The 72,089-nt window shown below is 37.6% G+C and overlaps 2 protein-coding genes and 2 pseudogenes across 3 annotated transcripts; 2 read left to right on the plus strand and 2 right to left on the minus strand.

Moving 5' to 3' along the window:
• The first annotated feature begins 9,144 nt into the window (after positions 1-9,144).
• LOC145627702 (uncharacterized) lies at positions 9,145-13,506 on the plus strand (annotated as a pseudogene).
• A 3,089-nt stretch (positions 13,507-16,595) lies between these two features.
• Positions 16,596-17,192, minus strand: LOC145627703 (uncharacterized). The gene has a single exon (XM_081680056.1). It carries the CDS (start codon positions 17,190-17,192, stop codon positions 16,596-16,598), a length of 597 nt encoding a protein of 198 aa, XP_081536182.1.
• Positions 17,193-26,340: 9,148 nt separating this feature from the next.
• LOC145626747 (psbP domain-containing protein 7, chloroplastic-like) lies at positions 26,341-38,703 on the plus strand (annotated as a pseudogene). Its single transcript, XR_014111067.1, has 3 exons — positions 26,341-26,831; positions 26,940-27,141; positions 37,941-38,703. The product of XR_014111067.1 is annotated as a psbP domain-containing protein 7, chloroplastic-like (transcript).
• Positions 38,704-65,523: 26,820 nt separating this feature from the next.
• LOC145627704 (uncharacterized) lies at positions 65,524-70,456 on the minus strand. The gene is made up of 7 exons (XM_081680057.1): positions 70,205-70,456; positions 69,452-70,105; positions 68,931-69,226; positions 68,183-68,439; positions 66,787-67,420; positions 65,842-66,121; positions 65,524-65,586 (listed from the first exon to the last, which is right to left on the minus strand). The coding sequence occupies exons 1-7, from the start codon at positions 70,454-70,456 to the stop codon at positions 65,524-65,526; spliced, it is 2,436 nt and encodes an 811-aa protein (XP_081536183.1).
• Positions 70,457-72,089: the final 1,633 nt, after the last annotated feature.

Genomic DNA, 72,089 nt, shown 5'->3' on the forward strand with positions numbered 1-72,089 from the left:
TATGCTTTAATATTAACATGAATATGATTATGATTATAATTGTTATAATTTATGATGATTATGAATATAATAATTATTATTATTATGTTGATGATTATTATTTTAATATGACGATTATTATTATGATTATTATTTTTATGATTATTATTATTATTATCTTGATGATGATTATAATTTTATTATCATGATTATTATTATGTTGCTTGATATTTTATTTATTGCTTGATCACGCATTTTATGCATGTTTAAAGGGAATTGGTACTTGTAATCATGCTTAATAAGATAATTAATAATCTTGTTTAGGGTTATTGTGATTATAATTCAAGTGATCGCCAATAATAGTTTATTTGTGCATTAAATTCAACCAACATAGATAAACAGGTTTAGGGTTAATCCTATTGATTGCATGTTAATCAGAAAGCGCACATGAATACGATCTGAATAAAGTAGAGGCCTATTATTAGGGCAGGTTCAATCTCTTTTAGGTTGGATTTGTACCTTCATCCCCGAACCCTTATTTGGTTCAAGACCTTATGGAGTTGACGATCTCTTGGATCGTTAAGGGGTGTAACCTTCATCCTGTGAACGGTTTACAAGTTCCTAAAACTTGTTGGCGACTCATTTGCTCTATCTTCTTCCCTTTTGGACGCCACCGTACTTTAGTGTATGATCACAGTGGGGTTCAAGCTAGTGGGATTTAAGGCTTGAATTATTCCCTACAGTTTTTGGCGACTCTGTTGGGGAGGATTTCTATTTTAATTCCTGAATTTGTTTTGGCAATGATTTAGAATGAGTGGATGAGACTCGAAAAGTTCTAAGTATTTCATGTGCGTAATTTTGATTAACATTATTGTCATATGCATAAAAAAGATCTCATTGGAAAGACCATCCGTAATGAGTTAAAAACATAGGATTTTACACGTAGGAAATTTGAGAAACGTCTTTCACAACTAGGACTGAAATAACACCGCGCGAAATTGGAAAATTTTATCGAGCACAGAAAGCTGCTGAGGCATGTGGGAAGTAGCGTCAGGGGCCAGAGCTTGGCGCCAGAATTCTAGTCGTAGCGCCAAACGCCAGTATTGGCGCTAGGCGCTACAGTTAAAAGTTGGCGCCAGTCTTTGTTTGCTGGCGCAAATTTCCCCCAATACCGAGCCAGAAATATGCGTTCTAATTTCGACCAGTTTTTCGTATTGTTTGCTCGATCCTACTTCCTGATTGAATTTTTTCTCACTTTTCTGAAACCCATATGTGTTCTACATATGGACATAACCCTCTGGGAATTCATGCTCCATCTACCCGATTGAACGCTCCGTGCAACAAAGGGTACATCCGAGAATGTTGAATTCACCAAACCATGGAAGCGAGTTTTTTCTAAAACTCGCGGTGTCCCATCCACTCGCGCCAACCCTTCACGGTTAGGCTTCCGCGCGGTGCATCCGAGCAATTAACTATGGACCCTCTATTGACTAAAACATATCCCGAACTTTAGAGAACTAGAGCCATGGTTAGGTTGCAAACTCATTGCATCATATTGTGCCTACTTGACTAATTGTGCATTATTTGTTGTGCATACTCTATGTGATTTTTCCTAACCGTTTGTTTGACTTGTGTTAAGACTAAATAAACTGATTAATGACTAAAAGACTTTGTTTAATTAATTAATTAATTTGAGCTAAAAAAAATAAACTTAAAATCGAGTCATAGTCCCTTTAAGTTAACCCGGATTTTTATTCCCGTATACTGCACAAGCGTCAACTTATTTTGGTCATAGCTGGAGTTCTAGGAATAACTACGAGTCGTACAACCTATGGATCTATAGCCCCAAGTTTTATCTTTAATTTGGAGTTGGTTTCATCAAAATCAGAGTCACAGATAAAAAGTTATGACTAAAATACCACAGCCTATCCAGTTTAATGCATATACGTGAAGTCTTAACTTAGTCTTTGCTTGAGTCTAGTCACATAGTCTAGCCACATGGTCATGACACGAGTCTTAACATGTCACCTACACTCACTAGTCTTAGCACACACTTTGTACATACTCTTTTCACACCATGACCCTGTCTTAGGTTCATGCATGAGTCGGTCTTTTCCGTCATTTGAGTTGGGGGGTACATTCTATTCCTAATTCTTCATATCCCTCCATCTACATCATTTTTCTTCACATTCCATTCCATCTTTCTTCACTTCCTCCATCCATTGCATGTTGAATAAAGTTTGAGTCAAATAATTAACAATGAATATCCCCAAATTCCTTTTCCACAGTATTTGGTCGAGGAGAGAAGGGCGATTAATCAAGGACAACCTCTTTATTCAAGTCTCGCTTTTTGATAAACCGATTCGTCAAAAGAGGAAGTCTAAAAAGATAATGGCAACTCAAGAAGAAGTTAATGAACTTAGGAGTCAATTGGCTACTGTGACTGAGACACTGAAGCTTCTCGCACTTAGTATCGATGATCCCGTGAAGCAACAACAAATGGACCTCATGCAAGAGAGTTTAAGCAAGTTGTCTAGCGACTACAAGTTTCAAGAGCTTACATCACAAGGGGTCTCGGTGGACAAGGATCTTCTTCCGCGGAAGTTCAACGCCAACGACATCCCAAAATTCAGAGCAATTGACAACCCTTACTTCCATTTAAGAGCATTTGAAACAATAATGAGTATCAAGGGTATCGACAAGAAGGTTTTCCCCTCTCTGTTCCCACTATCTCTTGAAACCGTTTGCCAACAATGGTTCTTCTCCCTTGACAAGGAGAAAACCTCTACTTGGGAATCGATAGTGAACGCTTTCGTTGATAGATACAAGTGCAATATCCAAGTTGAAACCGACCATAGACAACTTGAGATGCTAAGACAAAAAGAGAATGAAGGCTTTACTTCTTTCTTTAATAAGTGGAGGGAAACTTCCGCTAAGATGATTGAGGTCCCCACCGAAAAGGAGTCTGTGAGGATGTTTATCAAGAATCTCCAAGAGAAGTATTCGAAGCATTTAAAATATCAACACAATTTGAATACTTTCAAGGTCGTTTATGACATCGGAATTGAAATCGAAGATGACCTCGCTAAGCAAAAAGCTACTAACAATACTAACCACGGTGGCTGGAAAGGAAAGAAGAACGACAATCCTTCTTCTTCCGAAAACGCCCACTCTAGTAACAATGTTAGTACCTTTGATCTCAGTGAAGTTTTAGCCATAGATAACCAAGGATCTAAAAAGCAACTAAGGAAAGACTTCACCCCCATTGGGATGAGCTATGATACTGCCTTCGATCGACTCCATGTCAAAGGACTCATTACTCCCATTGGGCCTATTCAAGATCCCGCACCTGAAAAGAGATTGCCTAGTTGGAATCCAGACGAACACTGCAAGTACCATCAAGGTAGGGGTCATACTACTTGACAAGAGGAAAATGTATGTCGTTATCTACCCTTCCCCCAAGTCAAACAAAATTTGTAAACACCTAACCAACCTTATATGAATATAGGGCAAGTTAAGGGTCGATCCCTAGGGAATGCAATGATGAAAACTAGAGTCTAAGTCAAGCTACCTCGAAGATGGAGTTGAGATTATGGTTGGCACTATGGTAAACTAAAACAAGTCTAATCAAGTAAAACAAAGGTCTAAACACTAGGGATATGGGTTCCACATGCAAGTTCAATGATAATGCTAGTTTAGAGCTCAATCAATTAATTCAAGTATTGCAATGGACAAACAATAGTAGCAATCAAGAGAGTTCAAATGCTATCTCCTATAGGCCAATCTAGGTGTCACTATGAAAGGCAAATCAAGAAGAATCACAAGCAAACCCAATCAATTAGAGCAACTTTCAATTCAATTGTTCATGTCATTAAGAGTTGCAATGCAATCTAGATTAATCTTATAGGTTGATCACTCCTAGTCTAATCAATAACATGCAAAACTATGTCAACCAATTTAATTGCAACAATTCAATCAATCAATGATCATCAACTAGCACAAATTATCAATCAAGCATGCTTCCCCTTCTCCCTAGCAACTAATATACTCACTAATCATGGTGTAACTCAAGAACAAATAACTAGAAATTGCATTAATCTTCATTCTGTATCAAAATCTAAGAGAAATCAAAATATTCAACAATATCAAATTCAAATCCAAAGAAGAACAAGCAACAAGCAAAAATCAAATAGCAAGTAAGTAAAAGATGAAAGAAGGAAGAGATTCTCACTAATATTGATGATTGAAAATGAAGAAATCCAAACTTGATTGATCAAATGTTGAGTTACAAATCCAAAACCAAGAACTTCTCTCTAACTTCTCTCTCTAAAACTAAGATAATGAAATATTATCAAAAAGTTGGTTTCAAAAAGGAATTACAATTCTATTTATAGGTAAAGAAGAAACCGGCAAATCCCGCGGTCTCTCTCGATGAATCCGCGGCCGCGGAGAAATGGGTACGGAACCCTCTGCGGGCTTTCTGGGCAGCACCCGCGCCCGCGGCTAAAGATGTCGCGCCCGCGGCTAATCCCTTGCTCCCAAAACTCAATCAGGGGGTCGCGGTCTCTCTGAGATGGAGCGCCCTCTCCAGATTTCCCGCGCCCGCGGGGCAACCGCGGGAAGCTCCTGCCAAAATCTTACAATTTGCTCTTCTTAAGCCCGCGCCCGCGGCTCCATTGACCCGCGCCCGCGGCCTGCTGGAAATACCTTGGAGACCTCTCTGAGGCCTCTCCAAGTCCTCTCTAAGCCCTCTCTAGCCAAATGCTTCTTCCTTACTTGATCATTAAGGCCCCAACTCGATTCCTTTGCAAAGGTGATTCTCCAAATACCTACACAAGCAAACAAAGAAAGGAAATAAAAGGAAAAAGAGCCAAATAAAAGGAAAACACGAAGAAAACACGAGAACCATAAAGAAAAGAGGAGAAAGAGAAACCTAAAGAAAAATACCAAAAATAAGAGAAGAAAGCATGAAAAAGGGAAAGAAATAACCCTAAAAGACTACCCTATGAGTGCCATAAATGACACTCATCACTACTGAGAGATGTTGGAAGCTAAAGGAGGCTATCCAACATTTGATTGATAATATCAAGCTTCCCATGCCTCCGGTTAACAAGAAGAGCAAGTGATGATAAAGGAAACAACACAAGACAGAGGCGAGCTTCAATGACGAGATTTCATGACCTCTTTTTCTATTTGTTGATCTTAAGTTTTGATGATGACGCAAGGAACCTAAGCAAACCAGAAGGGCTTTAACTTTTGTCTATTAGCTTTGATGTACTTGACAGGTTTTATATGCAACGAAGTTCTAGAGTTAGAATGGAGCATGGAACAAGTCTAAAGGATGAGCTATGGACAAGCATAGAAGACAATCAGTAGCCAAGTTCCTTTAGTGAGGAACTGAAGCTCCAGAGTCGAAGCTTCACTATGTTCCAAGGAGTCTATTGTATCTTTATTATTTATTTTAGGCTTCTTGTATATATGTTAAGTACATGGCAAATTGATAGAATTTAAGTGGATTTAATTTCAAGTTATAAAGATTTTATTTTCCTTGTTTTAAACAAGATTTAATCTTATTTCTGAAAACTATTTTTTAAGTGAAAAATATCTTATTTATTTAAAAGATTTTCTGTTTTGATTTTATCCTAATCTTTTGGAAAATCTGACTTGGTAAAACTATTTTTAAAAGATGGCTTTTTACTTAGTCAAGGAGGTTCAGAAAATAAAGGAACCACTTCTTTTTGTGCGCTTCAGCTTGCTGCCCAAGCATCCACGAAATGCACTTCCTTATTTCATGAAAGTTGTGGTGTAGTGGGAGTTAAGGAAAACGTAAGGTTTCAACTGGTTTCCTCTTGTATAAATAGGATCAGTTTTCTGTTTTGAAGAGTACACTTGAGCATTACAATTCTTAGTTTTTCGAAAAGAGTCAAAAATCCACTTAAGTCCTTGAGTGTCCTTGTACTTAGCATCTTAGGGGTTTTGTCTTGAGTTGTATTGGGGTAGAGTTTGGGTAAACTCTAGAGTGTGTAATTGCTTTGAGTGAAGCAAGGAGAAAGAGAGAGATTCGAGAGCTTAACTGATTGAGGGATCAGTTAAGGGGGAACTTAAGTTCATTGAGGAACTTGAGTTTAGAGTCTTAATTTGTAATAGGTTGTTTGCCCTATTATTATTAAGAGTTGAGTTTAATATTAACATGAATATGATTATGATTATAATTGTTATAATTTATGATGATTATGAATATAATAATTATTATTATTATGTTGATGATTATTATTTTAATATGACGATTATTATTATGATTATTATTTTTATGATTATTATTATTATCTTGATGATGATTATAATTTTATTATTATGATTATTATTATGTTGCTTGATATTTTATTTATTGCTTGATCACGCATTTTATGCATGTTTAAAGGGAATTGGTACTTGTAATCATGCTTAATAAGATAATTAATAATCTTGTTTAGGGTTATTGTGATTATAATTCAAGTGATCACCAATAATAGTTTATTTGTGCATTAAATTCAACCAACATAGATAAACATGTTTAGGGTTAATCCTATTGATTGCATGTTAATCAGAAAGCGCACATGAATACGATCTGAATAAAGTAGAGGCCTATTATTAGGGCAGGTTCAATCTCTTTTAGGTTAGATTTGTACCTTCATCCCCGAACCCTTGTTTGGTTCAAGACCTTATGGAGTTGACGATCTCTTGGATCGTTAAGGGGTGTAACCTTCATCCTGTGAACGGTTTACAAGTTCCTAAAACTTGTTGGCGACTCTTTTGCTCTATCTTTTTCCCTTTTGGACGCCACCGTACTTTAGTGTATGATCACAGTGGGGTTCAAGCTAGTGGGATTTAAGGCTTGAATTATTCCCTACAACTACGTATGATTTTTTGGGTTTAATACTACAAAGTATGTTGTTTAAATTTGGCGTGTATGTTCTTTAAGGTCGTAGTGACGCTCAAATTCTATTTTTATTATCATATGTCATATTAAGATAACTTTTATTATCGTTGTAGGCGTCGTTTGAAGTGTGCCTACGTTAAACATGTGTGAATATGCTTGACACTCATAGAAAGTGGGAATTGACATAATACGATTAGGGACAAGGAAAGTAGGGAGCCGCCAACAAGTTTTTAAGGAACTTGTAAACCGTTCACGGATCATAAAAGGCAACCCCGATTGAGGGACAACGATAGGCAACAATGATTGACCTGTGAAGGTTACACCCCATTCATATTCCATGAGATTACTAACTCCATATGGTTCGGAACCACGAAAGGAGGATTGGGGATGATGGTACGAAGTGAGTCATGGAGTCACATTCGCCCGTATTGGCCTCTACTCGATTCTTATAGTGAAAAGTGATTCCTGCGATCTCAAAGGCATGCAAACAAAGATTCAATTTGCTACAAACTATTATTAAGCTAAATTGGTTAATATTAATATAACATATAATTCTAAAATATTAGTGATCACTTGATTAACAACAAGATTAAAAAGGAACCTAAACCGGTTGTCCAAATTATCTTATTAGGCGTGATTTTCAATTACATATTCCCTTTAAACATGCAATATGGTGATCATAAAAAGTATAATAGAATTATCATTAATATTGGAAGCAATTTAACAATAATAGCGTTAGTCAAATCAAATATAAATAATAACTCTAATCATGATACTTTCTAACCTAATTGGAATAAGATAAATAAGATATCGTGGAAAATCTCTTGAAGTCTACTTTCTAACCCAATTAGAATTGGATTAAAATATTTTGTAGAATAAAAGTTATGGCCGAAATAGCGAGACGGTGTCAGTTTTGGATAGAGTTTGATATTTCATTCATATCTTTTCTGTTATAGCTCGGAAGTGATATTATAATATATCATTGGAAAGATAATTTCAAGGGCTATCCAACCATATAAGATTTGGTTAAAAAATGTGAGGCACAAAAATATTATCTATCTATCTTTGAACGTCTTTCAATTTGAATAAAATTAGGACTTTCAAAAAGAAAAGTTTTATTCAATTCAATTTCAAACTCTTTAATCTTATCTTTTCAAAAAGAATAATTAAGATATTTTAGAAACTTATAGAAGATTTTGATTAATCCTAACTGGTTTAGGAATGGGATTAAATAATTTGGACCCTCCACATGATCATTGGGTCGTAGGTAAGGTGGGCTTAGGTTCGGTTTGGGTTCAGTTTAATATTTTGGTCATAACTTATTCGTTATAACTCGGATTTGGGCTTATAATATATCGTTGGAAAGCTTTTCAAACCCCATCCAATTATTAAATCATTAGACCCAGTTATGGACCAAAATAAACTGAAATAAACATTTTTATAAAAAGGACACGAAATTAATGATTTTAAAGGACACGAAATGAATTATTTTGGGTTTAAACTTTAAAGGCACGAAAAGAGGAAAATAAGTTATGGTTTAGGGAATGGGCTAGAAATTGGGTTGGTTTATGAAATGGAAATATGGATTTAAGCACTCTAAGATTAAATACTCAACCCGACCAATAATGGCAATGAAAGGTTGTTCATCATCGGGTTTGGTTTTGGGGAGACATTTTTAGGTGTCTACAATCGTATGTTTTTTAGGTTTGATCAGTGTGTTATTTAGGTATTAACTATATGTACTTTCCAATTTAAACTATGTTCTTTTAACATATGTTATTTTGAAATTTGATATTGAAATCTGAAATTATTTTTAATTGAAAATAATATTAGAGTAAAAAAACTAAATTATTATGGGAAGTTGATTTTTTTGGAGAGATAGAAAACTACTTTTTGGGGAAATGAAATCTTTGGTAAAGATTTTGAAAGAGGTGATCAACATTGGCATGACTCGCAGTCCAACCCGGCCCGACCCGACCCGAAATAGGGTGGGTTTGGGCAAGCCTAAAAATGCATTTTTAATTAAAATCCGAAACGGGCCCGAAAAAGCCCGAAAACCCACTACTTTTTCACGGGTTTGAGCACAAGAAATTATGGTATGGCCCGACCCTACTCGATTTTTTATCACCTCTAAATTTTTTCCGTTAATGTATAATTTTTCAGAAATTTTTAATTAAGTTTTTATCTCGTTCTTTTTATTATATCTTTATGTTCTTTGGTAATGCATGTTTTCTTCAAATACAAACATGTTCTTTGTCAAATACATGTATGTTCTGTATGAAACACAAGATGTTCTTTCCGCCTTTTTTTTTTATTTATCCGGGTGTACGATGAGCACTGTACACCCGTGTGTATAAACCAGGGATTACAATCATACGGTCAATCCCCATACTATTTTTTTTTTATCCACCTACCTCACTGAGAAAATACAAGTTTATATTTTATACTAGATTAAATCTCGTGTGATGCACGGTAGTAATAATCTTTTTTCCATAATTAATTGTAATATCTTCAACCCTTAAAAGAGGGAAGTTGAGAGAGATTAAGAGTTTTGGCAAATCTTTGAAAGTGAATAGTAACTTCAAAAGGAATAGTGGTGTACCGAAATCGCCCCCTTTTTTTTTTTCAAAAATGCCCTTACAACAAGTAGTCTTTCTTTTAGTCTTTTTCTTGCTCTAGCGTTCATTTTAGCTATTATTCTTTCTCTTTCATCTGAATATAATTTCTCACTTCCTATTTTCTTGCTCCAGCTTTCATTCTTATAATTTCTCACTTCCTTTTTTCTTGCTCCAGCTTTCATTCTTGGTCCAGTTTTCATTTTTGGTACAGCTTTCATTCTTGCTTTTTTTTTTTTAATTATTTTTTTTATTTCATCTGAATCTAATTCTGCGGTTCGTGAATTTGCTATTCACGCATTAATGTGAAGTATTTTCGGTAAGTATTTATTCTCAATTTTAAAATAGTGTTCAATTAGTCGTTTAATTTGCAAGCAAGCTTTGCAATTATTCGAAATTCTCTTGATATCTTTGAGTAATTATTGAGGGGTTGATTGATATATAATTTGAACTTTGATAATTCGTTTTTGGGTTTTTTTTTTTTTTGTGAATTTTCTATTTGTTGGAAATCGAAATTATTTCGAATTTGGAGTATTCTACTTGCGCCCAAATCACGTATTTTCATGAGATTAGTTGATGGGATCTTTGGTTTTTTTATTTTGGTTCTTAAATTCTGTTTTTGGCAATTGTGTTTTCATTTTTTGCTTTCAACGACTGTGATTTTTCTACTTGCTGAAATTCGAGATTATTTCGAATTTGGAGTATTATACTTTTGCCAAAATCATATATTTTCATGAAATTAGTTTATCGGATCTATGGGTTTTTTTATTTTGGTTGATAAAATTCTGATTTTGACAACTGTGTTTTCGGTTTTTGCTGACAATAACAATTTAATTAGTCGTTTAACTTGCATGCAAGCTCTGCGATTACTTGGAATTTATTATCGTTGTTGGATTGGTATTCTACTTTCACCCAATTCGCAATTTTTCATGACATAAGTTGATGGGATTTCTGGGTTTATTAAATTGATTCTGAAATTTTGAATTTTGGATTATTTTTAGGCTGGTTTTGTTAATTACTAATAGTTATGAATTGGGTTATTTTTTTACTTGCATGTGTTATCCGTTGTTGGACTTTGATAATTCGTTATTTGGGTGTATCTTTGACTTAATTTTCTATTTGCTACTAATTGATATTATTTTCAATTTGAATTATTTTACATTCAACCAAGTCAAAGATTATTTATTAGTTTAAATGATGGGAACTCTGGTTTTTGTATTTTTCAATACAGTCAATTTTACGAACTTACCATGTAAGCTTCCCTTTAATTTTTTTCATTAAAGTTTTGATTTCAATTCCCTAAACTTTTTGCTCCTCGACACATTCTTGCCATGCGCCCATGCTTCTTCCCCTCAGCACTTGAACAAGCCATTCATTTGTTTCTGCATAACTGAACCGCCACTAAACAACTACTGTACTGATGCTGTCCCAGAAGCTATGTGATTTTTTGTTGAGTTTGAGAAACATCTCATCGACTCTCAATTGTACTTATCCTTCCCGAAATTTCAATAATCCATTCAACTGGATGACAAGTACCATATTTTAGCTTGTACTATGCATATGCTAGCTTTGATGATCTCTAGTTGTTTCCATTGCAACATATTATGTATATTCACTAGTAGAAAATAAGTGATGGCAAGCGGTTCAAACCCCCTAATGGGAAGCGGTTCTGAACCGCATGACTTTAGGGGGGCTTGCCAATAGGTCTTTAAAATGGCAAGCGGTTCTGAACCGCTTGCCAATTGTAGTGAAGGGGCAGCGGTTTTGGCGCCAAACCGCTGCCCATTAGGGGTATTAAAAATAAAAATAATTTTTTTTTTGTTTTTTTCTATTAAATTGATATATAATCAAACCATATGTAAAAACATTAATATCTTTATTAATTAATTGTTATAATATTACAATTTCTGATTTTTCTTCAAAAAAAAAAAAAAATACAATTTCTGATTTTCAATCACAAAAAAAAAATTAACACCACCAGCCACCACCACCAAACACCACCAACCACCACCACCACACACCACCAGCCACCACCCTACACCACCAACCACCAACCAACAGCCACCAGCCACCAGCCCACACCACGAGCACCACGACCCCCAGCCACTCAACCACCACGACCCCCACCCAAACCACGACCCCCACCCACAAAAAAAACCCCTCACCGAAACTACAACCCCTAGCCACCCACCCACCACGACCCCCCACCCACCACAAAACCCCTCACCGAAACCACAACCCCACCCATCAAACCAGATTCCCACCCAAACAACGACCTCCACCCACCAAACCAGATTCCTACCCAAACCCAAACCACGACCTCCACCCACCACGACCCCCCACCAAAAATCAAATTAAAATAAAAAATAAAACTAAAATCGAAATAAAAATAAAAATAAAAACCATCGATCTAACCCACCACGACCATCTAACCCTCCGATTTTGGCTTCAAATTATGGTTTTAAAGGTCAAATTTGACCAAAAAAATTCTAGATCTAGAGTTTTTATGGTCGAATTTGAACTAAAAAACTTATACACCCACACGCTGCCACGAATTTGCTTGAATTATCCAGTTATGTTCGAATTTGATGAGATGAGAAAGAACAAAGAAAAAGAGAAAATGAAAGAAGAAAGGGGCGAATTAGAGGGAAGAGGAGAGAGAGGAAAAACGGGAGTAGAAGGAGGAGATAGAAAGAGAGCAGCCGAAATGAAAGAGGAGAGAGAGAGAGCTGGGGTAAAGAAAGAGGATAAGAGAAATAAAAGAAGGGGGGCGCGCGGTTTAGGGTTTTTTTTTTAAATGGCAAGCGGTTTGGGGTTGAACCGCTTGCCATTATAAATGGCAAGCGGTTCAACCCCAAATCTCTTGTCATTATATATATTGGCAAGCGGTTCGCGCCAAAACCGCTTGCCATTTAATATTACAGGTTTTTTTTTTTAAAAAAGGGTGAATGACAAGCGGATTTTTAAAACTGCTTGCCATTTGGGGCTTCCCATCACATATTTTCTACTAGTGATTTATCCTCCATCCTCAAATATTTTCCTAGCTTGAAATTGCAACTCGCAAAGCTTTGTCTCAGATTTATGAAGCAAAATGGGAAACTTGAGTATTTTAGTCAGTCTATAATAATTTATTCTTGACCCCAATTTTAGGATTAAGGCTTTGATTGTTGTTGTTGTTTACACTAGTTTATTCTTGTGAACTTTTGTGTACTGATGAGCCTGATCTTTTGGCAGGAAAATGCAAGATGAAGGATTGGAATATTGGATGTCCAATCAGCTAGAAAGGTTGATCACTTTGGAATGCTTATCCATCTACGCAACAAGCGCTTCCTAATGGCATATGTGTAAGTAATAGCTTATGATCCTGTTCTCACTTGATCTTTAGCTATCCCGCCAATCATTTTTTATCTCAACTATCAGTTTCTGAAAATTGCAGGCATAACCGATCGAAATTATACAGAACCTAAGCTTGAAGGTTGGACGGGTGCTTCTTGAAGAAATTGAGCACAAGCTAAGTGATCCAGAAAAGCGTTAATTTAAGAGCCACTCTTCAGCTTTACAATCGTATATGAGGGACATGGATAGCCTTGATTTGACTGTGGTATGCATCCATTCTTCTTTCTCCTTATCTTCTACTCATCATTTTCTTGCTACTGCAAAATCTGAACATTACTCCTTCAGATGAACTCTGAAGAAGTTGTGGATACTAAATTGTGGGTTTCTGTGGCAGGATATGGTGCCACCAAAAGATCCCTACATTAAAGTAAGAGTCCTTGATGATATTGGTGTGACAGCAATGGGAGATCGAGATACCAATCTTGCAAGCCACTCAATCCACTTCCTCAAACGAAGTGATGCTGAGCATTACATGTTTCAGGTAGATGGACAATAAGACAAACTTTTTTGCTGGTTTTAAACATTTTGTATCTAGAGATCACTCACCTCAAAATCTTGTTTTTTAAACAAGGGTTGATGGAAGAACTCCTAGGGTGATATAAAATGTGGAGTCCCATAGTCTCATCATACATGCCAGTGTTCTAATCCATGTCTCATAGTCTCTCATACATGCTAGTGTGCTACTCAATATGTTGTTTGTTTCAAGATCTCCATGCTCAGATGTTTGGCTTTGACTGGGCAAAAGACTCAACCGTCTTTAAAGTACGCTTATCTGGGCAGAAGACTCAACCGTATTTTTAAAGTATGCATGTCTGGGCAGAAGTGCAATGACACCGTACTAAGTAGGGGTCGGTTAGAATTAGCCAATTCACCACGTCGGTCGGCTACTCCGACGATACAGCTCTACTTATTCCTAGATACAGAAACACCACTAGGAACAATTGAGAGAGGAACCTTGGATACAGTAACACCACCAAGGGTTAGGGAGATAATACTCTACCTAAGAACACTCAAAGTGTTTAATTATATTTCATGTAAAAGACTTCCGTTAACGAGCTACAACCATGGATATTTATAGCCTTCATTAGCAACCACTACAACTACCAGAAATTAATACGAAGCTAGCTAATTAAATGCAATGTTGAATTTCAACATTGCCGACATGAGGGGTATGGGGTGCCAACATGGAAGTCTTCTAGAAGTAGTTTTAAACCTTGTCAAACTCTCCCGGTTGCAGAAGACTCGACCTCGAGTCTTTGATCTTCCTCATCCTCGTGATATGGGGACAAATCAGCGACATTAAATGTGGCGGAGACATTGTATTCCCCCGGAAGCTCAATCTTGTATGCATTCTCCCCGATTCGTTCTAGGACCTTGAATGGACCGTCATCTCTGGGCTTGAGCTTACCATGTGTTCCTCTGGGAAACCTTTCTTTCCTTAAGTGTATCCAAACAAGATCTCCTTCCTTAAAGCTAGGTTGTCTACGAAACTTGTTCGCTTGTTCTTGATAGCGTTGATTTTGCCTTGTAATTTGAGCTCAAACCTTCTCATGTAACTTCTTGATCACTCTAGCTCGTTCATCGGCATCACCGCTAAAGTGATCAGGAGCGGGTAGTGGAACAAGAGCAACCAGCGTAGTTGGATTTTTACCATAAACGATCTTGAAAGGGCTGTCACCAATGGTTTGGCTCGGAGAACAATTGTAGGCGAACTCAGCTTGAGCTAACAAAACATCCCACTGTCGGATGTTCTTGCTTACAAGACTTCTCAGCATATTTCCAAGAGTCCTATTGACAACTTCAGTTTGACCATCAATTTGAGGATGTGTGGCGGAGCTAAACTGCAACTGTGTTCCTAACTTGCGCCATAAGGTCCTCCAAAAATGGCTCATGAATTTGACATCTCGATAAGAAGTGATGGTCTTTGGTATTCCATGTAGCCGTACGATTTCTCGAAAATAAAGATCAGCAATCTGCGTGGCATCATTAGTTTTATTGCACGGAATAAAATGAGCCATCTTCGAGAATCGATCAACAATAACCATGATGGAATCTTTGTTGCGTTGGGTACGAGGCAACCCAACAACAAAATCCATACTGACATCTTCCCAAGGAGCTTCAGGAACCGGCAATGGTGTGTAAAGACCAGTATTTTGACCTTGGGCTTTGGCAATATGACATGCTCGACATCGCTTGATGTATCGATCGATGTCACGAACCATGTGCGGCTAATAGAAATTTTCTTTAACAATGCCCAATGTCTTATCACGACCAAAATGACCGGCAAGACCACCAGCATGACACTCATGTAATATCATCTCGCGTAGGGAACACCTTGGCAAGCACAATTGATTTCCCTTGAATAAGTAGCCATTTTGTCGATGAAACTGGTGTTAAGGGCCTCCTAAACAATTATTCCAAATTTCCCCAAAATCTTCATCATCTTCATACAAGTCCTTGAGAACCTCGAAACCAATCACTCTAACTTGAAGAGTGGAGAGCAAGGCATGTCTTCTACTTAAGGCATCAACAACCTTGTTTTGCGTCCCGGATTTGTGCTTGAGGACAAAGTGGAAGGGAGATAAGAACTCGCTCCATCTTGCATGACGACGTTGGAGTTTTTGTTGGCTGTGAAGATGCTTTAGTGATTCGTGATCTGAGTAGAGCACAAAATCTTTAGCCAAAAGATAGTGACTCCAATGATCTAAGGCTCGTACAATTGCATAGAATTCCTTCTCATAGGTTGAGTACTTGCGCCTTGATTCATTGAGTTTCTCACTAAAGAAAGCAATTGGTCGTCCTTCCTGGCTGAGGACTGCACCTATACCAACTCTCGAAGCATCACAATCTACCTCGAAAAGCTTATCAAAATCTGGCAAGGCAAGAATTGGTGCATGGGTGATCATCATTTTCAACTTCTCAAAGCTTTGTTGAGCTGTTGGGGTCCACTCAAACTTCTCCTTCTTCAGTACTTCAGTGAGCGGGGCGGCAATAGTGCTGAAATTTTTGATGAATCGGCGGTAGAAGGACGCTAGACCATGAAAGTTGCGAACATCATGTATTGATTGAGGAACTGGCCTTGTGTTAATGGCTTCAACTTTGCTAGGATCCATCTCGATCCCATTGCTAGAGACAACATATCCAAGAAATACCACTTTGTCGGTGAGGAAGTGACATTTCTTTAGATTGGCATACAACTTTTGTTCACGAAGAACTTAGAAAATTTGTTGTAGATGATTCATATGCTCTTCAGAATTTCGACTGTACACAAGAATATCATCAAAGTAAACAACTACGAACTTGCCAATGAAAGGGCGAAATACCTAATTCATCAGTCGCATAAAGGTGCTAGGAGCATTGGAAAGACCGAACGACATGACCATCCACTCATACAATCCATCCCTGGTCTTGAAAGCAGTCTTCCATTCATCTCCAGGTCGCATTCGGATTTGATGATATCCGCTTCGTAGATCAATCTTCGAGAACACAACAGCATCGTGCAATTGATCAAGTAGATCATCAAGGCGCCGAATGGGAAAGCGATATTTGATAGTGATCCGATTAACGACCCGACTATCAATGCACATGCGCCACGATCCGTCTTTCTTTGGGACAAGAAGTGCTGGAACTGAGCATGGACTCACACTTTCACGTACCAATCCTTTTTGCATGAGATCAATGACTTGTCATTGAAGCTCTTCATGCTCTTTTGGACTCATCCGATAGGCAGCCTTATTAGGGATGACTGCTCCAGGAACAAAGTCGATGCAATGTTGAATATCACGCATTGGAGGTAAACCTTCAGGAATTTCTTCCGGCATAATGTCACTAAATTTGCGAAGTAGAGGCTGGATCTCGTCCGGTATTCCTTGATCTTCTTGATTTTCCTCGAGCATGACTAGAGCACAAGCAATATTGGATTCTTTCAAGGCCATTGTAAACATTGATTCTAACACAACAGAGCTCGTCTCTTGGCTTGGCTTTGCTAACAAATACCTTTTTAGAGGTGCTAAAACAATTTTGACACCATCCTTTTCAAAGGAATAAGTATTATGAAAGCCATCATGAATTGCACGACGATCATACTGCCATGGGCGACCCAAAAGTAGGTGACAAGCATCCATAGGGATGACATCACACCATACCTTATCCTGATACTTCTTCCCGATGGAGAAATCAACAAGGCATCTTTTAGAGACCTTGACATCATTCCCCTTCTTCAACCATGTGAGCTTGTATGGATAAGGGTGATCCTTTGTAGGCAGTTTCAATTTCTCGACCATGGTGGCGGCAATCACGTTCTCACAACTACCACTATCGATAATGACATCACATATTTTACCATGAGATGTACATCGAGTGTGGAAGATGTTGTTGCGTAATCACTCAACTTCTTTTACTGGGGCGGCATTGAGGATACGATGAATAACTAACGATTCGCCTTCGTCAGCGTGCAAAACCTCTTCATTGTTGTCATCCTCAATATCTTCAACCTATTCTTCTTCTAACAATTCCTCTTCGACAAGAGAAATTATTCTAGAATTTGGACATTCAGAAGCAATGTGACCAAATCCTTGACACTTAAAACATCTTCTGGAGGTAGGATTGTTGTTACCTTGCCTTTGTGGTTTGCTCGTTGTGACTGGATTCTCAACCTTCTTCGTTGATGTGCTAGAGTTGGCCTTCGGTGGAAACTTTGTTGGAGTATTTCCACGGTAAGAAGCCTCCTTAGAGACAAACTTAAATCCGGTTCTCTCCTTTGCTTGCTGGCCTTCAACCTTCAGAACAAGCTTGGTGACGTCGTTGAACGACCAATATTGTTGGAGTTGTACGACTTTGGAGATTTTTGGGTCCAAACCGGTTAAGAACCTTGCAATGGTCTGCTCTTCCGGTTCAGAATTGTCGCACTTCATTGATAAATCTTCAAACTCGGCAACATACTCGGCCACAGATTTGTTTCCTTGTTCCAAGTGATGAAACTTGAGAAACATATCTTGGCGATAGTGACTGGGTAAAAATTTACGCTTGAGTTCGCGTTTCATTTTATCCCATGTACAGATCTTACTACGACCTTCTCGTTCACGTTGCCGTCTGAGATTCTCCCACCAAATGGATGCATGTTTCTTGAATTTGATGGCGACTAACTTGACCTTGCGTTCGTCCGGAATCTCTTTAAAATCAAAGACACATTCAACTGTATGGAGCCATTCGATAAACTCATTGGGATGAACACCTACTTTAAAATCTGGAATTTCAACTTTGATTCCAAACTCCTTTTCTTGGTGTCGAGGATGGCGCGTTCGTTGGGAACGAGATGTTTCTCCACTTGAATATTCACCCTCGGGTTGGTGAAATGGATTGAAATCTTCATCTGGGCTATCTGATGGTTCTCCGTCTGATTGATGGAAATGATTAGCAACAGCTTCATAACGTGCAAGACGTTGTTGTAGTTTTTGGATTTCTCGCTGCATGTCAGCTATTATAGTGTCATAGACAGGACGTTGTTGCTGATTATTTCCTCCACGACGTGCTCTCGGCGACATTTTGTTAAACTAAAAAAAAATCTAAAAATATCTTCTTCTTCTTGTTTTTTTTGTAATAATTTTTTTTATTTATTTTTTTTAATGTAATTTTTTTTAAAAAAAAAAAAAAAATTACCAAATATATATTGCACGTACAAGAAATAAACTAAGCATTTTATGAAAACTAGAATATCAACAACCTAACTAGAATATTTAGTGAAGTAGTAGACTTCTAATTAATAATACCAACAAGTGGGAGGCTCTTGAGTGGTGTTTCGGCACAAGGCCACACACGTACTAACTCTTCTTTTTATTATTATTATTATTATTATTATTATTATTATTATTATTTTATTTATTTATTATTTTATTTTATTTTGTATGTTTATAAATATATAGGAAATAGGAGTACACTAATAAAAGCCCAATAAGACTAGTCAAAGAGAGCGTGAGAAACAAAGCAATTGTATGAAAGAGAAAGAGATTACCAGAGAAATTAGAGAACAGAGTATTCAAAGAAAAAGAGTAAAATTAGAGCAATTCTCCTACAATCGCCATGATTCTCGGTAACCTTCTATTATAAGTGAACAGATGGTGGTGATGCGGTGGAGTTCACGGCTGGGTAAGTGTTTTTTTTTTTTTTTTTTTTTTTTTTTTTTTTTTTTTTGAATTTACGGTGAGGTTGGGACGGTAATCGACGGTAGATTTTTAATGGTGGTTGTCGGTAGAGTAACGAAAGGGCAGTTTATGGTGGCGATTGGGTGGTTTTAATTTAGGCTACAACAAATATGGGTGTTGAAGCAGCGTCGACAATTCGACAGCTTCAATGGAGGCTGGGCGAGATGGTAAACGACAACCTGGCTCTGATACCAATTTGACACCGTACTAAGTAGGGGTCAGTTAGAATTAGCCAATTCACCACCTCGGTCGGCTACTCCGACGATACAACTCTACTTATTCCTAGATACAGAAACACCACTAGGAACAATTGAGAGAGGAACCTTGGATACAGTAACACCACCAAGGGTTAGGGAGATAATACTCTACCTAAGAGGACTCAAAGTGTTTAATTATATTTCATGTAAAAGACTTTCGTTAACGAGCTACAACCATGGCTATTTATAGCCTTCATTATCAACCACTACAACTACCAGAAATTAATACGAAGCTAGATAATTAAATGCAATGTTGAATTTCAACATTGCCGACATGAGGGGTATGGGGTGCCGACATGGAAGTCTTCTAGAAGCAGTTTTAAACCTTGTCATGCAAGAAAAAGCTGTCAAATCATGAGATTTGTGATTTAACTGTGCAGCTGTGCAGGACCTGTAAACTGTGGTATTTTGTTGCTGTTATTCATCTAGGATTGTAACTAGCCTCTTTCCTCTAAAAACCAATAGAAATAGAAGAAACTTTTTATAAGCAATTTTTATTGATTACTGTATCCAGCTGTGGATGATAATAAATTTTGTTTGATAAATTGATAGTAATAGCTGAGATGCTCTCTAATGTTTGTCATTGAGTAGCCGTAGATTTGATATGTTTATTGACAAGCTGGCCTCTATCGGGGATTCTTTGTCTTGGATTAGGTATTTTAGTTGTACTTTTTATAGCCAGTTACTTAGGTTTGCTAACCAATCAAGCTTAATGAAGATGGTGGAGAACTCATTTTTGTGATTTTGAGGTCATAAGTTTGAGCTTCACCATCTTCTCGTGCTTATGACTTAGTTGTGAGTGGTGCAATTCTTACCTTAACTCCAAATCTAAATTGTTGACCTGTACTAGGGTAAAAGGCCTAAAATTCATCACAAGGACAACCTATTTGACAATGTCTAACTTGCATAATGATAGAGGAAAGGCGATTAAAACTAGGAAAAATGGAAAAGAATAATCCCATCTTTGTCAATTCTGCTCAAAATAATCTCACCTTTAATTAATCTGGTAATAATCACCACCTTTAACCCCCATCTTCCCAAAACAGTCCCATTTACCTATAACCTATTCAACAAGTTAATTTTTTTTTTTTTTTAATTTTTATTCTCAACAGCAACACAACCCCACACCATAACCATCACCTGGCCTTCTACGACCACCACCATAACCACCACCCAAAAAGAAAAACCCTCATTTTCTTCCCCGCAGCCCCAAATGTCACCTCACCTCCTGGAATACTACCCCCTCTCAGTGGCGTATCCAGGAATTCCGAACCGTGGGTTTGAATTTTTTTTTTTTAAAAAAAAAACGATGATCATATATTAATTAATTATTCAATACATAAGCTCAAAGTTTTTATTACAAATGGATGTATTACAATTTTTTTTATTTAAAAAAAAAACTACAAAAACATTCTTTAAGTTTTCATACTTTAAAAGCGTGCTAATACATTACTATTTACTACATAAATCTATAGTTCTATTGCAAAAAATCAATATTACACATAAAACAAAAATCCCAAATCCCCAATAAATACAAATTTGACAACGTAAATTTCTTCTAATAATCAATTAAAAGACCAAGTAAAAATTTAAAATTCTAAGTTTCTACTATTCAATTTGTCAACAATTCAAGTATTCAACATTATTTCAGGAAAAAAAAACCAACAAATCAGTAATTAATTTAATTATCACTTTTTTTTTTAAAAAAATCAAACAAATACAGTTGTAAGAATTTAGAGGAGTAGAGGAATTAGAGGGCTCACAAATTTATCTAAAAAAAAAGGGCTCACAAACTCACGAAGAACTGAAAAGCTCGGAAAAAAATAAAAAAAAAGACAAAAAATGAGGGGGTCAAGAATCGAACTGTAGACCTAGGCGCCTTGCTAAGATGCTCTAACAATCAATCCCTCACCAATGTGCCAACCTTACATATCTTATTTATCTCACATACATTTGTTTTAATTTTTTTTTTCTTTTTTTTTTTAAAAAAATATAACTTAAATTTTTTTTTTTGGAAAAATTAGAAAAAATAATCCCAACTTTGTCTAATTTATGTATAATAATCCCAACTTTCGTTAATACTGGAATAATCCGAACTTTGGGGGGTCTTCTTTTTCTTCAATCCCAAAAACCGGTAACCGGTTGAATGGGTTGAATTATTTTTTTTTGTTAAAGTGACACGTGTCACAAATTAATTGGCTAAAAATATTTATAAAAAAAACAAAATAAAAAAAATAATCACCAGCCAAAGCCCCAACCACCAGCCAATCCGGCAACCCACCTAGGCCAACCACCTCCCTCGCCGGGCCTCTAGCCTTCCCCCACCCCTAAAGTCGCCCTTCCAAGCCAAAACCACCATCCCCCCTCTTCGAAACTCCCAGGCCACCATTCAAACCCCAAGAACCACCATCCCCTATATTCGAAAACCCCAAAAGCCACCAACCTACTCTCGAAAATCGCTCAATGCCACCAGCCCACTCTCGAAAACTACCAAAACACTCCTCCCCCACCATCGAAAACCCTAAACGCTAGGGTTTCGGGGTGGGAGAGGAGTGTTTTGGGGTTTCGTGGTTGCAATTTGGGGTTACGGTGGTTTTTGGGGTTGGTGATTTCGGGGGTTGCGTGGGGTTTCGGGGAGAGGGGAAAACGACGATTCAAAGGGCGGGGGAGATGCGGCGGCCTGGGCTGTGGTTGTGGAGGTTAGGGTGGATCAGTGGGGCGGCGGGCTAGGTTATGGTGGTGGTGTCGGTGCATGCTTCGGTGGGAGAAGGGGATGCTGGGTGGTTTTCTAATTTTTTGTTTTTGTTTTTTTTTTTTTAAAATTTTTTTAAAAAACTTTTTAGACCAATCAGGACTTGACATGTGTCAAGTGACCTGATATAATAGGTCATTGACTTTGGTTGACCGGTTTGGGATTGAAGAAAAAGAAGACCCCCCAAAGTTCGGATTATTCCAGCATTTACGAAAGTTGGGATTATTCTACATAAATTAGACAAAGTTGGGACTATTTTTTCTAATTTAAATTGTGGGTTCAATGAACCCCCCTAGATCCACCCATGGCCCCTCTCATCTAACCCCCACCCCACGGGACCAGCGAACCTCCTCCCCGGAAAACTCAAAACCCATGGCTGCACCTCTTAATCGAAGCCCTATCCCTTCGAAACCCAAGTAAACCACACCCCCACCATCTAATTTGCAGATCAAGTTTTAAAAAACCTCAACCATAATTTCTCACTCAATTATCTTAATGTCTACCTTCTCAGTTTCTTCACACTTCTGTCCAAAAAAATAAATTAGAGTGTCTACAAAATTGTTTGTGTGAGATGAGAAGGCAATAAAAATTGATTAAGATGATTAAAATAAAGCTTTAATTTTTTTTACAAATTAAGGCTTTAATTTGATTGCTTTTAGAAGTCACAACTTTATATGTTAGACTAGGTTAGGTCCCGTGCCATGCACGGTTATTTTAATTACTCCATATTTTCTTTCTATAAATTAATTTATGGCATACAAAATAAAAATTTAATATCTTTGTAGAATAACCTAGATTCCACCATAATTACATCTTTTGTAAAAAGATTATTTATTTCCTTATTAATCTGTACTTAATTGCATAATAACATAAGAAAGGTAAATATTATTGCTTGACAAAAAAAAAAAAAAATCTCTTTTAAATAAATTCCTTAAATAAAATTTTCCAATTAATTAAAAAAAATACTAAGGACACACCAGGAAATGACACGTGTCATTGCTGGTGTGTCTTTTAGTATATATTATTGATTATTGATTGGATGGTTTGTGCAAATGATTTGAGCTAGAGAAGTCAATCACTTAATATCAAGAGGAGGAAAATTCAGCAAAGGGGATGAGGATGTGACTGTTCGGCGGGGAAAGGGGTAGGGACGGCTCCGGCGAACATGAAAGGCAATGGGTGGGTGTGTGGGGCTACTTCAGCTGGCGAGAGGGAAGAGGAACGAGAGGGGGCTGCTATTTTTTTTTTTAAAAAATTTAAATTTATTTTGTTTTTATTTTAGTTATTTTAAAAGCCAATTAAAAATTAACACAAGGCATTACACCCCCTATAACAGGTTACCAACTTAAGGAATCGATAAAGGGACTATTTTGGGAAGATTAGGGTTAAAGGTGGGATTATTCCCAGAAAATTCAAAGGTAAGATTATTTTGAGTAGAAATGTTAAAGGTGAGATTATTCTTTTTCATTTTTCCTTAAAACTAAAACTGTTTATATAATTTGATGCTATGAGGCTCAAAAAAATTTCTCAAAAAAATTTAATCCCTAATTTTCTCAAAAAAATTTCACCAGCCATAAGGCTCGCCAGCGGGCGTGCGGTTCACTGCCCATGCCACAACGTCGGCGAGCCTCCGATCTACTTCCTTAGGGTGTTTTTTTTTCCTTTTTTCGTTTTGGTTTTTTGTCCGGTCGGCCTAGCAACTTGCGCCGCTAACCCTTTTCGGCCGCCTCTTTTCCTCACCGGCCTTGTAGCCGGCCTCCCCGCCGTGTCTCTGCTCCACCGCCTTGCCCGTCGTCACGACGTTTTGTAGGAGAATGGGGAGGGAGAGTTATCTCCCTCTGAGTCCCTCGCGTAGGGTCGTTCTCAGTCTGGTGTTTCCAGCCGTCGTTGCCGCGGTTCAGGGGTTTGTGGGGTTTGGGCTTCTCGGGCGGGTCTCTGCGGTTCGGGCTTTACTGTCCGGCGGTGTGTGGTTTGGGTTGGTGAATCTCGGAGTATTGGTGGTGGTGCTCGGATGGGCTGCGGGGTCGGTTGTTATGGTCACGTTCGTAGTTCTCGTTTTTAAGTTTCCTTCTGTTTTTTCTATTAGTGGTGTGTGCGGTGTTTGGGTCTCTTTTTTCTGTCTTTGTGTGTGTGGTTTATTCGGGTTTGTTATTTTTTCTTTTTGTGTGGTGCGTTTGTGTGCTATGGGGAGTGCAAATCGGTGTGCCGATCTTCTGGTACAGGATTTGAGCCGGGTTTTTTGGCTATGGGGCTTTGGTTTGATCTTCTTTTGGTTTGGGTTGAAGGGTTATGCTTCCAAGCTGAAATCCGTGTTTGAATCGGAGATTGTCTTGTCAATAGTAAAGTGTACGAGACCAATTTTGAATTCAGGCCGAGGAGTATAGGATTCTGAGTCAATGAAGGTTCACGTCAGAAACTACAACTTATTGCCTATTGCCAGACCCCCTTGCAAGAGGCTGCATAGGACAGCGTTATATGAGACAAGGGTATTTCAGGAAGTCAATTTGCGCGTGCAATTGTAGTTTATTTTATTTCGAACTTGTAATTGGTTCAATGGTCTTTGTATTGTTCGATTACGATTTCTTATGTAAGTGTCGTATGACTTATTATTAATGAATTTTAATCTCCCCCCTCAAAAAAAAAATGCTATGAATATATCTTCACAATTTAATAACATATTCATAATTAATGAACAAAGTGTTCACTGCATTTAAGTTTGTGTTCATATAGAACATAATGTAAATCAAAATTTCATGTATGATATGCTATTGAAGTATTTTGCAATTTCATTTATTATATTCTTTCAATGTATAAGCATAATCAAGCAGTTTCATGGTGTAAAATTCAACGGACGAAGCAAATTAAGCAATTTAAGATCGAGTTTCTTGAAAATTCGTGAACAAAGGCATGCGAAATTCAGCAAAACCGAAGTGAGTTTGAAGAAAACTTACATAGATCGGGAAAATAGATGAAACAAGCTTTAATTTGCAACAAACTTGAGTGAATTTGGTTGGGAAACGGAGGAGAACAACTTTTCTCTCTATATCACTTTATGACAAATTAGGGAGAAGGGAGAATAGAATGCAATATGTTGAATTTTTATACAAAACCTATGCTTAATAAAATATGGAGGTAGTGGGGTAGTTGACAAAATAAAAAATTGTAAAAAGCAAAAGTAGTGAAAGAATAGGAGGAGAAAGAGTATTATGTTGGGTCCACTAAGTGTGAGAAAATGACTTAAATATTGTAAAAGCTTTCTAAAAAAAGAAATGGAGCAAGTATTTAAAAACGGTCGGAAAAGAAAAGTGGAGCAAGTATTTAAAAACGGAGGGAGTATGAAACAATCTACTAAAAGATATACCATATATCCTAACAATATATTCACTAAATATTATTTTAACATAAATAAACCTAAATATATTATTCTTGTAATAAGATATACACGGAAAATATATCACACATATTTTTTCCGATATCTCATATCTCTAACACCCTCCCGCAATCGTAATGGCAGTAACACAAACGTTGCGGTTGTAAATGCCTCACTTTGTTGAAATCGGTCGAGTAGCAATATTTTGTTGACGTCGTCTTCAATTTTTTTTTCTTCAATGATGAGAACGTTCATCTATTTGAACTCACCAGTCATCAATCAAGCGGGAACGTCATTTTCATATCTGAGTAATTTGACAATAGTAACACGATTCAGATCTCCTAGCTAAATGCAACTACACAAGTTTTTAGTGGGATGAAGTGATTGTTATTTTGGGAATTTCCTTGTGTCATGAATTGAAGCCTATTCATTTCCCTTTCCCAAAGGGAAGGCAAACATGTAAGTTCAAATTTGCACTCTTTCAAACTTCTGAGATTTGTTACTTGTAAATTTGTAATAACTTTATTCTTACCTAAACTAAAATTTCAAATTTCATCCATTCTTGAATGGACACAATTTAATTTTTAGCACTATTCAATATTCACACACACTTGACTAATGTGATTTATATTTATGAAAAAATATAATTACATGAAATCTTGTTAAATTTTGTTTAATTATTTTCCTCTCAAATATGCATTATCAAATTAGCTAAAAAAAACGTGTTAAATAGAAAAAGAAGGAAATGTGTGGAATTTTGGCCCTTTTGGAAAGCAGCAATAAAATTAGTGACGTGACTATTTGAATGGGCGACACTCAGTTGAGCTTCAACGCACACAACAGCAAATGAGAGCCACTAAAAATGACCCACGGAAAGTAGTTAACATTATCTGTTTATCTCATACAAGGCAAGGCACACTGGGAACTTTCTCCATGCGATTTGTTGCATCATTTTCATCAGAACTCATTTAATTCAGAGCAGTAAATACACATTCCAGTCATAGAGATCTTAGAAGTTAGAATGGCATTACAGCAACCTTACCATTACCTTACAATACCATCCAACCGGAACCGAATATATCTTACTCAATCATCCGGTGACAAGAAAGGGAGGGGCACCCAGTATTCACCTGCCGAGCAATTTGTACCACTTGCATCGACATTTCAACAACAGCTTGTGATAGGCATTGGGTCAACCTCTTTTGTAGCTATTGGTGCTAATTTCGGGGGGATCACAAGCTTTCTCCTCGGACTTTCTCCGGATACAGGGCGTAATCTCAAGCTAGATGTTCTTTATCCAATAGGAGGATATAGTCGCTGCATTCAGCCAGATGAAGGATTTGGTTAGCAAGTTCGTATCATATATGCAATCTATATATTATTTGAAGCCACTATAGAGAATAAATTCAAATAGCTGTCAGATTAAATGTTAAATGTTTTTTTCTATCCAGCTACATGGGTGGCGGACCAAACATTATTCTATCGAGCAGTAGAATGGGCAGAACAGGAGAGGTCACTCGATCCCCCTCCACTCAATTCTGATAAACGTAGCAAAAGGAATGTGAATGAATCAGTCATCGCCTTTGGTCCTCCTGGCTCGGCTGGTGAGCTTAACGTCAGCGTCATTGTTTCATCAGTCTCTCCAGATTTAAGGTAGTTAAGTTTGAAGCATGGTCTATTAGTCTCAACCCTCCACCCCTGAGGTACTCTACACTCAAACGACTCAGTACTAAGGATAAAGAAAACAAACTAGTTAAACAAAATATATCTAAAGCACATTGTAAACCAATGGTACAAGCCGTACATGTACCCGTGCTGATCTTAGCACATCATCAACTATGTTTTTTTGATCCTTCACCTATCTTAAACTACTACAACTGATTTCTCTGATGTTAGCTCAGTTCAACATTTACTGTAATAGGAACTGTTGTTTTAAAGAATACTACAAGAAGGGGGGGGTTGAATTGTAGTATGAGAATTTAGCCAAACTCTTTGCGGAATTAAAATTAAGTTAGCTAAAGGAACTGAAAGATTAACTAAAGGAACTAAAGAATGCAAGAGAGATTTTACGTGGAAAACTCCTTGGCCCTAACAAGGAGAAAAACCACGACCACTTGGGATTTTGGGAAAAGAATCTTCACTATAATAGGGCAAATGAACCAATTACAAGCTAACGACTCAAACTCAAGTTCCTCTACGAACTTAAGACCCTAAGGAACAAGTCACCCAACTTGTTACTCTTCTCTTCTCTTTCTCTCTTCTCACTTCTCTGTTCTCTCTTCTCTTTCTCTTCTGTTTCTCTTCTCTTTCTCACTTCTCTTTCTCATACACAAATGTTCACTCGAACTTCCCCATTCCCCAAATTACAACTCGAAAGATAAACAAACTCTAGTATAAGAACATTAAGAACACTCTAATGAACTTGTGTGGAATTGACACTTGACTCGATTTGAATCTTGAAAACTTATGTGAGCAAGGGTGACTTTTTCCAACAGAAATCAATGGCTATTTATAGATCAACAAATGCTTTGGAAAATTCTCTTTGTGCAGCAACACCATTACGCCACTACTCATACCCACTAAGAAGATCAAGTTCCTAGAATTAAGGAACCAAGAACTCCTCAATGTGCAAAGCCATGACTGACATAGAACATGGGAGAGTAAGCCGTAAGTTTTGGAAAACATGGCGATTTTATTTTTTTCAGAAGATATTTTCGAAAATAAGAAAATAAAATAAAATCTTTTTGCACAAGATATTTTCGAATAAAATAAAATCCCTTTCAAAAGATAAACGTTTTAGAAAGCAACCGTTTTCCTAAAAACTAGCATGCACAATTTTATCTTTTTAGACCTATTACACACAGATTTTTCGAGTGCCATTTAATATCTTATACTTACATAAATCCTAAAATATAAAAATATATTTAGTCTTCATGTTCTCTGATGAAGCTTCTACTCCGAGGCTTCTGTTCCTTGGGAGGAACTTCTCTTCTCTAATGAGGCTTCTTCTCTGAAGCTTCTGTTCCCTAAGGGAACCTTCTCTTCTCCAGTCTTCATTTATGAAGCGCCAGTTCCTGTGAGGGAACTCTTCAATATGGATAGCTCTGCTTCTGGCCTTCTTGTTCCTCATGGTATTTTTACAAGACACTTCATTCTCCTAGTTTTTGTAACTGAGTACACACTTAAGCACTTATTAGTTTGTAAGTAAGTGAGGTTGTGTCATCATCAAAATCATTAAGTCCAACAATATTCCCCCTTTTTGATGATGACAAACAAACCAAACTTACTTACAAGGAAACAGAGATAATCCATTTTATTTCTAAAGAAAGGAAATGCAAAAACAAAATACAATGCATAATGGAAACTAATGTTTAAGGAAATAAAAACAATGCATAAATAAATAACTTAAAAAAAACTTGTATATACATTATACCTGCTTATAGAGATTAGACAACTTGGGAAGATTTTGAACAGAGACCATAGAATGATTAAGTTTCCTTGATAGTTTGCATCCTTTTCCCCCTTTTGGCATTATAAAAAACTAACACACATATGTATAGTATACCATAACACAACACCATCTAGTGGTTTAGTGTTAAGACAAGAAGCATGCATAGAGAGAAAACATTCACAAGGCATATAGGCAAAAGAAACATAGATTATAATCATCCAAAACCGATTTAAAACATCGGCCAAATGTACCAAATTCGCAAGTTTACCAAAAGAAATTAAAAAGTGCCCAAAATATTACAGACCCAAAAAAAATTTGTTTCCAAAAGCAAATAAATTATAAGTTTCATCAACATAAAGAGGCTGCAAGGAAAGATAGGTTAAGATGCAATGCGTTGGTCATCATCAACAGCAAGATCCTCCAGCTTCTTGCTGATTTGAGACACTATGTCCTTCACAATGGACTGTCTCCCTTGTTCAGAGCTTGAGACCAGCTTCTTGACATCAGTGCTCAGAATGAGCATGCTCTTCTTCAGTTCTGCCATGTTTTGCTTTGAATCCTCTTGTTCCTTCAGCACCTTCAGGAGCTTATCCTTCATCTCCTTGACATCCTCGCTGGGAACCTTTGATGGGGAACTGAAAGCTGCGAAACCTGTTCCTGCAGATGCATGCTTGCCCAGACTAGGAGAGCTTGTGACTTTATGCAATTCCTCTTGCACCCCAGTCATATCAATGCAAATGGGTACAGATGGCTCCTTTTTCTTCATCAGCCTCAAGCTCTTCCTTTTCTTCCTTCCCCCTGTCTCAATCACTTCCTCAACCACCTTTTCCTCTTTCTCCTCCTGAATGTCCTGCACCACTCCCTCTATTATCCCAGCAGCTCTCTCTTCTTCCCCCTCAGCTATGGCACCTACTTCCTTTGGCCTTTTATCTTTTTCCTACAACACAACCTCAAAACATCCATCCACAACCTTCATCTTATGGTTTTCAAGGAAAATGGGCTGCATGTACTCGGTGTTTTTGAGGGGCAGGGGTTCTTTATCAACAAAGGAAATATTAAAGCTTTCAAAGACATAGGTGAGAAGGTTACCATATCCCACCTTCCAACCTTTTGGAACACAGTGAGAGAGGTGTTGGACCATGATAGAGGGAAAGTTTATTTGGATATTTTTGGCTAGGCAATAGATGAGAACAGAGTCAAGCTTGTTGGCGCTGTCTCTCTTTTGGGTGCGAGGGATAATATCATTAAAAACAAATTTTAGCAGAATTTTGTCAAGAGGGGTTAGGTCATTGTGATTTATGTAGGTTTCCTCCAGGTCTCCACCTAGGAACTCTACTATTTCATCAATATTTGCATCAGGAAGAGGGTTCCTTATCACATTACTCTTAAAATACAAGTCATATCCAATATTAGGAACATCAAACAACTCAGCCAAGTACATCGCATCAAACTCAATTTCTTTTTCATACACACGACAACGAATAACACCTTTAGAATATTTGAAACTTTTGCAAAAATCCCTCATAGCATCAACATACATACTCCGATTAAAGCATTCACTCAACAAATTCACCCAATTTTGAGCCTCAATTAAATCAAGCAGTTCATACAACTTAACAGACTTACACCAAGGAAGATTAATGGCCAAACCTGTCACAAAGTGATCACTGATCTTCTCTTGCCTTTTCATGGCTGCTGGTTTGTCCTGGTAATTGACCCCTAGTTCCGGAGCGCTTTCTTATTCTTCTTGCAAGTCGTCGGACTTCTTTTTTCGAGAAGACTGGGATTCGGTAGTTGAATCCACTCTTGGAGGCTCTTGGTCATCAATGGTGTTAATTTCCGGTGGGATTTCCATGGTAATTTCTGGAATTGGGTTTGTGTTTAGGTCGGCTTCAATTTGGGTTTTTGGAGAGGTAGACATTGGAGAGTAATTTTGATCGGAGTGATGAGAGAGAAGGTAATTTTTGTGTGGTGTAAATTTGTGTGAAGCTGACATCTTTTATGGTGGAGGTAAATTGGTGAAGTGAGGTGTCGCTTGGGAGGTGAGGTGAATTTAGTTGATTTGACACTCATATTTATTGCTTAGGGAAACGCAAACTGTGTTTCAAGAGAGTAGTGTAAGTGGGCTACTTTTTGAACAAAAGATAATGATGAATTTAAATGCATTCATCCGATTTTTGTGTTTAGATAAAAAGAATTTGGAATTTTGAAAAATAGATAAACACAACAATTTTATCTCTTGAATTTTATCAGTAAAGAACACTTGCAAATACAACTTGATACACGAAACAAATCAACAAGGCTCATGCAACCAATTTTGGACTTTTCATATTCTATGTCTTTCAAATTTACATGCCCTTAGTAAATATTACTCCTGCTCACAACCTGTCTTAACTATGTAATTAAACATATAACACTTGTGCACAGTATACAACAGATTAAGCATGTCAGTTTGAGCTTCATACCTGAGGGAACTTGATGCATTTTTCTCAGTATAACTTAATCATCTCAAGTTCCATTCTCATCTTTTCATGCCTTTCTCTATTCAAGGGTTTTGTTAATATATCTGCAATTTGATTGTCAGTTTGGCAGAAATCTAATTTAATCAAACCCTTTTCAACATTATCCTTAAGGAAATGATGCCTTATATGAATATGCTTAACTCTTGAATGATGGACTGGATCTTTAGATATGCAAATTGCACTAGTGTTATCACAATAGATAGTAATGCAATTAAATTTAATACCAAAGTCACGCAACTGTTGTTTAATCCAGAGGACTTGAGAGCAACAAGCAGCTGCTGCTACATACTCAGCCTCTGCAGTAGACAATGCAACAATATTTTGTTTCTTGGAACCCCAAGAAACTAGACAAGAGCCAAGGAACTGAACCATACCTGAGGTGCTTTTCCTATTGACTAGGTCACCTGCATAGTCAGCATCTGTGAATCCTATAAGCATAAAGTCATCACATCTAGGATAGAATAGACACAGGTCATCTGTTCCTTTGAGGTATCTCAAAATTCTCTTAACAGCCGTTAGATGTGATTCTTTAGGATTAGACTGAAATCTAGCACACAATCCAACACTAAAAGAAATGTCAGGCCTACTGGTTGTTAGATATAACAATGAACCAATCATACCTCTGTAAGTGGTTTGATCCACACTTGTTCCTTGTGGATCCTCATCAAGTCTTGTTGCTGTTCCCATAGGTGTATGATTTGTCTTGACATTCTCCATGTTGTACTTCTTCAGAAGTTCCTTGACATACTTTTGTTGGTGAATCATTATTCCTTCAGTTTTTTGCTTTATTTGAAGTCCAAGGAAGATATTTAATTCACCCATCATGCTCATCTCAAATTCACCACCCATTAGCTCAGCAAAGTACTTGCACAAACCATTGTTAGTAGCACCAAATATAATATCATCTACATAGATCTGTACAACTAACAAATCAGTTCCTCGAGATTTAAGAAAAAGAGTTTTTGTCTACTTTTCCTCTTTTGAAATCATTTTTCAGTAGGAACTTTGAAAGCCTTTCATACCAGGCTCTTGGAGCTTGTTTAAGCCCGCAGAGAGCTTTATCAAGCTTAAAAACATGATTTGGAAATTTAGGATTTTCGAAACCTGGAGGTTGTTCAACAAACACCTCCTCATTTAAGAAACCATTTAGAAAAGCACATTTCACATCCATTTGATAGAGTTTGAAACCCATAAAAGAAGCAAAGGCTACTAGGATTCTAATAGCTTCTAATCTAGCTACAGGAGCAAAGGTTTCATCGAAATCAATACCTTCCTGTTGGTTGTAGCCCTTCACAACCAATCTAGCCTTGTTCCTTACTATGGTGCCATGTTCATCAAGCTTGTTCCTGAACACCCATTTGAGCCCAATTACTTTCTTTCCCTTAGGCTTTGGCTCAAGGTGCCAAACTTTTTTCCTTTCGAACTAATTGAGTTCCTCTTGCATGACCACTATCCAATTAGCATCTCCCAAGGCTTCTTGATGATTTCTTGGCTCTAGGATGGACAGAAAAGCATGGAATGCACAGCAGTTCCTCATTTGTGATCTTGTTTGCGTTCCTTTTCCTATATCACTGATAATGAGATCAGTTGGATGGGAACCTTGATACTTGAATGGCCTGGGTTGGAATTCCCTTGCTGGAACTCCAATTTGAGGAGCTTCTGTTTCTGTTCCTTCTGCTTCTTCTGCTTGTTCCTCGTTCACCTGTTCATCTGGTTGAGGAACCTCTCCATTTTCTTGATGTTCCTCTTCTGGAGCAGGCTGCTTTTCTTTGGTTTGCTTTTGAGTCTCTTCTTCATCCCTGTCTCTTATCAATCCAATTTCAAAATCATTATCTTCTTCTTGTTCCTGTACACTCACAAATTGGTTAACTTCATCAAAGATTATATGAATGCTTTCCTCAACACACATTGAGCTTTTATTGTAGACTCTATAAGCTTTGCTATCAGAGGGATATCCTAGAAATATAGCCTCTTCACTTCTTTCATCAAATTTCCCTAGGTTTTTCTTACCATTATTATGTACAAAGCACTTACAACCAAAGGCTCTAAGATGAGATATGTTTGGCTTCCTTCCCCTGAATAGTTCATAGGGAGTCTTGTTGATGATACTTCTGATTGTTACCCTGTTAAGGATGTAACATGCTGTATTCACGGCTTCAGCCCAGAAGTTCCTTGGCAATCCACTTGCAATCAGCATCGTTCTAGCCATTTCCTCAAGGGTTCGATTCTTCCTTTCTAATAATCCATTCTGTTGGGGAGTTCTTGGAGCTGAGAAGTTATGATTCATGCCATTTTCCCTGCAAAACTCATCGAATCTTGAGTTCTCAAATTTAGTTCCGTGATCTGATCTGAGATGGACTATGGAGTGACCACTGATTTTCTGTATTTTCTTGGCAAAGGCAACAAACTCGTTAAAAATTTCATCTTTACTAGCAAGAAAAATAACCCAAGTGAATCTGGAATAATCATCAACAATAACCAAAACATATTTCTTGCCACTCCTGCTTTGAATTCTCATGGGACCACACAAATCCATATGGATTAATTCCAAAGGCTTTGTAGTGCTTACCATTTTCTTCAATTTAAAAGATGAGCGAACATGCTTGCCTTTCACACATGCATCACAAACTTTGTTCTGTAGGAACTTGATAATAGGAAGTCCCACAACCAAGTTCCTTGACCTCAGCTTGTCCAGTAATGAAAAGCTAGCATGTCCAAAACATTTATGCCATAGCAGGGGATCATCTTCAACAACACTCAGACATGTAAGGTTGTTCCTTGGGATTAAGTTGAGGTCAACTGTATAAGTGTTCCCTCTTCTTGTTCCTTCTAGAACAACCTTTCCTGACTTATTGTTGATGATGTTGCAAGAATCAGAAGTAAAACTTACAGAGTTTCCTTTATCACAAAATTGTGATATACTGAGCAAATTGTGCATTAAGCCCTCGACCAGGAACACATTATCAATGGAATGAGATTTAGATCTTCCAATTTTGCCTTTTCCAATGATCTCGCCCTTCTTATTATCCCCAAAGGTTACTATTCCTCCAGGGTAGTCTTCTAGTGAGAGGAATTTTGATTTATCACCTGTCATGTGCTTTGAACAACCGCTTTCGAGATACCACGAGTTGTTCCCCCTCACTAGGACTTGCAAGAAAACTAAGCATTAGGATCAGGAACCTAGGTTTCCTTGGGTTCCTTAGACGTGGATGCAATATCAGTTTTCTTGACCCACACTTGTTTTACATTTCTTTTATCAGCTTCTTCTCTTATCCTACACTGTCCATAGAGATGTCCAGTCTTACCACAAAAAGTGCATACCTTCATGCTAGGAAGCTCAACATATTTCTTTTGCTTACCTTTCTTGGTCATATAACCAAGGCCTTCAGTTCTTTTTCCTTGAGCTTCAGCTATCCACTTAGGTATGACTTTTGGGTCAATACTTCTATCCTTTCTAGCATTCAGTTCCGATTCAAGTTGATCCTTTTGGGTTTTTAAAGTAGAAAGCTCATTTTTCAAATTTTCAAAATCAACATTGAATTTAAGCAACTGTCGCTTGAGGAACTGCTAGAACTGATATCAGAATTCATGAGCTTATACTGGGTTATATTAGTTCAACATTCAGAAGAATACTTTCATTCTTAATTCTATCAGCTATCTCAGTTATGTGTTTGTATTTGAAATCAAGTTCTCTTAGTTTGCTTTGAGACTTGGCGTAGGCTGTTTTCAACCAAGCACCATGTTCTTTGCAAACCTTAAGAGCTTTTTCACATTTATTTAACTTCACACATGTATATCTAAAGAATTCTTCTTCTTCTAGACATATATCTATCAAGACATCTTTAGAGAGAGTTTTAAGCTGTTTAGGATCAAGAAATACCTCTTTCTGGAGTTCCTCAAGGTAAGCCTTTTCATCATCTGATTTGGCCATTAAACATAGATTGGCTGTCTCCTCTTCTGGTTGGTCATCATCTTCTTCTTCACTTTCTGAGTCTCCCCAGGCTGCTATCATGGCCTTCCTCATGTTTAACTTTTGATAGTTTGCTTTGCTGAATTTTTCTCTTCCCTGTTCCTTAGCCTTTCCTTTCCCTTTATCATTTTCCCAAAGGGGACAGTCTCTGATAAAGTGATCTGGAGATCCACACTTGTGGCAGCTGTAGTCAGGCTTTGGATTTGAGGTCTTTTTCCCGAAGTTCCTTGATGTTTGGCCTTTCTTGAACATCTTTTTAAATCTTCGCACAATTAGGGCAGCCTCATCCTCGTCCACTTTTGAGTCTTCCTCCTCATCATCCTTAAGAGCCAATCCCTTGTTCCTCATGGGTTCATTGTTGACTCCAAGGTGTAGCTCATGAGTCATGAGAGAACCTGCTAGTTGTTCAATGTTGAACTTTGTAAAGTCCTTCGTTTCCTGAAGGGCTGTTACCTTAGCTCTCCATCTCTCATCTTGTGGAAGACTTCTAAGAACCTTCCTAACCTGCTCATCTGTAGGAATCTGTCTACCAAGGGAAACCAACTCATTTATGATGTTAGTAAATTTGGTTAGCATCTCTTGAATGGTTTCCTTAGGCTGCATTTCAAATCTTTCATACTTAGACATAAGTAGATCGATTTTTGATCGTTTAAACTCATTAGTTCCTTCATGAGTAATCTGCAGTAAATCCCAGATTTCCTTAGCATTCTTGCACCCCATAACACGATTGTGTTCGTGAGGTCCAAGTCCACAGTGGAGCAATTTCACAGCCATAGCATTTATTTCCATTTTATCAAAGTCCTCTTTTTCATATTCAGACATAGGCTTAGGGATTACCTCGTTCTGAGCATTTGTTTTGGTGACTTCGAAATCACCAACCTCGATGACCCTCCAGACTTGGTAGTTCTCTGCCTTGATAAAGATCTCCATGCGGTTCTTCCAGTAGGTATAGAACTTGCCGTTGAACATAGGAGGCCTCTGTGTTGAGTATCCTTCCTCGAGCTTCTCATGAGTATTCATTTTCTCCAAGACCTTTCATCTTCAGGGTTTCCTGATTTTCCTAGAAGTTAGGCTCTGATACCAATTGTTGTTTTTAAGAATACTACAAGAAGGGGGGGTTGAATTGTAGTATGAGAATTTAGCCAAACTTTTTGCGGAATTAAAATTAAGTTAGCTAAAGGAACTGAAAGATTAACTAAAGGAACTAAAGAATGCAAGAGAGATTTTACGTGGAAAACTCCTTGGCCCTAACAAGGAGAAAAACCACGACCACTTGGGATTTTGGGAAAAGAATCTTCACTATAATAGGGAAAATGAACCTATTACAAGCTAACGACTCAAACTCAAGTTCCTCTACGAACTTAAGACCCTAAGGAACAAGTCACCCAACTTGTTACTCTTCTCTTCTCTTTCTCTCTTCTCACTTCTCTGTTCTCTCTTCTCTTTCTCTTCTCTTTCTCACTTCTCTTTCTCATACACAAACGTTCACTCGAACTTCCCCATTCCCCAAATTACAACTCGAAAGATAAACAAACTCTAGTATAAGAACATTAAGAACACTCTAATGAACTTGTGTGGAATTGACACTTGACTCGATTTGAATCTTGAAAACTTATGTGAGCAAGGGTGAGTTTTTCCAACAGAAATCTATGGCTATTTATAGATCAACAAATGCTTTGGAAAATTCTCTTTGTGCAGCAACACCATTACGCCACTACTCATACCCACTAAGAAGTTCAAGTTCCTAGAATTAAGGAACCAAGAACTCCTCAATGTGCAAAGCCATGACTGACATAGAACATGGGAGAGTAAGCCGTAAGTTTTGGAAAACATGGTGATTTTATTTTTTTCAGAAGATATTTTCGAAAATAAGAAAATAAAATAAAATCTTTTTGCACAAGATATTTTTGAATAAAATAAAATCCCTTTCAAAAGATAAACGTTTTAGAAAGCAACCGTTTTCCTAAAAACTAGCATGCACAATTTTATCTTTTTAGACCAATTCCACACAGATTTTTCGAGTGCCATTTAATATCTTATACTTACATAAATCCTAAAATATAAAAATATATTTAGTCTTCATGTTCTCTGATGAAGCTTCTACTCCGAGGCTTCTGTTCCTTGGGAGGAACTTCTCTTCTCTAATGAGGCTTTTTCTCTGAAGCTTCTGTTCCCTGAGGGAACCTTTTGTTCTCTAGTCTTCATTTCTGAAGCGTCAGTTGCTGTGAGGGAACTCTTCAATATGGATAGCTCTGCTTCTGGCCTTCTTGTTCCTCATAGTATTTTTACAAGACACTTCATTCTCCTAGTTTTTGTAACTGAGTACACACTTAAGCACTTATTAGTTTGTAAGTAAGTGAGCTTGTGTCATCATCAAAATCATTAAGTCCAACAGGAACATTTAAATTTTTTAGTCAAATAAACAAATTTTAAAGTGAATTATTGGCACAATAGCACCTCTACACCAATAAGGAACTATTTTGGTTTTTGAATCGTATTTTGTTCACAGGATCGAAGCATTTGGAGGACCAAAAGAGGTAGGAGAAGCTGTTATCAGAACAAGAACTGCTCCCACTCACTGTCCAGATGTGAAGGCTACATTGCTGAGATCAAACCTGAGAGGCGATTCTCTGAGAAACGTAAATTATTATGAATTAGAATTTAGGGTTGAAAGCTCCTCGTTTCAGCACCATAATGTGACTGTATGTTGTGCCCAAAATGGAAGGTTATACACACTCAACGCACAAGCTCCAGAATCAGAATGGCAAAAAAGTAAAAGAAGACTTCTACACAAATCCGTTTAGTCTAACTTCATAACATATGCATGGAAGCATGTGTATGTACAATAAAGAACGAAAGATCAAGAAACAAATTCATGTGGTTTAAGAAACTTATCTAGCTACATTTACAGTCAGACAAAAAGGTACTACGTACTACGGAGTATACGAAAGACGAAGTGTATAGAATTCAGAATCATTTTGCTAGGCTTTACTAAGGATTTTATATTGTATTTAATACATATGTATCCTGATTCCTGATAAGCAATGCCACAGTGCTGCCCTTCAGCATTCTCTCACGATAGTCATAATTTTGAGAAGGAAAAAGGAACCTAGTGAATTTTATTTTCAATATATCTTAGATTAAAAAAAAAGGGCAATAATCATGCAAAACATCATTCTGCTAAATGTCTAAAATAGAGATCCAATCAAGAATTGACCCTTTTAAAACATGTTAGAAGCTAACACGTTAACATATTAGCTTCCACAATTTTCATTTACCCAATGTCCCAGTGTAAGCAATTCTTCTAAAGACGGCCATAAAAATCCATGTCAATTAACACACTTGTGAAGCAGTAAATCACGAGTTATGCTGTACGGAAAAAATTGTAAACAATCTTATGGCTCAAACTTCAGATATATTAAATTTTTAGCAATTACAGACCATGAGTGCAAGAGCAGAACCAAGAGTCCATACTTTCTTTCCCATGTTTATACAATTACGGGGTGTTTGGATAGAAGGAAATGGAAGGAAAAAAAAGAGGAGGAAAATGGAAAGATGTGATATCTTTCATTTGGATAACAAATGAGGAAGTAAAGGGAATTGGAGGGGAGAGAAACGGAGGGATTAAATTGTAGGAAAATGATCCCTCCAACAATGGAGAGATTTGGAAGGAAAACTCACCATTCTTCTCTCCCCTCCCTTTCCCTCCCCTCCTCTTCTCCTCCCTCCCCTTCTTTTCCTTCTTCTAATGTTATCCAAACACACTGTTAAGCAGGAAGGGTTTTACAGTTTTCTTTTAATGCCAATTCAGATTCTTTTAATTACATTCCAGTTACACTTAGGAAAATGATGAACTACGGCCATCATACTTCATCCAAAGCAGCCTGGTGAGTGGTCACTGATTAACTTCACTATTAAGTCCAGGACTCAAGGCATTGCAGCAAAACATGAAGAAAAGAACAATGCGAACAAACTTAATTTGGGGGGTTCTGCTATGCTATGGATACTAGGCTATAGCCCCACGGGTACATGCCTGGGTGTATCTAAGAAAGTATTCTATAAAGCATCTATTTTTAATCTTTATAATATAACATATACTGTTTATAGGATTATGGTTTTGCATATGATATTTTACACACCACATATAAGTCTCAATATATTTGAAAAAAAAAATTATATAAAAAGAGTTGAAGAATCCTAAACTGGAGGTCATCTAATAAAGTTACACGAAGTATTTTTTTTTTTTTTAAAAAAGAAAAATTTCCTACCGTCTTGCCGGCCAAAGTTTGCCATTTTTTACCTTTGCTTTGTTGAGAATTAATAGGATAAGTAATTTAGGCATGTTATTATTGGATATATTTCCAATACAAACTTTTTTTAAAATCCAGTTATGCGACCGGAGCATTCCCTTACAGTTGAAGGGAAAATTCTATAGAACTACCACAAGACTGGTGTTGCTCTATGGTACAGAATGTTGGGCTTCTAAGAAAGAGCATATTAAAAAGATGGAGGTAACATAAATGCGCAAGTTAAGGTGGATGTGTGGAAACACTTTAAGAGATATAATCAGAAATGAATTTATTCGCAAGAAAGTAGGTGTGGCAGGCATTGCAGATAAATTAAGGGAAAATCGTCTGCGTTGGTTTGACATGTAAGACGGAGACCCGATGGTGCACCGGTGCGAAGAGTGGAAGAGTTGGACCATGGAGGGATTAAACGAGGGAGAGGGAGACAAAAAATGACTTGGTTGGAAGGAGTTAGAAAGGATATGAAGTGCATGGATTTACATAAGGATGAAGTTTTGGATCGTAAGGGATGGAGGAGAAAGATTCATGTTGATGACTACACGGAATAATCAAATTTGGTTCATGTTAGCCGACCCCACTTTTGGGATTAAGGCTTTGATTGATTAAATACTTTGGATATAAAGTTGCCTGAAAATGATCAAAAGTTACCTCAATACAAGTAAAGGTTACACTGATAAAAATAAAAATTAAATATGTTCTATTGATGAAGTCACTCTATTTAGGATTGAAAATCAAATCTAAGTGAGTGAAAGTAATTATATTAACCTTGTAAACTTATCCGATGGCCTATTTACATTAAAATCATGTCAGATTCCAAAGACGGTTAAAAGCTACCCCAAATGTTATCCTAGAATTCTTCGATGTAAAAAAATATTATTGTAAACTGGGTGTATACGAAATTTTTTCTCTTGAAATTTTATGTATACTTGTAATAAAAAGGGGTAAAAATAGTCAAACTTTGCTCTCTGATACCATGGATGTATTTTTTTTTTGTGAACACAGAGTAACAGGTATAACCGAAATTCATTTTTTGCGATAGGTTATACACAGGTATAAACCCTCTGTGTCGTGCGGGGACTATAAATTCACTTTGTGTATGCACTTTTCTTTTCTTCCCCATTCAAACATTTAAAAAGGAACAACCAGTTCATACTAATCTACAAAAAAATAATAATAAATAAATAAATAAAAAACCAATAACCAAATTAAATTGGAATGTATACAAGCAGAAAGAAGCACAAGTTACCAAGATGTGAATATACATTGGTTCATGCGCATACAGCTTGTCTTTGTTTTGTCATTCTCTCCAGATTCTCTGAAACCACTGCAGTGAGATTACGATCCTCAAACACAAGCTCCCGGCCAAGCCTGCAGCAAAATAACAACTAATTATGTTCAAATTAGTAAATTACACACATGCTCTGAATTAAACATAGACAAAGCATACATGGCTACTTTCAGAGTCACAGGTAAATTATCCACATGAATTCACCGCAGTTGCAATCACTTTCTAGATTAAAAAATAGAGCACGATATAATTTAAATTTAAGGATCCCGCTTACTTTGGGTCAAGAATCAGCTTCTGCACCTCTTTGATTGTAGAACTAGCTGCATATAGCGATATCTTTCCAGCCTGAGAGCACAAGAAGATGCAAGTCAGAAACCTTCACTGACATAGAGTGGCTTACTTGTCAATTACATAACAGCAAAATTTTTTCGCAACTAAATCAAGAATAGTTTACCTCTACCATTTGTAGCTTTGTTGCATGATCATTCAGCGAATTTCTTCTGCCGGTTTCACTGCCTGCTCTAAGCTCTCAGGTGACAAGAAATCGAGACCCAACTGAACAATGGACAGCAAAGTCACCAAATGAATACAACAAACATCCCACAGTCAGTATAACAACTCAAAATCATCTTGAACTCACAAGTATTGGAAGTAAAAAAAAAAAAGGTCAAACATTGGAACTCATACTCCTCTGCTGATTATTAGGACTTATTATTTGCTAATATGTATAATACTCCCTCCGTTTCACATTACTCGCAACAATTACTTTCACATTACTCGCAACAAGTTTTTTTTTTTTTTCCTTTTTTAGTAAGTTTTTAGGGGGGAAATGTCTATATTGCCCTTAGTTATTTTGTTTAATTTGTTTTAACAGAAATTAAACAGATTCATTTCATCCTAAATCTAAACAATTAAGTTTAACCATTCCCACCAAAATTAATCCCCCCTCTACTTATTTCATCAGAGTTTATTCATCTTCTCAACTACCTCATTCATTGCTCCTCATTGAATATGCTGCCCAGTTTGAACAAAATGGTTGGAATTCTCCAGAATTCATTTATAAACCCTAGATCTACTTCTCAGTTCATCTTCTCTCTCCTCTACACTCTTTCGCCTCTCCGTCGTTCTCTCTCTGAAACCCTAAAAAAAATCCCCAAATGAGTTCCCCTCCAAATGAGAACGATTCCCCTGCCCAGAAAAAGGAGGATACTGACCCTCCCTTCTCACTGTACACTGCGCGGCGAGGTACTGGAGAAATTAAACCAGTTCGCCGCTGCTCTCTAGTGTTCACCAGGTATCTTCGACGCCATTTTGGGGCAAAAATTGGCCCAAATACTGGATGTGAAGACGATTATGATGCTGTCGAGGTAGATCTACCAAAACCTAAGGTTGTTGAGGCTGAACCGTCTTCAGTTGTTAGTGCTGGTGGTCCTTCTTTGCCAGAAGACAAAAGTGAGGGCCCTGATCTGGTGGTGGAGGGCAGTACTGACCCTGTTCTTGCTGTGGCTGAGGTCCCTAAGTCCCCTGAACCTGTAGCCGTTGTTTTTCCGGAGCATTTGAAGCCTACCGCTGCTTCTAGGTCTTCCAGAGGCAAGAAAAGGGTCCGATCTGTCTTCACCGAGGACTGCAGTGACTGGGATCCGGAGTTTATGGCTTATTTGAGGGAGAAGTATCCTCATGACTTCCCTCCCAGTAACTGACCGTGCAGCGTAACGATTCTTCTCTCTTTATGTTTACTTATAATGATCTAAGTTTGTTGATTTGATTTTTTGATTGATGAGTTACTGTATGAATTTGTGTGGTTAGGGTTTGGGCTATTTTGCTGATGGTTAGGGTTTGTGTTGGAGCATGTTGGTTAGGGTATGTGTTGGTATATTGCTCTGGTATCTGATGGTTAGGGTTTGTGTTGGTTATGCCCTGTAATAAGTTGCTGATACATGTTTTTGATGGTGATGCTCTGATGGTTAGGGTTTGTGTTGGTTATGCTCTGGTATCTGTTGTTGCTTAGTGTTTGTGTTAAAGATGTTGTGGTATATGTCATTGAGTCCCTACTGCCTTGTGCTTGGTCTATGTTGGTGCATTACTTGGCAAGTGGTTGGTGATGTCTGTTAAATGAGTCCCTGATGCCTTACATGTGGGTGTATGCTGTTGGTGCTTTGAGTTCCTGTTAAACTATGCATCAATCCCGTATTTAATTGTTGTCTCCATATGATGAAGGGACTAATATGATAGCAACCACTCCCAAGGGATGGCTCCAACAACCTCAATTCAAGGTTGTTGTTGAGGTACCCTTGTTAGTGAGTTAGCCCTGTTTAAGACAATCCCATCTGATGGACAAACTTTTGTGTTTAATTGTTGTGATTTATATTCAAAATATGGACACTTTACAAAAGTCCTAAGTATTGAACACTACACTGCAGTGACTGCCTTGCTAATATGCTTATCCTATCTACCAAAATACACATAACCAATACATATAAAAGGCAAAATAAATAAAATTTAAAAGGTTTACTGGTTATGTGTGGCAGTCAGTGATCTTGTGTAGGTGTTGCATCCCTTGTTCAAAAAATTGCTATGAGTCTCACCATCTTGTTAATCTGCATCCACTTCCATGTCTTGTGTGTCTTGTTGATGCCCTGTTGTGTCAACAAAAGGAGTGTTGAGGTAGTTCACAGTTTCTGTGATGAGCTCCCTGTCCACTTCTAGTATGTCTTGCAGTGTGCCTTATCTGTCTTGCCTTGCTTTACCCATGTGTGGTGGGTTGAAGTTGTTTCCTCCCTTTTTTTCCAATATTTTTTACCATGCATGACTGTAGAGTGATCCATGAATACCTGTTGAGTGTTGGATCAAAAACCTCAAAAGCCTCAGCAACTTTCTCCAAAAGTTCATCCAGATTCTTTGGGAAAGATTGATATTGTATTGATTGTATTACCCTGAACTGACCAAGGTCCAAAACATTTAGGTCAGGGGATTGGGCTGGTTGCAATACAAATTGGATATTAAACCCATTTGCTTGTGTTGCGGCAAAAAATTCTTCATCCCTTGGAATTTGATGAGGCCTAGCATTATCCCATTGAATGATTATGTTCTTTGATAGTTGTGCTGGCCATTGAGCATGAATTGTAGGAATGATGTGCTGTAATATCATGTCCCTAATTGCTTCTCTGTTTACACTTTCTATGGCCTTTGTTTCCATGGTTCCAGCATCTTTGTTTTTGCTTTTTTTCTTAGCCATTTGATACATCACAAATGGGAAGAGCCCATACTTCCCAGAGTGAAGCATAGTCCCTTCCTCATCATATAGTGGCTTCCCTATCATTCCCATAAACATGGCCTTTAGTTTGAACCTCAATATTTGATTGTTGTGCTCTGTATGGTGTTTCCTCATTTGGTGTGAGGTAGAAAGTCCTTGTCTCTGGGTTCAAATAGAACCATTTCTCATCAATGTGAATATGATGCTGAAAATCCATGAAACTAGGATTACCTTCACTTGGAATAGGGTTCACATGATTAAGCACCCATTTCAACCTTGCAACTTTGTGATTATCACTAAGGGCTGGGTGATTTGTTGCTGAGACTGCCCTTAGTCTGCCTTTTTTTTTTTAATCTGTGTATGACAACATGTGCTACCTTCAATGCAGCAGCATAACTCCTGTTAGTTGTTCTCTTGTACAGTGGGACAGACATTAGCCACTCATCTGTGTATTGTTTTGGTTTAGGCCCTACATTCCCTAATTTCTCGCTCCTCACATCAACAACATTCCCCAGCGGAATCTGTTTTTTGATTTCCTTGAACCATCTACTTGTAGTAGATTTGTGTACATGGTGCTTTATTGCTAATGAGGTTAGTAGACCTCTTGGAAGTGAGTCCCCTTCCATGTTAAGCAGAATATCATCTAAAATCTGTCTTTTTTCCTCAATGTTGAGCTCTCTGCGTTGCCTACCATTTTGTTGTTGCTGATTTTCTTCTTCTGATTCTGACTGTGAGTCCCCAACATAATTGCCTTCATTGTGTTGTTGCTGATTACCTTCATTTGAATCAGACCCTGTATGTGTGTTGTTGGTCTCACTTGACTCTTCTGTGTGTTGCTCCATCAATATTTGATTTATATCAAAAAAATCGTCAAATGGTTCTTCCATGAGTCCCCTTTTTTTATGCAGATCTGGTGGTAGGTGATGAAGTGGAGGTGCCTGGTTTTTTTTTGGAAGCTTTCAGTGGAGCCTAATTTCTGTACAAAGAACAGCTGCTGCAACTAACTCAGCTTAGGAATTAGGATTAATTAATGATGATGATGGTTTTTGTAATTTTTGGAAACAATTTCAGTAGGTGATCAACTATGTTTGTAATGGTGAACACTGTTTTCCCTCCCCCCCTCCCTATTCCCAAACTTGTCTTTTGATTGAATAGGGGGGATTGAATCTGAAATGAGCCTTTTATAAGGGGCTTTTGTTTGGAAACTAGTCAGATTTGAAAAATTCAGGAATTTGAATGTGGTTTTTAAATTTTCATGAAAATGTTGGAGGGAAAACAATTTGCCTCCTAAGTACAATCAGCCAAACAAAAAAAAAGGGAGGGAAAAAAATCCCACCCACCTTTAACTCACATGTTCCCACTACTTTATTTGGGACCACTAACTTTCCCTCCACTTTCTCTCTCTTTAATTACTTACCCCTTCCTTTAATTAATCATTCTCCAATCTTTTGCCTAGGAGTCCGCAACTACCAAGTTTGTTGCGAGTAATGTGAAACGGAGGGAGTATAATTCTGTTACTAAAGCATAGCAGCATAAACTGATAGTTTGAATTATCATGGACATGAAAGGGGAATATGTTGATGACTACACGGAATAATCAAATTTGGTTCATGTTAGCCGACTCCACTTTTGGGATTAAGGCTTTGATTGATTGATGAAAGGGGAAAATAATAAGCACCTAATGAAATTTAACTCTAAAATATACTTCATAGCTCTTCCCAAATAAAAAGTCTTGGACATAAAGTCTGGTTATTGGCTAAAGAAAACACGTATAGACACGACATAAGCTGCTACAGGCTTAAACAAAAGACAAGTGATAACGCAGCCAAATCGGATTATGTTCCATTTAAGCGTAAGCAAGTATCCATACTTGACAGATATTATTTTCAAACAAATCACATTGACAAAAGTAGCTTAAGACAGGACTAGGATACAAAAACCAACCTGATATGTCCATTTTATATAGTAATTTACCCCCGTCCCTTGGTCATAATTAGTAGTGTTTTTTGCTCTTTCGAGCCACTTTGATTAATTGGTGTTTTCTAGTGTTTTCGTAGTCTTTGTTGAGTTTTGTAGGAAATTGCGCCTTTGGAGCATTTTCTTGGGTTTTTTCATGGAGCGACTACGGAAATTAGAAGAGCACGACCATCTTTGAAGCCCAAGGCCGGTTAGAGTCGTCGAGCCGGTGATTAAGGGCTCGGTAATCGGGGTACTGAGGTATTTGGACTGAGTATTCAAGACCCGAAGAGGAAATCCGTATTGGGCCGAGGAATCAAGCCCAATCGAAGTCCAAGCCTCGAAGAGAAGCAAGGGCCCGATCGGGCAAGCATTAGCTCGATCGGGCGAGGCATGCAACTGCTGGTGCGTGGCCTAAGGCGCGCCCGATCGTGCGAGCATTTAGCTCGATCGGGCGTTGCTGCTGAGAAGAGGCGCAAGGAAAAAGGCGCGCCCAATCGGGCGACCTCTAGCCCGATCGGGCGCGTGTTTTTTTCAGAGCTGATTAGATTAGTTTTAAATTTTGTTTTGAGGAATGTTTAAGTACGAATTATGTACGTAATTTTGGATTACCTTCTTTTTTAGATTTTCTCTCTCTACTTAGGATATTTCTCTCTCTTAAATTCTCTCTCAACTTTTGTTCTTAATTACTTCCAGTAATCTAGATTTCCTTTGGTAACAATTTCTTCCCTTTTAATTTCAGCTATTTCATTTTACTTCTTTGATTATGTTTTGTTTTATTTATTTAATTAGTTTAGTTATGATTATGTCTGAGTAGTTTAATTCTAGGGTTTATGGGGATCCATAATTAATATGAAGGGATAATTTGTTATTATTTATTATTGGTATTGCATGATAATTTCTTATTGAATTGTTTTAATTCTTTGCAATTAGATTATGAATCGAGCAGATGTAATTTGGTTGTGAATGTTTAGCAATATTTAATTGATGAATCGATCAGATGTTAATTTAATATTAAAGGCTATTTTTAATAGGAACTTAGATCTAGTAAATTGCGAGAGCCTGTTAGATCTATGTTAATTAATAAATTGCGAGAGCCTGTTAATCATGTTATTTGTGCAATGTTAAATATTAATTATTATGTTTTATCCCGGAATATTAATTATTGGTGAACCTGTGACTCTAGGCCTTCTTATTATTGTTTTTATCCCTAAACTTATTCTTCGTAGTATAGAATTTATTCCCACAAATACTGGTTACTTAGATAATTTAGATTATAATTGATTAATTAGGAATAGAAAGACTTGTTTCCCTGTGGAGTTCGACCCTACTTCCCTATCTACTTTAGTTAGAGGACTTAGGTATTTACTTTTGATTAGGGGATACGACTTTACCCTGTCAAAATTTGGCACCGTTGCCGGGGAAACGGTTTTATTTTTATTTTCTGATTATTTTTTTGTAGTCTAGATTATCCCCTTTTGTCTTAGAGAACGTTAGTTCTTTGAGGCAATTCTCATATTTGTCTTTTAGTTCCTTTTTTATGCCCAGGTGTTCCAGATCAGGTTACATCCCATTCGATCCTGAGATCGAGCGCTCTTTTCATAGGTAAAGGAAAATCTATAGATAAATTCTGGCGGGTTCTGAGGAGGACAACAGTCGAAGAGATCCTCCCTCTGATTCTAGTGACACATATATTCCTTTAGATTCAGAATCAGAGATGACGGCCCAGAAGAAACTCAGTGACTACTCGCAGCCGAAGCTCATAGATTTCCCGCACCTTACTCCCACTCCGGCACTAGATGGAGTTCAATTCAAAATCAAGCCCCAATTTATCACTATGATAGAGAGGAAGAAATTCAGTGGAGCTAAGGGTGAAGATCCTAATCTTCACATCGCAGATTTCTGCCAATATTGTAACACCATTAGACAAGCCGGGGTCACGCAAGACCAAATCAGGGAGATTCTTTGTCCTTTTTCATTATGTGGCAAAGCTAAATTATCGTTTAATGGTTTGAATAGAACTGCACTTGGTATTACTGACTGGGAAACTCTTGCTTTGAATTTCTATAATAAATACTATCCTGCAGAGAGAACAGCAGTGCTAGGGAGTGCTATTCAGAACTTCGCTCAAGAGGCCGACGAAACGCTATATGAGGCTTGGGAGAGGTTCAAGGATCTATAGAGAGAGTGCCCCCACCACAATCTAGCACAATGGCAATTGATCCAAGCATTCTATAATGGACTTGGAAATTCTTCTAGATCAGTGCTAGATTCTGCAGCTAGTGGGAGGTTCATGAATTTAAATGTGGACGATGCAGGACATGTTATCGAAGACATGGAAATACACAATTCCCAATATGGGAATCCGAGAGGGTTTGCAAATAAAGGAAAACATAATGTCGATTCCGTATCCTTTTTGCAAGCTTAATTAACGTCTATTTGTCAAAAATTGGATAATCTTACTGTTGCTCCTAACTCTGTAGCTAATGTTTCTGTTGTTGCTAACAATGAAGTTTTTTGTGAAAATTGTGGAATTGTAGGTCATTGGGAGCAAGATTGTAGGAGCTCTATGGAACAAGTTAATGCCTTTCAAACCTATAGGCAGAATAACCCATATTCCAATTCCTACAATGCCGGTTATAAGAACCATCCATATCTTTCATACCAGAGCACCAATGCACAAAACCCTCCACCTCCACAACAACCACAACAACAAACCCCACCACAGCAAAAATATTATCATCCTAATTCCGGCAAGAAAAGCCAAGCATCACCCTCATCATCTTCCGACCCTGCCATGACAGAAATTAGAGCAATGCTTACCAATATGCAAAAGCATATGGAGAGTAGGGATGCGCAAATTGATTCTATCCTAGCCTATAATAAAATCATGGACAATCAAATTGCACAACTTTCATCTACCCTACAATCCCGTCAGCAGGGAGCTCTACCATCACAACCTATTCATCCTACAGATCATGCCAATGCAATCACTCTAAGGAGTGGTTCACATTATGATGGACCTCCTATGCCAAAGGAAGATAGACCAGTTCCTGATCTAGATTCCTCTATACCAAACGCTAATCCCGCTAGCCCTGCAGGGCTACAAATAGATACTAACTCTACTAATGTTTTTGTGCAAGGTAAATCGCAGGATAAGGGAGGAGATGTGCAGAGCCCAGTTATCAAACTTCCGTTCCCTAATAGACAACTGAAGAGTAAGCTTGATAAACAATTCGGTGAGTTTTAGAGGTTGTGAAAAACTTGCAGGTAACAGTTCCTTTCACTGACTTAATCACTCAAGTTCTTGCTTATGCTAAATTTATGAAAGACATTCTGACTAGGAAAAGGGCCTTTAATGAAGTAGAAACTGTAGCTTTCACAAAGGAGTGTAGCGCTTTATTGCAAAACAAATCCCCTCCTAAATTAAAGGATCCCGGTAGTTTTTCTATCCCTTGTCATATAGGGAATGTTTTTATTGATAAAGCTTTGTTTGACTTGGGTGCTAGTGTCAGTGTCATGCCATCGTCTGTCTGTGCTAAAGTAAATATGGGAGAATTAAAAGTTACTAATATAACTTTTTAAATGGCAGATCGTTCGGTAAAATACCCCTAAGGTATTTTAGAGGACGTCCCTGTCAGAGTTGGTAAATTTTTTATTCCTGTTGATTTTGTTGTGTTAGACATGGCAGAGGATACACAAATACCCATTATATTAGGTAGGCCTTTTCTCCATACTGCAGGAGCAATTATTGATGTTAAAAATGGTAAACTAACCCATTCTGTAGGTGACGACAATGTTACTTTTAATTTAGGGAAGGTTTGAAAGGGCCTATTCTAGAGGAGAATTGTTGCTATATTGATATAATTGATATAATGGATGATATTTGTGATGATAGCTTGCCACAGGTTCTTGCGAGGGATCCCCTAGAGGAAGTCTTCTGCGGGAATTTATCTAGAGACAATGCAAGCGTTTGGGGTAATGAGGTACAAGATATTCAAAAGGCTCTTTCCTTAAAAGAGTTAAGCCCTAAGGAAACAATGAAGGTAGTAAATTTAGTTCAGGAATCAAAACCTGCAGAGGTCAAGAAACCTGAGCTAAAACCTCTCCCTTCTCATTTAAAATATATTTTTCTTGATGAACATGAACTATACCCCGTGATCATCAGTACTGCACTTACTGACCTACAAACTTCCCAACTTCTAGGGGTTCTCAAAACCCATAAGAAAGCTATTGGGTACAGTATTGATGATCTCAAGGGTATTAGCCCTGATTTTTGTATGCACAGGATACATCTAGAGGACAACTATAAGCCCTGCATTCAACCCCAACGAAGATTAAATCCCAACATGCCGGAAGTAGTCAAGAAGGAGGTTATGAAATTACTTGATGCAGGTATTATCTATCCTATTTTTGACTCCAAATGGGTAAGTCCTGTGTAGGTAGTGCCAAAAAAAGGTGGGATGACTGTGATAACAAATGAAAAAAATGAATTAATTCCCACTAGAACTGTAACAGGGTGGCGTATGTGCATTGATTATCGTAGATTAAATATCACCACTAAAAAGGACCACTTCCCTCTTCCCTTTATAGATCAAATGCTTGAGAGGTTAGCTAATCATAAATTCTTTTGCTATTTGGATGGGTATTCGGGATTTTTCAAAATTCCGATTCACCCTGAAGATAAGGAGAAGACTACTTTTACATGCCTCTATGGCACTTTTGCATATCGTAGAATGCCCTTTGGTTTATGTAATGCACCTGCTACCTTTCAACGTTGTATGATGAGCATTTTTTCTGATTTCATAGAGTCTATTATGGAAGTCTTTATGGATGATTTTAGCGTGTATGGTTCTTCGTTTGATTCATGTTTAATTAATCTTGCTAAAATTTTGAAAAGATGTGAAGAGTGCAATTTAGTTCTTAATTGGGAAAAATGTCACTTCATGGTGACAGAGGGAGTAGTCCTAGGTCACATTGTATCTGATAAGGGCATACAAGTAGACAAGGCTAAGATATCAGTGATTGAGCAATTACCTCCCCCAGTTAATGTTAAGGGAGTTAGAAGTTTCTTGGGTCATGCGGGGTTTTTTCGCCGTTTTATCAAAGATTTTTCTAAAATTGCTAAACCACTGACTCAGCTTTTGCTCAAGGATGCTCCTTTTGTTTATACTGACGAGTGTCTTGAGTCTTTCAACAGGATTAAGAAGGCTTTGATATCGGCACCCATCATATGTGCTCCCGATTGGAACCTTCCTTTCGAGATCATGTGTGATGCAAGTGACTTTGCGCTAGGAGCCGTGCTTGGACAGAGAAAGAACAAGGTTTTGCATGCTATTTATTATGCAAGCAAAACTTTGGATGAAGCCCAAGTCAACTATGCTACTACGGAAAAGGAGTTTCTTGATGTTATTTATGCTTTAGAAAAATTTAGATCATATCTTGTTGGTTCTAAAGTCATTGTTTTTATTGACCCTGCAGCATTGAAGTACTTGATAGCTAAGGTGGAATCAAAGCCAAGGCTACTCCGATGGGTTCTTTTGCTCCAAGACTTCAACATTGAAATAAAAGATAAAAAGGGAGCAGAGAACATAGTGGCAGACCACTTGTCCCGAATCAGGTATGATGAGGGTAAGGATTCTCTTCCTATAGATGATTCATTCCTTGATGACAACCTATATGCAGTTGTAGAGCAACACCCTTGGTATGCGGACTTTGCTAATTATTTAGTGGGTGGTACTCTACCTCCTGACTTGTCCTACCAACAGAAAACGAAATTCCTTTCTGATGTTAAACATTATTTTTAGGATGATCCTGTTTTGTTTCGTGAGTGTGCAGATGGATTATTTCGCAGGTGTGTTCCCGAATGGGAAGTTCATGGAGTTCTTACCAGTTGTCATACCTCACCTTATGGAGGACATCATGACCCCACTAAAACGGTGGCTAAGATTAATGAGTCAGGCTTCTATTGGCCCACTATGTTTAAGGATGCTAACATTTTTGTGCAGGCTTGTGACTCTTGCCAGAGGACTGGCAACATTTCGCGGAGGCATGAGATGCCCCAAACCAGGATTCTTGAAGTCGAAATATTTGATGTTTGGGGTATTGATTATATGGGGCCGTTCCCATCTTCTAATGGGAATTGCTACATACTTGTAGCCGTCGATTATGTGTCCAAGTGGGTCGAGGCCATAGCTTCACCAGCAAACGATGCCAAGGTAGTCATCAAGCTCTTCAAGAAGATCATATTTCCGAGGTTTGGTGTTCCACGGGCTATTATTAGTGATGGAGGTACTCACTTCCAAGAAAGGCAATTGTATAACCTTCTTAAGAAGTATGGTGTATATCATAGAACCGGGCTTAGTTACCACCCTGAAACTAGTGGTTAAGTTGAGGTCTCTAATAGGGAAATCAAGGCGATTCTAGAAAAGGTAGTAGCCAAGTCAAGGAAAGATTGGAGTATGAAGCTTGATGACACACTTTGGGCATACCGAACGGCATTCAAGACACCAATTGGTACTTCGCCTTATAGATTAGTATATGGTAAGGCATGTCATCTTCCCGTGGAGTTGGAGTACAAAGCTTTTTGGGCGATCAAGGAGCTTAACATGGATTCTAAGGTCGCAGGTAAGAGAAGACTCCTCCAACTCAATGAGTTAGATGAGTTTAGATTGTCGGCATATGATAATGCACAAATCTACAAGGAGAAGACCAAGAAGTGGCATGACAAGAGGATCTTACCAAGAGAGTTTGCACCGGGTGATAAGGTTCTTCCCTTCAATTCTAGATTAAAGATTTTCCAAGGAGGTTGAAGTCTAGGTGGTCCGGTCCCTTCACTATCACAAGGGTGAACAAATTTGGTTCGATATAGTTGGTCAATGAAAAGGGTGAAGAGTTTAAGGTAAATGGCCAACGATTGAAAGTGTATCATGAGGGCGCTACTAGTAGAGATGTGGAGGAAACCCTCCTAACTCCACTTCCAACCTAAGCAACAATGTGGTAAAAAGGTCGTGCGGGACCTAGATAAACCAGCGCTTTGCGGGAGGCAACCCGTATTTCTTGCTTTCTAGACTAGTTTTCCTTTTTCTTTATTTTTATTTTTATTTTGGAGAGGCGAGGAGAGTGAAATTTTACCTTTTATTAGTGTTTTTGTACAGGTAAATATTTGAGAGGTAAGGAGACTTAGAAAAATTTCAAGAGAAAAAGAAAAAAAGAGGCGAAGATAGAGAACTCCAGGCCTGGGTACGGGCCCGATCGGGCAAGGTTCGCCCGATCGGGCGCGCACCTACGGTCAGATTTGAGCGAAAATTTTGCCCGATCGGGCAAGGAGTCCCGATCGGGTGCGAAATGTTGATTTTGTCAGAGCTAAATTTCGCCCGATCGGGCGCGCAAGTGAAGAAAGAAATTGAGGAAAATTTCGCCCGATCGGGCGGAATTTTGGAGAAATCGAGTGCCACAAAAAGAAATATCGGGCAAAGCTCGCCCGATCGGGTGAGCAAAGGGCGATTTCCAGGTTCGAGTTCGCGCCCGATCAGACGCGCACTTTACAAATCCTCCTGAACCATTTTTGCCCGATCGGGCGCGCCTATTTTTGGCCGTCCCCGTTTATTCCTTTCCCTTCTTTCTTTCCTCACTTTCTTCTCCTCCCATCTTCTTCATTACTACTTTCTCTCTCTAAAACCTCCATTTTCACACCTTCAAACTCCCTTATTTTCAAGATCTCCTCCAATTCTTCCATCAAAACTCAAATATTTTTACATATTCTTAATCCTTTCATCTTTCTCTACAATCTACACTAAATTTCTACCACTTTCTCTCAATTTTTCTCAAAACCCTAAGAGAGAGGAAGCTTCAATTCCTACCATTTCTCATCAAAAATGGCTCTCAAAAGATCTAGGACCATAAGGGGGGAAAGCTCAAGGCAACAAGCGCCTAGGATTGACCCGGAGTTGCAAGTTCCGAGATGGGAGAAGGTGGTCATCACCACTCAAGAGCAAAGACAACGGATGATCAATCTCACGTCAAGGCAGGTAATTCCTACACGTTTTGTTCATCACCCAACCCTTGCTAGATAAGGAATTGATAAACCCGTAGAAAAATTGTTTAAAGGAATTGGCATGAGTGGTTTGTTTAACTTGCATTATGATACTTATGACTATTTGACCTTGGAATTTATTTCTAGTTTTAATGTTATAAAATCTAATTCTTTGATTACTCATGTTCAATTTAGATTTCTTAATAATGATGTTAGATTGTCTTTGAAAGAATTTGGCAAATTATATGAGTTAAAATCGGATAGACCAATCGAACCTCCTCAAGACAACATTGCCATTGTCTATCAATCCCTTACGGGGGATGCAAACTTGAACCTCCAACATGCCAAGGGCACTTGGATACAACATCCCGTGCCAAAGTTTTGGCAACGGTTTGTTGGCCTTACCATCTTTGGGAGGCATGAACCCGCCAATGTTAGAAGGGATGAAATAGAATTGTTAGGGTCATACATGATACCTAGGAGTGATAAGCTCAACATTGTCCATAGGATGGCCCAACACTTCCAAAGGGTGGCCAATGCGGCCGAGTGGGGTAGGTCTAGGGTACCTGTAGACACCTAAAAATGTCTCCCCAAAACCAAACCCGATGATGAACAACCTTTTACCGCCATTATTGGTCGGGTTGAGTATTTAATCTTTGGAGTGCGTAAATCCATATTCAAATCCATATTTTAATTCCATAAACAAACCCAATTCCTAGCCCATTCCCCCAAACCATAACTTATTCTCCTCTTTTCGTGCCTTTAAACCCAAAATAATTCATTTCGTGTCCTTTAAAATCATTCATTTCGTGTCTTTTTTACAAAAACGTTTAATCCAGTTTATTTTGGTCCATAATCTGTGTCCAATGATTGAATAGTTGTATGGGACTTGAAAAGAGCTTTCCAACGATATATTATAAGCCCAAATCCGAGTATAACGAATAAGTTATGGCCAAAATATTAAACCGAGCCCAAACCGAACCTAAGCCCACCTTACCTACGACCCAATGATCATGTGGAGGGTCCAAATTATTTAATCCAATTCCTAAACCAATTAGGATTAATTGGAAGCTTCTAGAAGTTTCTAAAAGATATTAATTATCCTTTATTGAAAAGATAAGATTAAAGAGTTTAAAATTGAATAAAACTTTTCTTTTTGAAAATCCTATTTCTATCCGAATTGAAAGACGTTCAAAGATAGACAGATATTATTTTCGTGCCTCATAGTTTTTATCCAAATTTTATATGGTTGGATAGCCCTTAAAATTATCTTTCCAATGATATATTATAATATCAATTCCGAGCTATAACGAAAAAGATATGAATTAAATAAAAAAACTCTATCCAAAACTGACATCGTCTCCCTATTTCGGCCATATCTATTATTCTATAAAATATTTTAATCTGATTCCAATTGTATTAGAAAGTAGACTTCAAGAGATTTCCGACTATATCTTATATATCTTATTCCGATTTCTGGATCAAAAGATATGATAAAAACAAAAACCGTAGAAACTACTGTCTATCGCAAGAGTTTTATCCGATTCGAATTCTTATCTTTTCTTGATTCTTCGACCCTCTTTTTCCTTATAAATAGAGGTCATATCTCCTCTTTTTCATGGATCAACAAGCTTGATCATAAAATAATTATCTTATCCCTCTTTAGCCTAAACACTAGCCATCCTATTTTCTCAAAATACTCCCCCTAATTAAGCTCTCCAAGGAGTCCATACAATACCCGAAGTTCTATAATTTAACCAAGGCGTGAAATGTATAATTGACTGAGGGCTTGGACCAAATCAAATCTACATTTATTTAATTTAATTGTTTCAATTTGATTTATATTTATATTGAAGTTATTAACAATTTATTCATGATGTAGCAATTTAAAGGAACGCGCAGAATGTGAGTAATTAATTTATTTAATTACTCTTATTTTATTTAAATATTGCTAGTATCATGATTATGTTTATTTATTATTTGATTTGACTAACAATTTATTGTTAAATTTCTTTCAATATTAGTGTTTGTTCTATTATTTTTATGATCACCATATTGCATGTTTAAAGGGAATATGTAATTAAAAATCACGCCTAATAAGATAATTTGGACAACCGGTTTAGGTTCCTTTTTAATCTTGTTGTTAATTCAAGTGATCACAAATATTTTAGAATTATGTGTTGCATTAATATTAAACCAATTTAGCTTAATAATAGTTTGGAACAAATTGAATCTTTGTTTGTATGCCTTTGAGATCGCAGGAATCACTTTTCACTATAAGAATCGAGTAGAGGCCGATACGAGCGAATGTGACTCCATGACTCACTTCGTACCATCATCCCCGATCCTCCTTTCGTGGTTCCGAACCATATGGAGTTAGTAATCTCATGGATTATGAATGGGGTGTAACCTTCACGGGTCAATCGTTGTCCCTTATCGTGGTTGCCTTTTTATGATCCATGAACGGTTTACAAGTTCCTTAAAAACTTGTTGGCGGCTCCCTACTTTATTTGTCCCTAATAATTGTCCCTAATCGTAATGTCAATTCCCACTTCCTATGAGTGCCAAGAATATTCACAACATGCTTTTACGTAGGCGCAATTCAAACGACGCCTACAGTACCCATTTATTTTGGCGGTCTAGTAACTCACATAGCGGTCAAACACCTTAACTTTGTCCCTAACAACGAGGGGAAGGTAGCTGGCCCGACACTTATGGACCTAGCCTATTTAGGGAGTCTAAATTGGGTGCAACCCGTGGGGGGTGACACTTGGTGGATAGTCCACCGACAATCGGGTAGGAGGGACCAAGCCTTCACTTTACCCAACCCCGCCTTGACCAAATTTGAGAAGGGGAAGCCTTCTTATACTTTCGAGATTAATGGTCAAGGTGAAGTTCAACCACCTCACCCTTCACCACAACCCCACCAATCTCCCCAAGACCATTCCCCCCATCACCATTCACCACACTACCCACCACCTCCACCCTTCACCTATGGCATACCCACTTCCTCGGTCGACTATAACGTCGACCCCAATGCCCCTTATGACTTTTCGGCTTTTAGAAGCCAATTAGACCGTATCGAGATGGGGCAAGGGAGAGTTGAGGGTATGATGCAAAACCTAGATTCTAGGTTAAGTACCTTGGATGAGCGGGTAGGACACATAGAGAGGAACCTCGGGAGGGGTCTATACCCCATGTACGATGATTACGCACGCCAAGGGGCTATGCTCCCCAAGGCATTAGTTCCCGATTGGTTCCAATACCCCCAAGGAGGTTATTCTCACCCCGGTGCATATGGTACTTATGTGGACTACTCTTCAGTCCATGGATATGGGGGTGACGCTCCTTTTGGGGGGTATGGGGGGGAATGTGAACCCTAACTACTTTGCAGGTAGTTCGGGTTATGGTGGTGCTGGACCGAGCCAGGGTGGTGCCGGCTCGAGCTATGGAGGAGGATTTGAGAGGATGGATGACGATGAGGAGTAGCTCCTCCTAGCTACCCTCCCAAGTCAATTAGGGCATTGCTTGATTTGGCTTGGGGGGAGATTTCTTGTATATATGGTAACTTTCTTTCTCTCTTCTCTATTTATTGCTTTCCTAGTGTAGTTTTTATTGCTTTCTTATATATGAAAAATACAAAAAAATTGAAAAATAAAAAAAATCCAAAAATACGTTCCAATGAATTGTAAATCATGCTTCCCTGTGCCCCTTACTTGAGAAAATTTGTTTTGATTCTTGGTTATTGATAATGAGCATTGTGGATTTGTTGGTCATGATTTGAAGTTTAATTGTTTGGATTCCTAAACATGCGTCAATCTTGCCAACTATTTGTGAATATAGTGCTTGACTAGTTGATTTGGTTAGGAATGTGTGATAGTTCCATAGTTCCTGGTATGTCAATGAATTTGAGTATTGGTTTGCAACTATTAGTAATGTCTACATAGCTCAATATTATGCACATTGAGGAGGACGAAGGCATTTGTTCTCTTAGGAAGCCTTCAGACGCTATTAGATACATTTGTTCCCTTCTTGTTACCCATGTTGTTGCTTATGCCCTTTTATTGTTTATTAAGCCACATTACAAGCCTATATGAGCCCCATTGGTTACTAGTCCCAAGCTTGGCTTGGGGGAGCTATTAGTTGGTGAGGTGAGGGAGTTATGGTGTGCACATTATTTGCACAATGTGGGAATAAAAGGAGAGTGATTGTTCTTTGATTTTATGATTGGAAAATATTGATATGTTGTGTTACAAAGTTAAAATTTCCAATATGAGTTAAAAAGAAAAAAAATAAGAGCAAAAGAAAAAAAAAGTTGTTTCATATGTTCAAATGTTCCATTTGAAGGTTGTTCAAGAAAAAAAAGAAAAAAAATTCAAGTTCAAGAAAGAAAAAAAAAAGAGAATGAGTTCAAAGTTTGTATTTCACTCAAGTTCTACATTATCATATTTTTATGAGTGAAAATTGTAAGTGTTGGGATTGTTTATATTGTTTGGAGTTGTATTTGGTGGATTCTTGTTGGAGTTAGTTATGTTGATGGAGATGTATGATCATCATTTATTTTGATCATGGGTTTATTAGGATTTGGCTCCCTTAATGCATAGCTTTTCTCTCACATTTCCCCAAATTTATCCTACCCTTTACCCTAACCTTACATTACAAGCTTTAAAGACCTTCCGACCTTTGTGCATAGAGTTGTGTGAATGTGAAAGTGTTGTTTATCAATGCAAGTTATGATTTGACATATTTCGAGTCGACTAGTAGGTTGAGCGTTCATTGTTTTAAACACACGAGAGTGTGAGATGGGTGGGCATTGTTCACAAGTAAAGGGGTTGGTTGGAGAGCGATCGAGTACATCTTTTACTCGCCACATAAATGAGAGTTGAGTGTGTGAGCACTAGTCTTGAATTCTATATGCTCTAGTGGTTTGCTCTATTTGACAATTGTTGGGGAGGAAGGGTGATTGGATGAATAAGATTGATTGATGTTGAAGCATGTTCATTAGATTTGCCTTGAATCGTTTGTGCTTGATTTGATTATTGGGGTGAGGCATGTTTTATATGTTCATTGATGAGCTCTTTGCTTAGGGACAAGCAAAGGTTTGGCTTGGGGGAGTTTGATATGTCCATTTTATATAGTAATTTACCCCCGTCCCTTGGTCATAATTAGTAGTGTTTTTGGCTCTTTCGAGCCACTTTATTACTAATTGGTGTTTTCTAGTGTTTTCGTAGTCTTTGTTGAGTTTTGTAGGAAATTGCGCCTTTGGAGCATTTTCTCGGGTTTTTCATGGAGCGACTACGGAAATTAGAAGAGCACGACCATCTTTGAAGCCCAAGGCCGGTTAGAGTCGTCGAGCCGGTGATTAAGGGCTCGGTAATCGGGATACCGAGGTATTTGGACCGAGTATTCAAGAACCGAAGAGGAAATCCGGATTGGGCCGAGGAATCAAGCCCAATCGAAGTCCAAGCCTCGAAGAGAAGCAAGGGCCCGATCGGGCGAGGCATGCAACTACTGGTGCGTGGCCTAAGGCGCGCCCGATCGTGCGAGCATTTAGCTCGATCGGGCGTCGCTGCTGAGAAGAGGCGCAAGGAAAAAGGCGTGCCCGATCGAGCGACATCTAGCCCGATCGGGCGCGTGTTTTTCTCAGAGCAGATTAGATTAGTTTTAATTTTTGTTTAGAGGAATGTTTAAGTACGAATTATGTACGTAATTATGGATTACCTTCTTTTTTAGATTTTCTCTCTCTACTTAGGATATTTTTCTTGTTTAGATTTTCTCTCTCTACTTAGGATATTTCTCTCTCTTAAATTCTCTCTCAAATTTTGTTCTTAATTACTTCCACTAATCCAGATTTCCTTTGGTAACAATTTCTTCCCTTTTAATTTCAGCTATTTCATTTTACTTCTTTGATTATGTTTTGTTTTATTTATTTGATTAGTTTAGTTATGATTATGTCTGAGTAGTTTAATTCTAGGGTTTCTGGGGATCCATAATTAATATGAAGGGATAATTTGTTATTATTGATTATTGGTATTGCATGATAATTTCATATTGAATTGTTTTAATTCTTTGCAATTAGATTATGAATCGAGCAGATGTAATTTGGTTGTGAACGTTTAGCAATATTGAATTGATGAATCGAGCAGATGTTAATTTAATATTAAAGGCTATTTTTAATAGGAACTTAGATCTAGTAAATTGCGAGAGCCTGTTAGATCTATGTTGATTAATAAATTGTGAGAGCCTGTTAATCATGTTATTTGTGCAATGTTAATTATTAATTGTTATGTTTTATCCCGGAATATTAATTATTGGTGAACCTGTGACCCTAGGCCTTCTTATTATTGTTTTTCTCCCTAAACTTATTCTTCGTAGTATAGAATTTATTCTCACAAATACTGGTTTCTTAGATAATTTAGATTATAATTGATTAATTAGGAATAGAAAGACTTGTTTCCCTGGAGTTCGACCCTACTTCCCTATCTACTTTAGTTAGAGGACTTAGGTATTTACTTTTGATTAGGGGATACGACTTTAACCTGTCACAACCATTGTTAAAAAAAAAATAATAATATAAGGATACAAAAATCAACAATAAACAATGAGGCAAATACCAACATGATAAAGGTAGAAAATATATAGCAACTTATCAGGTCCAAAACAAACAGCAAGAAAGAATGAAATTAGGTATTGACATGACCACAGCATCTCCTACTAGTACCAAAGTATTCAAATGAACTCACCTGAAGATTTCTAGGCGTGAGAGAATGTTGTTAAGATATCTGCATAACAAGTGTATTTCTTATCTAGTTACAATCAATGAAAAGTCAAATAAACCAAGAAGCAAAATATTCAGCGTTATATCTAGAAAACATAAGCAGTCTAATACCTGTCAAAATCTAGAACTAAGAGATCAGAATTTGCCCTACTGAGTACAGCCAATTCCAACTGCAAAGAAACATTGTATGCATTATGCAAGATCAAAAGTCAAACAAGTAATTTTGAAAGAAGACTAAAATAACATGTGAACACGCAAACCTAATCATAGATTTATAGTGAGACACTGCAAACTAGAACATGAACTCCTATGAGCTACACATATTCTTTCCTTCACTGTCCATCGTTCAACATTCTTGAGCTTTTTAAGGGAGTCCTGGTTTGAAACAAGTCATGCCGTTGAACTTGGGGAGGGAAATGTACCATAGTCCAGATAAACCGGGTTTGATAAAGTTCATTATTGACCAACCCCGCCCCTGTAGCACTCAATCCATCTCTCCTTTATGGACCAATGTTATAAGCATAAAAATTCTTGACATCAACTCTCTTTAGCGTTAACATATTGACATGATAACAAGAAATGGAAGTGTTAGTTTATATGAACTACTACGAGAGGGGGGGTGAATAGTAGTAGGTTCCAATCGTGGAACTCAAGCGAAAATAAACAATTAAAACGTAACGAAACTTAAAGCACACAGCAAGTTTTACGAGGAAACCATCCAGTGCCTAACTGGAAGTAAAACCTCGGCCCTATTGGGACTTATAAACAAATTCCACTATAATAGGCAACTCTCCTAGTACAACCTATTACACAGACCTTTGCTTTGCAAGTTCCACCACGGACACTTGTCTCTATGATAGGACACCTCCTACCAGACCTAAGACACCTCTCAGGACCCTTTTTCTCCCTTAACCCAGGACACTTCCTAGGTGACCCAAGACACCTCTCAGGTTCCTTTCACTCACTGTGCAACCCAAGACACACTCGGGGTGACTAACTACCACTTGAATTTTAGAGAATTCAAACTCATACACTTGCGTGAATTTAAGAGAATTCACAATCTCACCCCAAAACCAATTACAACTCAAAGACACACTCTAACACATAAATGGAAAGCTACACATGAAACCCGAAATCAAAATGATAAAGCTTAAACCTTTGGCAAAATTACTCTTAAGCACTAAGTGGTTTTCACGCTAAAACTCTCATTTTGCTAAGCTTAAATACTTCTGTATTTATAGGAGTTTCTCAGCTTTTCAAACTAAGGTTTTTGCACGTAAGATAGATCAAACAGAAATCTGATCTTATCTTCTTTAAAACCTAAACCAAACAGATTTAATTTCGTTTTTCAGAAAACCAAATTTTATCAAATTCGTTTTTGTTAAAAGATAGAATTTTATGAAAAAGATAAAACCAAGTTAAACCAGATTTTAAAAGATAAAATCAATTAAATACTTTTTCATAAAACTTATAATTATCTTTGACGAATTAATTAGTTTGCCAAGCTTTATCTGATTTCTAATAAGTTTCATGCATATCTATCATTTATATGTTTACATCATCCTACGAACACAAACTTATCTTTTACACAACTATAAGTTATGAAGTTCATCTTCTTCAGTTGATATCTTGATCTTTGCATTGATCCTTGGTTGTTGAGGCTTGCCCCAGCATTACACCGGAACCAGGTCGTTACAACCCGTTTTGAAGTTCCTGTTGAGAAACTTCGGAAAGTTCCATTGCTGGAACTCTTCTTCTGTCTTTTACTTGTCCTCATGGATCTTCTAAAGTTCATTTGTCCCAGTTCCTACTTCAGCCCTCTATGCTTACTGAACCTGCCAACATCACAACACTAGAAACTCCTTATTAAAAGGAAGTTTGCTCAATTCTTAACATCATCATCAAAACCTCATAAGGGTCAACAATTTCCCCCTTTTTGATGATGACAAACTGAGCAAACTTCTGAGGATGATAAGTAAAGAAACAGAAGGTTAATTTTTCATTTTTCAATTTTTTCTTTTTCATAAACTTAATTAAAAGACTTAACAGAAACAAATAACATAATGAAATAAGAATGAAAACCAAACAGAAAGCAAGTAAAAATTAAGAGAAGAGAACAACCTTTGTTACTTACTCAACTGGAACTAGAACAACTTCAGCTTTCAAGTTTGCTCCTGCTTTTCCCCCTTTTGGCATTATCAAAAACGTGACTTTTCAAAGTTTTATTTATCTACTCACAGCCCCACAGGCAATTCATCGAATGTGGGAAGCTGGAAGCAGCGCTGACTAGCTCTCTTAAGCTAGTACTTTCACACACATTTTCCTGTTTATTCTCAACAATGCATGCATGTATAGACAAAGTTCCATAACATTTAACAAAACCAACCATCCAGAGTACTTAAAAATATTACAGACCAAGTTCCAAAATATTCAAAAGCAAATAAAGTTCAAAACCATTCATGAAAAACATATCATTGTTCCAAAAACCAACAGGAAATATATTAAGCCAGGGAATGGCTAGGGTAAGCTGCAGAGGTGATTGTGGTTCAGGCATCAAGCGCTTTCCAGATTTGCTCAAGATCTGCTTTGTTGTCATCTTGAGCTTTCTTCAGTTTTGCTTCTAGGCTTGAGATGGCTTTATGGAACTCCTTAAGCCTGAGCGACATCAGTCCTCTCCATTGCCTTCATCTTCCCTGCCAAGTCAAGGAGTTGTCCTTCAACCTGCATAAGTCTATTAGACAAATCAACTACTAGCTCATCAACTCCTCCTTCACCTTTGCTTAACTCCAGGGGATCAACAGCACTTGTCTTAGCCTGAGTTCCAACAGAGAGCCTTCTGCTCTTCCTAACAGGAACTCTCAGCTGTGAATCCTCTTCCTTCTCCTTTTTCTTCTGAGCAGCCTCATATCTCACACACTTCCCCCTTACTACAGCAAGACTCAACCCTCTCAGAGTGGTTTCATTTATCACATTTTCTCCTTTTTCCTTCATATGCCCATAAAAATCTCTCAATTGCACACCTAAATCTTCAAACACAGAAGCAAGAATCGCAGCATATCCAACCTTTATTTCCTTTTCTATGCAATGCTCTAAGTGTAGGATCATAATTGCTGGGAAATTGATTTTAATTTTCTTAGACATGCAAAAGATTAGGGCCATATCTAAATAGCACAATTCATTTTTCTTTTGTGTCATTGGAACCAAGGACTTCTTCACCAAATTAAACAATAATTTGTGCAATGGAGAGAGATCATTGTGATTCATTACACTAACACCCTTTTTACCACCCAAGTAGTTTATAATTTAAGTTTTAGTGTGCCCTGCCACTTTTATAGTCACAGCCCCTTTCATATAAACATCAAACCCCTCACATGGAACTTGCAGAATAGACCCTAGTCTAGCAGCATCAAACTCAAAATCAACACCATTAACTTTGCTATAACACACACCATCTTCAAATTCAGATTCCTTACAGAATTCATCAATAGCCAACGGATACAAGTAATTTTTTGCTTTAATAGTAAACATGAAATCCCAACCCTGGAGCTTGAGCAGATCTAGAAATTCGAAATTCACCTTACTACACCATGCATCATCAATTCTATAGCCTACAACATACCTTTCAGCTTGTTTTCCCAGAGCTTTCTCATCTTCTTCCCCCTCAGAATTTTCCTTCCCTTCTTCAGGCTCCTCGTCTCTCGCCATCATATCGATTTCAAGAATTTGATCTTCCAGCGATTTTCCCGATTTTTCGGCTTTCCTCTTCTTCCATAAGCCAATTCGATCAAGGACGGAGGGTAAACTTCCAGTAGAGGAAGTTGCAGTTTCTTCAAGGGCTTTCGGCTTGGTATTTTTAGGTTCTGAGGTGGTTTGGAGTAGCACTAAAGGATTTTCTTGGTTAATGGGTTGTGGGCTAGGTGATTTTGAAGGTGATCGCTCTTCTTGGTTCTTAGGGTTTTCTTCGGCCATGGTTGATTGTGGTTTAGCTATAGAAATTTTGTGGTTGAGAGAGTTCAAGGGTTTTAATTTGATGTGACTGTGAGTTAGTGGAGTTGGTTGGGTAGTATTTATAAGGGGGGTAAATATTTGAAGCGGTGTTTTGAAGTTGAAGAGATAAGTTTAGGAACAATGAATTTTATTTGATTTTTGAAAATTAATCTGGATGGGATTTTTACAATTCAAGAATTTATCTTTCCATACTTCATTTAATAAAAGATAATTCCAGAAGATAAATCTTCTTGAAAAGAAAAATAAAATTTTCGAAAAATAAAATTCATGGAACAAGTCACATACATGTCTATATTGCTTTGAATAATATGTACAGTTTTAAATATGTGTTAATTGCACTAACCTCCAAGAGTTTACCAACGGTGACATTCCCGTTATGTTTATCACACCAAGTTTGTGATATATGTTTTATTCTTCTAATTGATCTTGTTAATTGACAATGCCATATCTAGGAACTTCAGTTGCAATCAATTCAGCTTGATCATCCCAAGTTCCAGTCTCATGTTCTCAAAGCGTTCTCTGCTTAAAGGCTTAGTTAGAATATCAGCAATTTGATTATCAGTATGACAAAATTCCAACTTAATATAGCCTTTTTCCACATTATCTTTTAAGAAGTGGTGTCTAATGTAGATATGCTTAACCTTAGAATGTTGCACTGGATCTTTAGATATACAGATAGCACTAGTATTGTCACAATAAATTGGAACACATTCAAATTTTAAACCAAAATCACATATTTGTTGTTTTATCCACAACATTTGTGAGCAACAAGCTGTAGCAGCTACATATTCGGCTTCTGCTGTGGATAAAGCAACTGTATTCTGCTTCTTGGAACCCCAAGAAACTAAGCATGGTCCAAGAAATTGAGTCATACCTGATGTGCTATTTCTATTTACTAGATCACCTGCATAGTCAGCATCTGTGTATCCAACTAAATCAATTGATTCATTTCTTGGATAGTAGAGACATAAGTCATCAGTTCCTTTGAGGTACCTGAGTATCCTCTTAACTGCCTTGAGATGAGATTCCTTTGGATTGGCTTGGAACCTTGCACATAAGCCTACACTGAACGATATATCAGGTCTACTAGCAGTTAGATATAATAAGGAACCTATCATACCTCTATACATCTTCTGATCTATGCAAGTTCCAGCTGTGTCTTCATCCAGTCTGATGTTAGTTCCCATAGGTGTTCTTATAGTTTTGGAACTTTCCATCTTATATTTCTTTATGAGTTCCTTCCCATACTTTTGTTGGTGAATCATTATTCCTTTCTCATTTTTCTTAATTTGCAATCCAAGAAAGAAGTTCAGCTCACCCATCATGCTCATCTCGAACTCACCACTCATAAGGTCAGCAAAATACTTCACCAAAGATTCGTTAGTTGCACCAAAAATAATATCATCTACATATATTTGCACAACTAAAATGTCAGTTCCTTTATATTTCAAAACAAGGTTTTGTCTATTTTACCTCTTTTAAAATCATTATCTAACAGGAACTTGGACAACCTCTCATACCATGCCCTTGGTGCTTGTTTCAGCCCATAGAGAGCTTTATCAAGTTTATAGACATGATTTGAGAATTCTGGATCTTCAAATCCAGGAGGTTGTTCCACATAGACGTCCTCTTTTAATAGACCATTTAGAAATGCACATTTGACGTCCATCTGAAACAACTTAATTTCCATAAAAGCTGAAAAAGCAATAAGAATGCGTATAGCTTCTAACCTTGCAACTGGAGCAAATGTCTCATCAAAGTCTATGCCTTCTTGTTGATTGTACCCCTTGACAACCAGTCTATCCTTGTTTCTTACTATGATTCCATGTTCATCAAGCTTGTTTCTGAACACCCACTTTAGACCTATGACTTTCTGACGTTCCGGTCTAGGAACTAGGTGCCAAACTTTGTTTCTATCGAATTCTCCTAGTTCAGCTTGCATGGCTATGATCCAATCTACATCTTGTAAGGCTTCATCACAGTTCTTTGGTTCCAAAGTAGATAGGAACGAGAAAAATGCACAGAAGTTCCTTAATTGTGACCTAGTCTGAGTTCCTTTGGTTATGTCACTCATAATCATGTCCACTGGATGAGACTTTTGATGTTTCCAACGTTTAGGGGTAAATTCTTTGATTGGATACAACTTTTCAGGTTCAACATCATTGTTTCCTGTCTCTTTATTCAGTGGTTCCTGATTCTCAGGTTCTGGATTCTCAGGTTCAGGGTTTTCCTCTTGTGGAACTTCTGTTTCAGTTGCGGTTTGGTTTTCAGCTACTGGATTCTTGTTTTGCTGCTCCATGGATATTGTTGATTCCTTATCAAGGTCATGTCTTCTTACTAACCCTATTTCGAAATCATCATCATCTGCACATCAATCACATAATCAGTTTCATCAAAGATTATATGTACAGACTCTTCAACACACATTGTTATTTTGTTATAAACTCCGTAAGCTTTACTATTTGAGGCGTATCCTAAGAATACAACCTCATCACTTCTTTCATCAAATTTTCCCAAGTTTCTCTTTCCATTATTGTGTACAAAGCACCTGCAACCAAAAGATCTAAGATAAAAAATATTTGGTTTTCTTCCTTTAATTAGTTCATAAGGTGTCTTGTTGGTTATTGCTCGAATAGAAACTCTATTCAATATGTAACATGCTGTGTTTACTGCTTTTGCCCAGAAGTTCCTAGGCATTCCACTGGAAATTAGCATAGTTCTTGCCATGTCTTCCAAGCTTCTGTTTTTTCCGTTCAACTACTCCATTTTGTTGTGGAGTCCTTGGAGCAGAGAAGTTGTGGTCCATCCCATGTTCATCACAAAACTCATCAAATTTTGAGTTTTCGAACTCAGTTCCATGATCTGACCTCAGGTGAATTAATTGATAACCTGTTCTTCTCTGTTCTTTCTTCACAAAGGTAACAAAATGATCAAACGTATCATCCTTGCTTACAAGAAAGAAAACCCAAGTATATCTGGAAAAATCATCTACAATAACCATCACGTACCTTTTTCCACTCCTGCTTTGTATCCTCATAGGACCACACAAATCCATATGGATAAGTTCCAAAGGTTTTGTGGTGCTTACCATATTCTTAGATTTAAAAGATATTTGCGTCTGCTTACCTCTGACATATGCACTACAGACTTTATCTTTTAGGAACTTGATGGATGGAAGTCCTTCCACAAGTTCTTTTGATCTAAGTTTATCAAGCAAAGAAAAACTAGCATGGCCAAATCGTTTGTGCCATAATAAGGGATCATTCTCAATGACACTAAGGCAAGTCAAACTACTACTTGGAACTTCATTGAGATCCACAATATATGTGTTCCCCTTTCTACTTCCTTCAAGAATAATATTGTTAGTGTCATTGTTAGTGATTCTACAAAGATTAGAAGTAAAGCTAACTGAGTTACCTTTATCACAAAATTGAGAAATACTTAACAAGTTGTGTTTTAGACCCTCGACTAAAAAGACATTTTCAATAGCATGGGAACTTGACCTTCCTACCTTACCTATAGCAATTATTTCACCTTTCTTATTATCACCAAAGGTCACAGTTCCACCATAGTAGGCATCCAGTGAGAGAAATTTAGATTTGTCTCCAGTCATGTGCTTAGAACAACCACTGTCGAGGTACCAAGTGTTGTTCCCCCTCACTGGAACCTGCATGAAAACTAAGCGTTAGTTTCTGGAACCCAGGTTTCCTTGGGTTCCACTGTTTTGGAAGAAGAGTCAGATTTCTTCATCCAGACCTGTTCATTATGCTCAGTATTCTTAAGAGTATCTTTATTTCTTTTAGGACATGCTGCTCGAAGATGTCCTGTACTACCACAATAGAAACATAATTTTTGACTGGGTAATTCCACATACTTCTTATTTCTTCTAGACCTCCTCTTATATCCTAGTCCTTCTTTATTCTTGTTTTGAGCGTTAGCTATCCAAGATGGAATTCCGTTATTAATCACTTCTTTTCCTTTCCTGGCTCTTGCAAGTTCCTCCTCCAAGGTTTGGTTTTTTACTTTGACTTCTTTCAAATCTGATTTTAATTTCTCAAAATTTGGAAGTTGGCTTGCAATAGGAACTTCAAAGTCAGGAGAGTTAATTCCAAGTTTCAGTTGAGCTAACTCTACATTCAACAGAATATTATCATGTTTCAGTTTTTCAACCTGTTCTTTTAGAAAGACATTTTTATCATATAAGTCAAAGAATCTAGTTTGTATGTCAGTTTTCATATTGTCTACCCATTCACTATGTTCTTTGTGAATTTTTAAAGCTTTATAGGTTTGGAACTTCAACCTGTTTAGTTCTTTACAGTCATCTTGAAGTTCCAGAATAATGTCCATAAGATTTCCTTTGTTTAGATGTTTGAGTTGTCGTTAGTCATACCATACCTCAGATTCAAGTTTCTTCAGACGAGCTTCATCATCTGTTTTGGCCATCAAACACAAGTTGGCTGTTTCTTCTAAGGATTCTCTTTCTGCTTCCTCTTCAGAATCAGAATTTCCCCATGCAGCCATCATGGCTTTTCTGACATCCTCCTTGGAGAATGATGATTTGTAATACTTGTTTGGCTCTTTCCCTTTATACTTCGATTTTTCATCTTCCTTAGGTTGAGGACAGTCTTTGATGAGACGGTCCTTGGAACCACATCCGAAGCATTTAATCTCCCTGGAACTTGGCTGTCCTCTCCTGTTCTTCTCTCCTCTCTTTCCCAGCATCCTCCTGAACCTTCGTACTAGCATGGCTGTCTCCATGTCATCATCTTCAGACTCACTAGATTCATAAGCCTTTAGTGCAAGACTTTTGTTCTTGGAACTTTCAGTGTTTGCTCCAAGATGAAGTTTATGAGTGAGCAGGGATCCATTGAGTTGTTCCAGATTGAACTTGGTGAAATCCTTGGATTCATGTAGGGCAGTAACCTTGGATCTCCACCTCTCATCTTGAGGAAGGCTTCTAAGGACTTTTCTGACCTGTTCATCAATGGGTATGGACCTGCCTAAAGATTCTAACTCATTGACAATGTTAGTAAATCTAGTGAACATATCCTGAATGGATTCTCTGTGTAGCATTTCAAATCTTTCATATTTTGACATCAGTAAGTCAATTTTGGAACGTTTAACTTCATTTGTTCCTTCATGAGTTACTTGTAGTAAATCCCAAATCTGCTTTGCAGACTTACAACCCATGATTCTATTGTGCTCATGAGGTCCTAGTCCACAATGCAAGATTTTCACTGCTTGAGCATTTAACTCATATTTTTCATAATCTTCTTTATCAAATTCAGCTAGTGGTTTAGGGATTACCTCTTTGTTTGCATTGGTTTTTGTTACCTCGAAGTCACCGCTTTCAATGACTCTCCATACCTGGTAATTTTCAGCTTTGATGAATATCTCCATTCTGTTCTTCCAGTATGAAAAAAACTTGCCATTGAACATTGGTGGTCTTTGGGTAGAATACCCTTCTTCAAGTTTCTCGTGTGCATTCATCTCTCCAGGAACTTTTCTCTACAAGGTTTCTTGTCACTTCGTGAGAACCTGCTCTGATACCAATTGTTAGTTTAGATGAACTACTACGAGAGGGGGGGTGAATAGTAGTAGGTTCCAATCGTGGAACTCAAGCGAAAATAAACAATTAAAACGTAACGAAACTTAAAGCACACAGCAAATTTTACGAGGAAACCATCCAGTGCCTAACTGGAAGTAAAACCTCGGCCCTATTGGGACTTATAAACAAATTCCACTATAATAGGCAACTCTCCTAGTACAACCTATTACACAGACCTTTGCTTTGCAAGTTCCACCACGGACACTTGTCTCTATGATAGGACACCTCCTACCAGACCTAAGACACCTCTCAGGACCCTTTTTCTCCCTTAACCTAGGACACTTCCTAGGTGACCCAAGACACCTCTCAGGTTCCTTTCACTCACTGTGCAACCCAAGACACACTCGGGGTGACTAACTACCACTTGAATTTTAGAGAATTCAAACTCATACACTTGCGTGAATTTAAGAGAATTCACAATCTCACCCCAAAACCAATTACAACTCAAAGACACACTCTAACACATAAATGGAAAGCTACACATGAAACCCGAAATCAAAATGATAAAGCTTAAACCTTTGGCAAACTTACTCTTAAGCACTAAGTGGTTTTCACGCTAAAACTCTCATTTTGCTAAGCTGAAATACTTCTGTATTTATAGGAGTTTCTCAGCTTTTCAAACTAAGGTTTTCGCACATAAGATAGATCAAACAGAAATCTGATCTTATCTTCTTTAAAACCTAAACCAAACAGATTTAATTTCGTTTTTCAGAAAACCAAATTTTATCAAATTCGTTTTTGTTAAAAGATAGAATTTTATGAAAAAGATAAAACCAAGTTAAAACAGATTTTAAAAGATAAAATCAATTAAATACTTTTTCATAAAACTTATAATTATCTTTTACGAACTAATTAGTTTGCCAAGCTTTATCTGATTTCTAATAAGTTCCATGCATATCTATCATTTATATGTTTACATCATCCTACGAAAACAAACTTATCTTTTACACAACTATAAGTTATGAAGTTCATCTTCTTCAGTTGATATCTTGATCTTTGCATTGATCCTTGGTTGTTGAGGCTTGCCCCAGCATTACGCCGGAACCAGGTCGTTACAACCCGTTTTGAAGTTCCTATTGAGAAACTTCGGAAAGTTCCATTGCTGGAACTCTTCTTCTGTCTTTTACTTGTCCTCATGGATCTTCTAAAGTTCCTTTGTCCCAGTTCCTACTTCAGCCCTTTATGCTTACTGAACCTGCCAACATCACAACACTAGAAACTCCTTATTAAAAGGAAGTTTGCTCAATTCTTAACATCATCATTAAAACCTCATAAGGGTCAACAGGAAGGAACAATTAGGAAAGTGTCATGAAAAAATTTAGCAGAGCTTAGAGACAATGAGTAAGAAAGGAAAATAGATTTATGTTCAACATTCTGTTTAAGGAACTAAAGGAAGATCTGTAATCAATGGTCAAATTCAACATT

This window comes from Chenopodium album, chromosome 4, assembly GCF_948465745.1.
Source record: "Chenopodium album chromosome 4, dcCheAlbu1.1, whole genome shotgun sequence".
NCBI classification, from domain to species: Eukaryota; Viridiplantae; Streptophyta; class Magnoliopsida; order Caryophyllales; family Amaranthaceae; genus Chenopodium; species Chenopodium album.

Coding starts and splice junctions, on each gene's coding strand:
- LOC145627703 (XM_081680056.1), bottom strand. CDS start 17,192: ATGGTCGAGAAATTGAAACTGCCTACAAAGGATCACCCTTATCCATAC.
- LOC145627704 (XM_081680057.1), bottom strand. CDS start 70,456: ATGGAGATATTCATCAAAGCTGAAAATTACCAGGTATGGAGAGTCATT. Junction 70,106..70,204: donor AGATTTGGGATTTACTACAA/GTAACTCATGAA, acceptor GAATCCATTCAG/GATATGTTCACTAGATTTAC. Junction 68,440..68,930: donor AGGTCTAGAAGAAATAAGAA/GTATGTGGAATT, acceptor TAATCTTTGTAG/AATCACTAACAATGACACTA.